Source organism: Ascaphus truei, chromosome 4, assembly GCF_040206685.1.
Source record: "Ascaphus truei isolate aAscTru1 chromosome 4, aAscTru1.hap1, whole genome shotgun sequence".
In the NCBI taxonomy this organism is placed as follows: domain Eukaryota; kingdom Metazoa; phylum Chordata; class Amphibia; order Anura; family Ascaphidae; genus Ascaphus; species Ascaphus truei.
Genome location: NC_134486.1, coordinates 199,708,484 through 199,780,572, shown reverse-complemented (window position 1 = coordinate 199,780,572; position 72,089 = coordinate 199,708,484).

Below are 72,089 nucleotides of genomic sequence, written 5' to 3'. Positions count from 1 at the left end.
TCTGTTGCTTCTCTCCCGGAAATCTACAGGGCACCTTCTCCATCACTCTTCGACGACTCTGTCGTTTCTCTCCCGGAAATCCACAGGACACCTCCTGCATCACTCGACGACGGTGCTGCTTATTTCCAGGGAACCCCCATCTCATCATCTTATGCACCCATCCACCCAGATGTCCACAGCACCCCATGCACAAGATCCAGCTTGTTGGACCGCATGCTGAATGGGTTAAGTGTCGATATCCCTGGGAACTTTATGCTGGGAAAGATAGATCTTCTGTTAGAGACCATGCTAAATATGGATCAACGGATGGAGAAGATGGATCAACGGATGGAGAAGATGGATCAACGGATGGAGAAGATGGATCAACGGATGGAGAAGATAGAGACTGACATAGCGGGGATACATAATTTGTTGGAGTTCATGCCCCTCTATCTCGGACGCCGGAGCAGGAGGGTGGCATGGATGGGATGAAAGGGACCTTCAACCTTCCATCACCAAGCGCACCCCCTCCATCAGAAGAATATGTGTTCATGTATGCCGTTGACGAGGATGACATGACAACCCCGTCAAGACTACGCCAGGAGACAAAACTGACAAGGCGACCAAGACAGGAGGAAAGCATCCTCCCCGACAACCTACCCTCGCCCGCCGCCACAAGCACACCCGCTCCCAGAAGAACACCCGCTCCCAGAATCAAACCCACATACGATTGCATTGAGACGGTGCCCAACATCATCTTGCGTGAGCTGCCCCAGCCACTCAGGGAGAAGTATAGGTTTACAAGTGCTGGTATACCCCAGAGGCATACCATGTTAATTTTCAAGCACCACGTGCCCTACCCGGTGTACTGCGGGTGGGCCCACAATGTTAACTATGAAGGGAATCACGACAAAAAGGCTCTTCCTGAAAATTTAAGAAAGACTGTTGTGTAGGAATTGCGGCGCTATTTTACAATTACTGATCCTTTAATGAAAATCGTGCGAGACTCCAGTAATGGCATTTTGCGGCATACAAGGCATCGGCCCTGGAAGGACAATCTGCTGGGGATCGAATTCGCTGCGTGATTGGTCGTCTGTTAAAATGTTGATTCATTTCTGACTTGTTCATTATTTTAAATTGTATTCTAATATTTTTTTAATTACAGTACACCGGAAATGTTTTTTTACTTATAGTACTCCACCAATAAAAATAATGTTGATTGTTGTAGATTGTATTCATACTGTCAATGTTTTTACTGTACTTGGACACCATTAATGTTTTTTTACTTACTGCACCCACCAATAAAATAAATTGTTGCTTTTTTTTAAATATACCTGTATGTTTGTACTTACTGGACACCATTAATGTTTTTTTACTTACTGCACCCACCTGTAAAAATTTAGTGTACTATACAGTTCCATGAGACCTACTGTACAGTACTGTACAGTACAGTATACTGTAAGCATGCGCATTACAGTACATCAAAACAGTATTAAAACGCATTATCGGTATTTGTATTATTATTACAGTAGAACACACATACACTGGCGACACACTTTATTCGAGCTCGGCTAGTCCCACGAATTCGGGTATACCCGGGTGTTTTGAGGTTTGTGACTGTTTTCTGCCCGAGTGCATTGAGTTATTTTCCGGCAGGGATTGAAGCATTTTATTCCCGCTGGCTGCAATACTGCACAGTACATATATATATACTGCATTACAATTCATGAATTTATGCCATCTGGTAGACACGTGAAGCATTGCAGCCTATTAAATCCTAATCATTATCATTTAACAGATCAGCCGCCCATCAGCCAGGCATGAACCCAGGCTGGGAAGGCAAATGCAACGGGGCTTGCCAGAGGTACGGAGCGGCGCATTCCAGGTATCTGCCAGGTACATACCGGGTATTTGCTCGAATAAAGTGTGTCGGTGCAGTACTGTACTGTAATACATGTACAGAATAAATGCATACTTTTTATTTTTGGGGTTTATTATACAGTACAGTATGTAAACAAGTATGTAAAAAAGCTCAGTTATTCTATCCTAATCAATAAAAATAGCACTGATTCAGATTCAGCAGTGTGCAAGCATTGTTACAAAAAGCAATATTATCCATCGAAATCCCTCCATTTGCAATTCTCAGCCTTATGACAAAGTTTCTTTTCTGAGGAAGAAAAATAAAAGTATTACTGTAAGGGTTAGTTCAAACTAGTAAGTCCCCTAAAGAAGTTCCCACAGTCAGTCCCCGCAGTCTCCTCGGTCAGTCCCAACAATTATTTTCTCGGGGGGCGTGTCTTGTTCACATAAACGCATGCGCCAAGATGTGATGAGACGCATATGCGTTTCAACAAGGTTACAATGCGCATGCGCCTAGCTGCCCACCCATGGAACTGTATAGTACACTAAATTTTTACAGGTGGGTGCAGTAACTAAAAGAACATTAATGGTGTCCAGTTCAGTATCTACTGTAGAAGCTGCTCAGCCAATGATATTGCTGGACTACATTTTGGCGAATTGTGACTAAAAGAATAGAACTACTGTATATAACCATAAGCAAAGCGATTGATTACAGGAGAATCGCTTTAATGTGCATTGATATTGATATGGTAAAAAAAGAATTACTGTAAATACTGTAAGGCAGCTGTACCCACCATAGACGTTGCCAATCGGTTGGCGCCGAGAAACTGCCAGTCCCGAAGTCTTGATAATACACGTAGTTGACAGGTGATAGCGGGCCCGCTACACCTGTAGTTGACTGCTCATGAAGCTGGAAATCGTTTTGGCACATGCAAGCTTGCTGGTATCTGTTCGTGCAATCCGGCCCAGGCAGCAGGTATCCAGGCGGGGACAGATAGCAAGGGTTGCCGGTCAGCAGGTTTTCACTGACGGTCGGACCGTTATTGGAAGCCGGTGCTGGCGCTGGCGCATTGTTTACCTGGGACTGACGATTCTTAGTTGGTTTTACCATGACCTTTCGCCGTTTGTAGTCTCCATGATCAAAGATACTGGAAAATTCTGGCGCAACACACCAATACCCTCCTCTTCTAACACCAGGTGCGGGATCAATATGAAAAAAACACGGATCAATACATAACTTTTTTCTTATCGCATGCTTCCACACACGAGCATTTGGTGCAAATTTGTAAAAGTCATAATTGTCGATAAAATATTGATAAATTTGACCAGCTGTGGCCATCTTATCATCTGTTGCATTAATCGAAGCCCATATTAAATAAGGTACGTTATGTCGGGTTTTTTGAACACGGACTGCAGTGGTGCACTCCTCTCTGAACTCTCAGGACAATAGAACACCAGACACTGCGCATTTAGTTTTAATATGAATAGCCTAAATTGATATATTATTGTAACTTCTTCAGTACCAAGATAAATTCACAATGGACCAATGTTTTTAAGCACCTGCAAGTCGACACATTACCGAAGCACATGTATTGTACACATTAGAATTCTTTACAATTCATGAATATCTGCCACCTGGCGGATACGCGAAGAATTGCAACCAATTAAATCCGAACCATTATTATTAAACAGATCAAGTGCGGGTGACGCCAGTATGAATGCGACATGAATACGGAATGCGACATGAATATGGCATGAATGTCGCATGAATGTCGCATGAATGCGGTGAAGCGCGTGGCATTCGGAAAAAGTCACCAAAAAATATCCGAGAAGTTTTAAAATAAAAGGGGCAACGGCTGTATGTGTATATATATATATATATATAGACTAAACTACTTTGTTGTCATTATTTAAACTTTATTTAGACACATTTTAGTTTTTCTTTTTTCTCTTTGTAATACTGAAAGTGTTTGATTAGTAGTCCTCTCTTTATATTTTTGATACATATATATTTTCATAGGCTGTCTTTAATATTTTTATGTTTTTAAGTTAGTGTGTCTTGTTGTTTAACTAATAAAATCTTGTTCATTTTTTCTGAATTGGCGGAGCATCTGTTTCTTTTTAACCATCTTTATCTTATAGATTAGTTTAGGTGTAATTTAGAGTGCTACTAAGGGGATTGTCTATGTTCTTTTCATCTGTGTGTCTTATATAGTTTTCACTATCCCCTAGCACCATAAGGTCCTATTTAATTTATATACTGACTTTAATTGGGGTATATATTTTATTTTACCCTTATAGTTAGTTTTATTAAAGGGCTTGAGTTAACCTTATATATTATGTGTTGAGCAACTTCTCCTTTTGTGTGTTCTATATATATATATATATATACACACACACACATACACACACGCATGCACGCACGCACGCACGCACACACACACACACATATATATTTATATATATATATTTATATATTTATATATATATGGAAAAAAGAAGAAGAAAAAGCGCCGATCTTCGTTTGATAACGTAGATAAAATTTAATAAAACATGGCCATCACGATTCAAAACTCACAAGATTCAAAATATTAAAAGCATTGCATGAGTAATACTCATGTGTTTCTCCAGACTAAGCTGATTTCTTCAGATCCCCTGAAGAAATCAGCTTAGTCTGATGAAACGCATAGGGACGTGTTATTACTGACATTTTACAAGTGCTTAGAACCAGTGTCAGTTCTGATAAGTGAAGCCAGACCCTGTCCCGGTGCATTGAGACTCTTTACCATGAAGGGAACTTAAACCTAAGAGACGGGAGTTGCCGGAGGAACCTCTAAGGAGTAACACCATCCAGAGAGGCGTGACATCAGTCCGGAGCTGTTCCAGTGGAGCAGAGGTGCCGTGGTGGCAACACACGACGGGTCGGAGCATGAGTATTACTCATACAATGCTTTTAATATTTTGAATCTTGGGAGTTTTGAATCGCGATGTCCATTTTATCTACGTTATCACACGAAGATCGGGCGATTTTTCTTTTTTCTGTTAGGTCTGTCAAGGGAGGTTGTTGTGCCCAAGAAGAAGGCTGCCAGTATCTGACTTTTTCCCTTTGTTTATATATATATATATATATATATATATATATATATATATATATAAAAAAATATATATATAAACTCTATATATAAACACTTAAAAACAGTGTCTCTTGGAATGTTATCTGTGCTTGTCCCTCCCCCATGTGTGGATGTGATTTATGGCTAGAGGTGTTAAATGGTTCCTGAAAGTTAGTGATGTGATAGTGTTTGTGTGTATCTGTGTGAATATAAATGAAGGGAGAGCCCACAGTGTATACAGTGCTTTACAAAAGGTGTGTGTGGAGTGGGAGTTAATATAAATGGTGTGGGTAGGTGTGGAAATGTATATATATATAAAAGATATATTTATAAAAAGATTTCCCATATACCCTTAACATTTCCCTTCCTGTTTCATTTATTAATGTATATCGTATGCATTTATATTTTTACATCACTTGTGTTGTTATCTGCTATTGAGAACAAAATAATATCTCTGACACTTTGATAAATTGTTTTGAAACTTCATTAATTGTTTGGCAGAAATTGTTGGCCAAAGGGGACATATTGCTGCAGCAGGAGACTACAACTCTATCATGATTATAATTGTAACTTCTTTGCAGCTAATAAATCTTCCCTCTCAGACTTACGCATCTGTTATGTTCCCAGGAAGTGAAAAGGTTAGATGGATGAATAGACCTTATCTATTACACTGGGATGAAATGACACTTTATGACCGATGACAATGGAGCAATGGGAATAAAGAAAGATGACTAAATACTCAATTGCTCCTTTTGAGTGTTTCATCAATGTGTGATCAATCTATTTTCAACTTTTTCATTGATTATCATAGCTTTATGGTTTGCAAGTGTGTGACAATCTTCACAGATCAATAGATTTATTTTTTTTGCATGAAAACTCCACCACAAAATAATTAACTATTTTCTTTGTGGACAAAGATAATTTTCTGCAAAACATGCACAATACTTTCAAATCTTTAGAATTTTTAATAACACATGATTTGTAAAGTTTTGGGTTCATTAAACCACTAGTAAATAAACATGACTATTGATGTTATGATAGCTAGAGCACTGTCATCTCTAGAAAATGATAACATTTAGAATGTAAATACTGAATACCATTTTTTTTTTAAGTGAGATGAGTTTATTTGATTTACTTAAACAATTTTGATCCCTTAACACGCATCCCTTAAACATTTTCTGGGTAATGTAATGTGCATCTGACACCTACTGTATAATTATCTAAAAATATTTTTTGTTTGTAGTGTGCACATATATTGTGTCCTAAACCTTGGAAGGGGATCAGTTTCCTTTTGCTACTCTAGGATGTCTTCTGTCTACCCTTTTTGTATCTAAAGCCCTCTCCCACCTAAACCTCTCTCACTTACTGCCCCACACCTCAGGAATGTCCTTACCCACAATATCCGACTAGAACACTCTGTTCATCTTTAAGGCCTATCTTAAAACACATCTATTTAATTAAGGACTTGGTTGGTCCCCTTTGACTTATTGTACAATATACATAATGCATTTACCATGACCCCTTACATTCACACTTACCATAACACCATCCTAAGGTCTCTGTAAGATCTCCCTACTTACTGCTTAGATTGACAGATTTTTCCCAATGTTTACCTTTATATCTGAAGGGCTTAGTCCCTTTATATCTGAATTTATTAAATGTATTGTGTTATTTGTCTTACTAAGGCAAAACACCCATCTCTTCACTACCCTTATCTTTATTCAATCTCTGAGAAGAGCAGAATGGGCTAATGAATCCAATTTGTAATGCATTTCCAAAATACACAGCAAGCAATATTTTACTTTTAGCATGGTTAGATATATTTAAGGAAGCTGATTCGAATTACATTTTTTCCCCAAAATGTTGTTACAAAATGTGTTTTAGCTGGCAATGTGAGATCTCACCCCCAAATAGTGGCCTTTAAATCTTTAGCCTTTTAATTTCCCTAATGACATAAATTGCAGGACAAGGGCCCTCAAACACAGAGACCCTTATGACAATCCATGAATGATTTGTAGGTGGTGATCAGGTTGACTAATTGAAATGGAAGTGGAGCCTGGTCACGGTCATGTGATCACATGACCCCAAAGTGCCAGATGTTCATAGGCGCTATGGTGTCACAGAACTACCAGAATTATTAAGGTTAAATGAAACAATTTATCTCTGTCAAAAACAATGAGTCTTTGGGCTACATTTATCAAAACAATTCACTATTTCTTGAAAGTGTGTCCTTAATTGAATAATGCAATTCTTTTGTTACATATTTTTTCCAAAGAATGAAAAGTCTGCCATCAGCTCAACAAGATCTAAACAAAAAGGCAGACTCTTCAGTTCTTTACATAGCAATAATAAAAAAAATTAAGTGGACTGTAATGCAGTACTGTGACATGAAATAATCCTGGGTTTCCACAGGGTTAGCTTTGCCTGGGACGAGAACATAGGGGCCTATTCAGTAAGCACCGATAAGAAACTTATCGCCAGCTAATCGCCAAAAAAGCCTACTGCTATTCAGTAAGCAGCGATAAGTCAGCGATAAGAGACATTTGGCGGGGAAAAGAAAATCGCCAAACGTGTGGCGATACACATTAATACCAGCACAGGAGACCACTGGCATGAATCAGATGCATTAAAATGCATTTAAATGCAACTTCATTACCTTAGCAACTAACTGCTAAGGCAATGAAGGGGTTAACAACCAGTGCCATGCTTATTGTGGCTAGCGGGGGTGGGTGAAGGTGGTATTTGGATCTTGGTTGTTTAGGCCTTGCGGGTGTTACAGGTTGACATAACCCCTTCATTCATTACCTTAGCAGTTACTATCACTAAGGTAATGAAGGGGTTAACCCCTCCCGTTACCCACCCAGTAGGCCTAAACATCAATCCTTGGGGCTACTACCGCCTTCACCCACCCCCAGTACCCACAATTAAAAAAATACACACAACAGCCCTACTACCCACCTCCAAGGCCACCAATAACCATTACAATATGTAATAAATGCCAATACATAACCCACCCACCCCCTGTGCCCCCACATAAAACCATAATTTATTTTTTTATATAAAGGATTAATACCAGAGGCTGGCAGGTGTCCTCGGGTGGTCCCCGTGGGTCCCCCTGGCCTTCAGTACCATTCATGTTGTAGAAAAAATAAATATGGCCTCCATTTCAATAAATACACCTCCCCCCCAAACACATACAGTACAGTAATATGCAAAATAACTATTATCCAGATCATTTGTCCATTATTAAACAAAATATTAGGCAGCCAGCATAAATAAAGTAAATACATCTGTTCTACTTACCCCTGCTATTATGCAGGGTGTCCTCATCAGCATACTGCATGGCCATGTCCTCCGTTGCCAGAAAGAATAGATAAAAATACAATCTAATGGCCCCCTAACCCCTTAATCACCTTAGTGGTTAATAACTGCTATAGTAATTAATGGGTTAACCCACCCTCCCCATTACCCACCCAGGAGGCCTAACCACCCACCCCGGACCCACTATACCCACCCTGTAGTCATTGAGTGGCATAGTAGTACATCATACCCATATAATATGGGCATGATAAGCTACTATAGCAGTCAATGGTAAGCTTAATACAAAAGCATGGATGTCCAAAATACACAATAATCAAACATATACAACAAGCACCTAAACCACAAAATCAAAAAAATTAAGCACCAGCCAACCAATCAATTACTTAAATAAAACCACTAGCCAATCAATGACAGAAATATAGCCACTAGGCATTCAATAAAATCATTAAAACCACTAGGCAATCAATTACATAAATCATACCACTAGCCAAACAAACATGTAATACATAAAAGCAGTAACCAACACAACAATTAATTAGGCAACACATAAATGAAAACCAGAAGCCAACAAAATACATCATTTAATAAAAACGCTAACCACTCTGTCCAAAAAACAATACACAAGCCATCACAATTCAAAACAATTTAATATAAGCAATAAATAGAAATAGAGAATATAAAAGTCAATTGAAGAAATGCATTTGGCCAGAAATGCATTGGCTATGACTGTATTCATCTGTACCTTAAACAGGCACAGATTAATGCATTAGCCGTCAATGGGCAATGAAAAACATTTTAAAAAAATCCAATAAAAAAAACCTGTAAAAATAAAAGTACATACTGTTGCGGCAGCTTTTATTCTTACAAATCTCTGGCTTTTACCTGGCTTGTTCCAGGAATGCCACGCTGTTCACCTGGAGCATGCCGCGCTCCTTTTACGTTCCCAGCCAGGGGTCATGCCCGGCTGACGCGCGATTGATGGGTTTATTGATAATGGTTCGGATTTAAATAGGCTGCAATGTTTCGCGTGTCCGCCAGATGGCAGAAATTCATGAATTGTAATGCGCCGAACCAGTAATGTGTCGGCTTGCAGGTGTTTCGTATAAAAAAGATACTGTACCACAGTGTGCCATTGTAACTTGGCCTTGGCCTTGAGACTAAAGGAAGAGTTACCAAAATGTATCAATTTAGGCTTTTCATATTAAAGAAAGGCAAAGACAATTTCAGTTTGTGTTACACTATTCTGCAGAGACCCACCATGAGTGTTCAAGTGCAGACCGCTTACCAAAAACCTGACAGAAGTTATGCGTATTTTATATGGGCCGCGATTAATGCAACAGATGATAAGATGGCAACAGTTGCTCAAATGTATCAATATTTTATCGAAAACTATGACTTTTACAAATTTTCGCCAACTCCTCATACGTGGAAGCGTGCAGTAAGGAAAAGGTTATGTAGCGACCCCTGTTTTCACCGTATTGAGCCCCAATTTGTTGGGGGGTATTGGTGTGTGTCACCGGATTTTTCCCGTATCTATGATCATGGAGGCGGCAAAAGGCGAAGGGTCATGTTAAAACCAACTAAGAAGCGACAGTCACTGCCAAGCAATGCACCAGCACCAGCACCGGCTTCCAATGACGGTCCCACTGTCAGTGACAACACTGAGCCTGAGCCTGAGTCGGATTTGGCGTGCAGTTTTGATGAAGCTTGCATATACCTAAGTGATTTCCAGCCTCACCAGCTGACTACAGGTGGACTAGTCCTGCTGCAAACTGTCGATGTGGATGATGAAGAAAGCTGGACTGACAGTGGACCGGCGCCGGCGCCAGCTGAATGGGAAATTCATTGGTGAGTTGCCGTATTATTTTGGTGGGGCTGGCTGGGTACTTCTTTAGGGGGCTGACCATTACTGTACATTAAAACTTTTCTTTTTGTTCTTCATCAGAAAAGAAAATGGCTGATGGGGGGATTTCGATGGATAATATTGTACTGTATGCTGATGTTTTCCGGCCGTACAGTATACTGTGTAATAAACCCGAATAAATAAAACTATGCATTTATTCTACATGTTCAGTATCGTGTCATTATGTGTCTTCTACAGTATACTGTACAGTGGTATACAGTGCCTAACATCTATGGGCAAAAATAATTTTATTCCTAGGTGCCCTAGAACAGAAGTTCCCACGCCAATTGCCCGTGAACATGACCGTGGCCCTAAGTAGTTCCCACGCCAATTGCGCGAATATAATGTAAAATAACCCGTTCTGTGGGTCTGAGCGGGTTGAAATTTACCTGGTCCTCATGCGGGAGGACCCTTGCCACAGTGGCAAAATATCAGCCTTGCACGACCCCCGGAACCGGAGGTACCAAAAGACAGTTTAAAAGCACATTACCAAAGTGGCTTTTTTTCTGCCATGCAAGTCAATGGCAGAAACCTGAAATTTAACATCACCCTGACTCCATTCTGTTGCAACGAGAGGGTCGCAATTTGCCATGCAATCCTGCTGCAACTAGGACTACATGGTGACCGAATCTGAGCCCTCTAGGTCGAACAGAACCGGAGTTGTGGGTTCCAGGTTTCTGCTCATTCTGACTTAGCCAGTTCAAAGCTTTCTCCGCCATTACGCTCAATGGTAGGACCCTCCTCGCCGGCGTGACCCTTTCTCGTCGCCATTACTGCTCAGACCCTGTTGGGGTCAAGTGAGGGGGTTCCTAACATCTAGGGGCAAAATTAATTTTATTTCTAGGTGCCCTAGAACAGAAGTTTCCACGCCAATTGACCTAGTTCCCACGCCAATTGCCGTAGTTCCTATGCCAATTGCGCGACCAGGCAGTAAAAAACCAGTGCAGCAAGCCTCTACATTTGTTACACTGTCAAAGGAGCAAATGGAAACAATGTGAGGCAATTCAACATGCTCTTTTATTGGTGGGGTCAGTACAAAAACATTTATTTACAAATACAGTACAATGTTGAAGCATTTTAAGTAACATCTCCTTTATTAAAGAAACCCAGTACTGTATACATTACAGTACAGAGGGATGGTGCGCAACACTGTCAGTCAGACCTGCACCAGTTCAGTCCTAGAGGGCAGCAAACAGGGCAGGTTTTCAGGGCAACATTGAAAACCGTGCCTGTTTGCGGCCCTCAGGGACTGGAGTTGTGCATGTCCTGTGAAAAAAAACACACAACAACATCTCCTTTGTTTAAGTACAGCAGGTACTGTAGGGCAAAACATGTATAGTACAATTCAGTTCAGCACAACAGTATGGTCTCACTGAAAGTCCTCCACATTGTCCATCCATGTCCATCCATGGCCGATTCCTTGCATGGCGCAAAACGCCATTAATGCAGTCTCGAACGCCTTTCATTACAGGATCTGTAACTGTATAAAAGCGCCGCATTTCTTCCACAATGTTTTTCCTTAAACTTTGAACACCCACTCGCAGTACAACGTGTAGGGAACATGGTGCTTAAAAATGATCAAGGCATACTTATGGGGTACACCAGCACTCATCACCCTATACTTCTCCCTAAGTGCCGGTGTCAGATCGCTCAGGGTGATGTCAGGCACTGTTTCGATGCGAACGGGTGTAGGTCTTCTGCGAGCGGGTGTGCTTGTGGCGAAGGGCGATGGTAGGATGTCTGGGAGGAAGCTTTCCTCCGGTCGTGGTCGCCGTGTTGTCTCCTGGCGTGGTCTTGACGGGGTTGTCATGTCCTCCTCAACGGCATACATGTGCACTACATCTTGTGGTGGAGGGGGTGCACTTGGTGATGGAAGGGGGTCGAAGGTCCCATTCATCACATACATGTCACCCCCCTGCTCCGGCGTCGGGGAAACAGGGGCATTATCACCGAGCAAATAATGTATGCCCGCAATGTCAGCCTCTATCTTCTCCATCCGTCGATCCATCCGTTGCTCCATTTGTAGCATCCGTTGCTCCACATTTAACATTGTCTCCAGAAGCAGATCTATCTTTGCCAGCACAATAGAATTCCCAGGGAGATCCACACTTATCCCATTCAGCATCCGGTCCAACGAGCTGCTTCTTGTGCATGGCGTCTGGACATCTGGGGGGATGGGTGCAACGGAGGATGAGATGGGGGTTCCATGGAGAGAAGCGGCATCGATGGAGAGTGGAGGAGGTGACCTGTGGATACCCAGTAGAGGAGAAGCGGTAGCGTCAAAGAGGGATGGAGAAGGTGACCTTTGGATTTCCGGGCGAGAAGCAGAGTCGTCTAAGAGCAAAGGAGAAAGTGACCCGTGGATTTCAGAGGCGGCAGTGTCGTCAGATGGAACCGGAGAAGATGTGGGTGGAGAAGACGGGATGAAGATTACCGGGACAGCTACAGCAGAGTCGTCGAAGCATATGGGAGGAAGTGGTCTGCGGATTCGATGGGTTGGCTGCCATTCGTTTTGTGTCGAGAGTACATCACCGTATATCTTCTTCACATAATGAGGCTTACGTCTAAGAAAACCCTTAACCTTTGGGGTCAGCAGAAGGTTTTCTTTATTTGCCTTAGCCTGTCGCTTTTGCCTTGACATGGAAACGGCAACCGCCTTTCGCTTTTTCAGCATGAAAGGCACGGCAGAGGTGAGTGGGTTCTTGCGTCCATAGAAACGGGGATGCTCCATGGAAGCAGGTGGCACAATGCAGTACAGTATCTGGACAAGGGCAAGTTCAGATAAAGATCCTGGAGTGGTGGCCTATGCAAAGTGTGTGATCTTTTATGCATGGCGGCCAGGTACAGGTGTTGAAAGTGGGCATACTCTAATGTGAGTCATTACCGTATAAATACACCATCCATTTTGTGTATTGACTGCACATAGAATACACATTGACTAAACATCGAATATACATTCTTGTGTTTGTACTGTATTTCTTTCTACTCGCAGCAATGCCTGTTAAAAAGATTTCAAAGGATCTCAGCATGCGAATTAAGGAGATGTACAGGAGCGGACACCAAATTGCTGCTATCCAACGCTGGTTAGCTACTTCTGACCTCGTTGTGCCATTAACCCCCGTGAGCTATCATGCACAAGGAAAAAACAGAGACCGGAAAAAGGCACCAAGGATAACTAACACGTAAGTAAATTTACAGTATAAAACTTAACAAAAAAAAAATATAGAAAACTGTACTGTACATCTACAGTACAGTTCTGTATCTACTGTAATACTGTTGTTATTTTTGTTGATTTATATTACAACATACTGTACAGTAGTTTGTCTATTTATATTTATAGTACAGCAGTATACATTTTTTGTATATTTCAATTAATCTTACAACGGTATATACTGAATAGGATGTACTGTATATTTATATTTATATTACAACAGTATATTTATTTTGTATATTTATAGTACAACAGTATATATATTTTGTCTATTTATATTTATAGTACAGCAGTATACATTTTTTGTATATTTCAATTAATCTTACAACGGTATATACTGAATAGGATGTACTGTATATTTATATTTATATTACAACAGTATATTTATTTTGTATATTTATATTTATAGTACAACAGTATATATATTTTGTCTATTTATATTTATAGTACAGCAGTATACATTTTTTGTATATTTCAATTAATCTTACAACGGTATATACTGAATAGAATGTACTGTATATTTATATTTATATTACAACAGTATATTTATTTTGTATATTTATATTTATAGTACAACAGTATATATATTTTGTCTATTTATATTTATAGTACAGCAGTATACATTTTTTGTATATTTCAATTAATCTTACAACGGTATATACTGTATAGGATGTACTGTATATTTATATTTATAGTTAAACAGTATATATATTTTGTCTATTTATATTTATAGTACAGCAGTATACATTTTTTGTATATTTCAATTAATCTTACAACTGTATATACTGTATAGGATGTACTATATATTTATATTACAACAGTATATTTATTTTGTATATTTATATTTATAGTACAACAGTATATATATTTTGTCTATTTATATTTAATGTATATTACAACATTACATTTATATACATTTTATATTGCTGCATATTAATAAAACAATATAATTTCTTTACATTGTAGGGAGACAACTGTTCTGGTGGACAAAATAAGTGAGGAGAATGATGAGAGGAGTGCATTAAGGGTTAAAAACACTCTGCAGGAAAAGCACAATCTGACTGTATCCGAGAGCGGCATAAAGAAGATGAGACGCAGCATTGGATGGAAATATGGACGTGTGAGGTTAGTACTGGACAGTACAGGAGGTAAAAGTGTTGTTTCGCAAACTGTACTGCACTGTGCCGCAATTTTTTTTTATTCCTTGTCATTACAGAGTGTACCCCATGATACGGGACGCAAACAAAATCAAAAGAGTGCTCCAGGCCCAGGCATGGATCGACAGCGGGGAGACTTTCCAGGATTGCATCTTCACAGATGAGTTTACTGTGTCGCTTGAGAGATTTGCAAGATTTGCGTTCCACAAAAAAGGCCGCTTATCTTTGAAGCCGCGGCCAAAACACCCCGTGAAGCTGCATGTGTGGGGTGCCATCTCTAGGCGTGGACCGGGATGCATTGTCATCTTTGAAGGTAAAATGTACTTGCACTGTACTTGACTAGGGTTGCCTTACCGTATGCACTGTACTGTACTATTGTGCAGTTTATTGAGCACTTTTCTTTTCTTGCTATAGGAATCATGAATAAAGCTTTCTTCCAAGACAATATTGTGCCCGAGATAGTGCAATACATCACACGCAACTTCCCCAATGATCAACGCTTCTACCAGGACAACGATCCCAAGCACACCGCGTCAACGGCGCATATTCTTGAGCGCGGCATCAACTGGGTGAAGACGCCAGCGGAGTAAGTGCAGTAGACCGTGTCCCATTTTGTTCCCCACTGTTTTTAGCTCTTAAACCAATTGTCCTTTCTATCCAATGACAGGTCGCCAGACTTCAATTCGATCGAAATGGTCTGGCATCAGCTGAAGGACCATATCCAGAAAGTGGCGAAACCCTCCAAAAAGGACGAGTTGTTGAAAGGCATAATGAGTTTTTGGAATGATGTACTCACCGTGTAACGCTGCAATAAATATATAGACCATATTGCCACTGTGTTGCCCATTGTCATCGCGCGTAATGGGCAAGCATCAGGAAAGTAGTACTGTGCTGTAGTATTGTAAGTACAGTATGTTACAGGTAAGTATGGAACAGATTTTTTCTTTCCAGATAGTAAGAGTATACAGTAGTTAGTTCCAGTACAGTATATAGTAGACTAGTTTGACAGTACAACAGTAACTGCCTACTAACTGCTCCATGTTTTCTTTCCAGAGAAAGCTGCACCAGCCACCTACAGTAGTTCTGCCATAATACAGTACAGTACGCACATACAGTACAGTAAAGTACAGTAACTGCACTAATTTTTGGTTTTCTTGTCGTTCCAGGAAAAAGGGTGGCATAGGTGGGAGATGGGGGCGTTGTGCCCAGTCAAATCTGCTTGTACAGTACAGTGAAATGTGCAGTATATAAACACAAAAGCTCTCCTCTCTCAATGAACTACTGTACTGCAGACAGAATGAGGAAAAGATAAAGACTAAAGAAAATATAATTTTACTATACAGTATATAGTATATACAGTATATTATACAGCACATTACAGTACTGTACTGTGTATAGTATTAAATAATATTCTTATAAATGTGCATTACTCATGTTTCCCCATGTTTTACAAAGGTTTTCCAAATGGTTATCCAATTTCAAGCTGCCAAAATAACTTAATAAAGACTGCATTATGTATTATTCCTGATTATTTTTATATTTGTATTTTTTGGTTCCTGATAAAATAAATATTTATTCACTTTCATGCGACCCACAGAACGGATTATGTTACATTATACTTACTGTATATACAGGATTTATATATTTTTATTTTAAAGATATTAAAGAATGTACTGTATTGTATTTAAAACATATGACTGTAAACCATAGTGACTGACAAATATTTTCACACCCTGATGAAATACAGTATCAGTGTACTCTCAATTCTCACAGTGCTGTGCACATCAGATTTACATTTCAAATTCGAGAGGGGATTATCCAAAGCATTACCGTTCAAACAACAGGCCTCTAAGGGTTGGGGGAGGGGGATGGTGTGATTAGACGCAGGCGTGCTGAGTGTTTGTAGCTCGGCTATGGGCAGATTAAGAACACAATGGCAATATGCAGAAGGTTAACGACCCAGTGGAGAGAGGGGGTTGGTAGGATAGGGTAACTCAGCTTGACGCTTGGCTAGGGAGGGTTTAAAAACTCTGGAGGTGTGTGGCTGAAATAGTTAACAGCACTGTAATTTCAAAAGGCAGTTCATCATAATAATTTGATGAATAAACCCCCAAAGACAACCCCCAAATACAGTACATAAAAAGCAAGTCACTTTAACTCCCTGTGCCCCATGCACCAAAAATGTTTTGTGGCAGAAGAATTTAATAAAGGCTGCAGTATGTACTATTGTGTGTTGATGGTTAGAAATGCTGTGCACTTTAAATGTTACAACATTGTACAGTATTTGTAAATAAATGTTTTTGTACTGACTCCACCAATAAAATAACATGTTGAATTGCCTCACATTGTTTCCATTTGCTCCTTTGACAGTGTAACAAATGTAGAGGCTTGCTGCACTGTTTTTTTACTGCCTGGTCGCGCAATTGGCGTAGGAACTACGGCAATTGGCATGAGAACTAGGTCAATTGGCGTGGGAACTTCTGTTCTAGGGCACCTAGAAATAAAATTCATTTTGCCCCTAGATGTTAGGAACCCCCTCACTTGACCCCAACAGTGTCCGAGCAGTAATGGTGGCGAGAAAGGGTCACGCCGGCGAGGAGGGTCCTACCATTGAGCGTAATGGCGGAGAAAGCTTTGAACTGGCTAAGTCAGAATGAGCAGAAACCTGGAACCCACAACTCCGGTTCTGTTCGACCTATAGGGCTCAGATTCGGTCACCATGTAGTCCTAGTTGCGGCAGGATTACATGGCAAATTGCGACCCTCTCGTGGCAACAGAACGGAGTCAGGGTGATGTTAAAGGTCAGGTTTCTGCCATTGACTTGCATGGCAGAAAAAAGCCACTTTGGTAATGTGCTTTTAAACTGTCTTTTGGTACCTCCGGTTCCGGGGGTCGTGCAAGGCTGATATTTTGCCACTATGGCAAGGGTCCTCCCGCATGAGGACCAGGTAAATTTCAACCCGCTCAGACCCACAGAATGGGTTATTTTACATTATATTCGTGCAATTGGCTTGGGAACTACTTAGGGCCGTGGTCAAGTTCACGGGCAATTGGCGTGGGAACTTCTGTTCTAGGGCACCTAGAAATAAAATTCTTTTTGCCCATAGATGTTAGGCACTGTAGACCACTGTACAGTATACTGTAGAAGACACATAATGAAACGATACTGAACATGTAGAATAAATGCATACTTTTATTTATTCGGGTTTATTACACAGTATACTGTACGGCCGGAAAACATCAACATACAGTACAATATTATCCATCGAAATCCCCCCATTAGCCGTTTTCTTTTCTGATGAAAAACAAAAAGAAAAGTTTTAATGTACAGTAATGGTCAGACCCCTAAAGAAGTACCCAGCCAGCCCCACCAAAATAATACGGCAACAAGACAGTACTCACCATAGAATTAAAATTCATTTTCTCCCAGATGTTAGGAACCCCCTCACTTCACCCCAACAGGGTCCGAGCATGTACAGTACAGTACTGTACTTTAAAATAAATTAAATATGCAATTTTACTATTACTGCACGCGCACGCACAGACTGTGTACTGTAGGTTGAACCGCGAAGGTATTCGACTTCAGAGACAACAACTCGCAAACGCCCCCATGCATTTTTACACGGCATTGCAGTATTGCAGCCAGCGGGATTGAAATGCTTAAATCACAGCCACGAAAATAACGCAATACACCCTGGGAGAAAACGACACAAAACCGCACATCACCGGGATCTTCTGAAATTCGCGGAGCTAGCCAAGTAAGAATAAAGTTGGTTGCCACTGTACGTTCAATATTTATCTTACCTTTAGATGCATTGGCCCTCCGAATCCTGGGGAATCAGCAAGCTCTCAAACCGTGATGTCATGAAACTCAATCCAACGCAATCCAGCGTGAAAATCTGGAAAAGGAAACCAAATTCTTCAATCTTTAATCTTCTCTCATCTTCTTCTTTCTTCATCTGTGATTATTTCTTTATTTTCTTTATCTTCTGTTTTAACCTTCTGTCTTCATCTGTTAATCCAATAAACCCATTGTGGCGAGTGAAGGGTTAATCAGGCCTAAAATAAAGGTTATACCCGGCTGATTAATCTTTACTCGCGTTGGGGTGAAGGGGTTAAAAGTCTCTGGACTACACCACTGCCTTTGCCCTGTCCCAGCCTTTTTAACCCTCATTTGAAGGCTATTCCGGGCCTGCTGTAATGAAAATGAATGCATTGCCTACTATATTCTGTGGAGACACAAGATGGAGTAGTGAGCACCACAGTAAGCATTGATTGAAGAAGCATGGCTGTGGTTAGCAGTCTGTGTAAATAATGGGTATCCATTTTCTATCAGTTTGACCTATAACCACAAGTCTTGACTTGACTTGTCACCACAATTGACTTGACTTATTCAAGTCAATTGAATAAGTGGCTTGCCGTTAAATGTGAAGAGGTTTTACCGATAGAATGTATCCGTGCCTTAACTTGAAAGCCGGAAAATCAATTGACGTGGGAACTGTTTCAATTGACGTGAGAATTCGGTGGACTTGGTTCCCATAAACCGGCATTTCAATTAAGGGGGCTAGCTAGAGAACGGAGGCACCCAGCACCTGATTTTTGGTGTGCAAGTATAAATAAATAAATAAAACCCGAAGATACATATAAAAATTACAGTGATGGTACACCCAGAACATGAAGTTTGAATAAAATATGATACACTGTGATTTTAAAATGTGCAGGGAGGAACTGTTTTTTCTATAAGCCCGGGAAAAATCCTCTGGCATGTTACTGTATTAGGGGTGAATGAGCTGAGGGTATTCCCTCCCTGGCACTTCAAGGGAATGAAGCTGAGCCGCCGACCCTCAGTCTATAGAAGTGTCAGTTATGAAAGACCCCAGAGCAATATAATGTATACATGGCCGGACTCCTGAGAAGTGTCAGATCCCGGACCATTGACACCTTTGGGTCAAACCTCAGACTAAAAGGCGACAGAAAGAGGGTGTATCCCACATATGCTAAGTTGCCTTGGTGTCAAACCGACACATGCGCTTTGCGAACCGGAAAGCCTTTTGCCCTGTTTTGCAAACTGCGGGCAACGTGGCTATTGGTGGGTTAAAAGTTCTCACAATGGGGATTGTGTGCAAATGTTAAAGATACCCAGAAATCGCCTATAACTGTGCCTACAGAGCTGTCCCCAGTGTGATTCCTATGATCCATGATGTGACTACGCTTTACGCAAGACTTTGTTCCAGCACAGCTGCAGCCGTTCCAGAAGGCAAGGGGTTAATAACAACGTAACTAAGGATTTACCCCAAACTTTGGAGTTCGTTAGCCCTGGTGACTCCTGAACGAATTCTAACGAATCTCTACGAAATTCTTTGAGGTGGCTGAGTTATTAGATCGTCAAGTTGCGATCTAGCCATGGGACCTTTTAACCAAGACTGCATTTCGTGCGCCCGCATGCAAAGGACAATCTATTTTGTTCCCTTAAACCAAGAAAGTGTTGTTTTAAGTGTATTCTGCAGATGTCGTGTGTTTGTCAACCCAGGAAATAAATCACAATTTATTTTGCTCCTTGTTGTGTTCAATCGAGTTCCCAGAAATATAAATGTGTTGGAAAGTTGTGTCCACTGTGACAGGCTTTTAAATAACTGGTGGCAGCGGTAAGATACGGATTGAACCTATACTATAGTCTCCTGCGTGATTCGGTAGGATAGTGAGGACCTCATAGCTTGTGAGCTCCTCAGACAAGTTGCAACTAACACACACTTCTAAAGAGCACGAGAGACTTCACTGTCCCCTATACCCATACCCCGAAGGCACCATGAGTAACCACTCAGGAAGGTTCCGATCGTGGACCAGAGAGAAGGTCGTGGAGAGATGAGTGGGCTATGGTTTACCGACAGATGGGCGGTCAAAGGTACAACTGGAGGAGGATTTGGAGCATCATGAGGACAGCATGGTCCTGCCAGAGGGGCAAGTCCCAGTATCTGCTGTGGCGGCGAGCACTATTCAGCCTGGAGTGCCGGAGGTCCCTCCAGCTCTGGGGCTGCAAGGACATGAGGAGAGTGCTAGTGACCCCCTGGTCGTGGGTGGCTTGGTGCCAGGGAGTGCGGACAAAGTAGCAGCTGCGGCTGCTGAGCGTTCTGTCCCTGGGCTCACTGCACTTCTAGCTACATGGGGAACGGGGGTTAGCAGTGCGGAGCGGGTACAGCTCCTGACAGCAGTGCTTGGAAGAACCCACAACTCCTACCTTGAAAACGGGGAACAAGGACTTTCCTGTGCGTTTCATCACAGCTTCAGCAAGTTCGTGGATGGCACAGATGACCTAGATGCTATCCTGAACGACTTTGAGACGCAGTGTTCCCGGTTCCGTATTCCAAGAATGGACTGGGTGGTCAAACTGCGATTACTGTTGTCTGGGAAAGCCAAACAAACTGTGATGGGTATTCCACACATGGATGCCGATGACTACAGTCATGTTAAGAGCAAGCTGCTGACCCAGTACACCCTGACCCCCGAATCTTACAGGGGCAAGTTCCGGACGGAAGGAGGACCCCCCGGGAGTCATTCAGTACCTATGCCAGTCGGATGGCCTTACACGGGACTCAGTGAGTGGAGGGGAATAGGGTTACAAAATTCCATACCCTGCTGGACTTGTTCTTTCAAGAGCAGCTGCTACAGCAGCTTCCATGGACGTGAGGGCATGGGTCTATGATCATAAACCTCTGACCTATGAGGACGCGTTGAAAATGGCAGATGAGTATGTGTCCAGCCGATTTGCAATGAAAGACCAAAGGAGCGGGCCCAGGGCGCTAAAACTACCCTCAATGGACACACCAACCTGCAGCAGCGAACAGTGCAACCAAGGCTGCAGAGAAGCTGTGTTACACTTGCAACAAGGTCAGGCATCTCAGGCCAGTCTGTCCAGACCGGGACCAGTCCAAGGGACCCAATCAGGGGCAACGCTGACCAGCTGCAAGGCCGGTCGCCCGTGTGCGACTGGCACACACAGAGGCGCCAACTACAGCCGTGGAACCAGCCCAAAGAGGGATGACAGCCGGAGAAACTGCACTTGACACCTCGGGACCAGCAGCGGAGATCAGAGGACATCAGGTTGCTCCAGTCGGGACGCAGCCCAACTATGTCCGGCAGAAGCATCTGCGGATGGTGACCATCGGAGACCGGCAGGCAGATGACTTGCTAGACTCCGGTGCCACCATGACTCTGGTTCGCTCTGATATGGTGCAGCCAGAGGATTTGCTCCCGGGCACTGGGATGCAAGTGACCATGCCGGATGGAGGACCACGGTAACTCAAAGTTGCCCAGGTCTTTTTGGGCTGGAGTGCCGGACGTGGCATGATGGAGGTGTGGTTTTGCCTGTGTTGGACGCTGAGATCTTGCTTGGTAACGACCTGGGGCACGTTACCTGCATTTTTACCACTGAGCTGGCACCTGTTGCAACAATCACCAGGAGCCAGTCAGCCCGGACCGCAGCAGAACCAGCCCCTGTCCCCCTGTATTTGAGACCTACGGTTCCAGCAGTCTCTGAGGAGACCAGACAGGTAAGCCAGACTCAGTCGCTTTCTGACACTGACTCATTGTTCCCTGTACCTGTTCCCTCTCCCCCTGACTCAGATGTGACCGGGGGGTGGCCAGAGTTAGGTGTCGAGTTTAGGGATGCAGTGCGATCGGATCCCTGCTTGGATGGCATGAGACTGCGGGCGTCTAAGTCTAAGCCAAACAAGGGGTCTGATTACTTCTTGTGGCACCGCGGGCTCCTGTTTAGAGTGTAAGGGACCACAGGGTTAGATAAGGTATGGGCGGAGAAGAGACAGCTGGTGGTACCCAGGGAGTATAGGCAGCAGTTGTTGCGGGTAGCCCACTCCATTCCACTTGCGGGGCATCAGGGTGTCGCTCGTATGCGAGCCCGGCTGTTGCAGCATTACTACTGGCCAGTGGGCATCCAGTGAGGCGGAAGATCTGCCGATCCTGTGACGCCTGCCAGTGAGTAGGTAAGGCGGGTGACCGTGTGAAGGCACCCCTGAACCTGTTACCAGTAATAGGGAAGCCTTTCAGCGGGTAGCCATGGACCTTGTGGGACCCCTCATGGTTCGCAGCTGGTTCGGGAAGCCCTACATCCTCACATGGTGGATTTTGCCACCCAGTAACCTGAGGCGGTAGTACTTGCCACCATTGATGCGAGGGCGGAAGCTAAGGCTCTGTTAACCATTTATTCTAGGGTAAGTTTCCCTAGTGAGATCCTAACCGATCAGGGGTCGCAATTCATGAGTGAATTGCTCCAGTGTCTCTGGGATGCGTGCGGGGTGAAGCACCAGCGAACGACCCCTTACCACCCCCAAACCAACAGACTATGTGAGAGGTTCAATGGATGCTTCAAACCTTTAAAGAGGCAGAGGGAAAAGACTGGGAGATTCACCTGCAGCACTTGTTGTTTGCATATCGAGAGGTACCGCAACAATCTATAGGCTTCTCTCCCTTTGAGCTGCTATATGGTCGCAGGGTAGGGGGACCTCTGGACCTATTCCGGGAGGGATGGGAAGGGGAGATTACCACTATTGATGCTTCTGTGCTTCAGTATGTGATAGATCTCATTGACCGGCTAGAGATGCTTATGGGGTTGGCGCAGGACAACCTTAGGGATGCTCAGACCAAGCAGAAGACTTGGTATGATCAGAATGCCCATAGCAGAGAGTTCATCCCAGGACAACAAGTGTTTGTTCTCAAGCCTATTCGGGAGAACAAATTAATGGCTGCCTGGTCGGGACCGTATCCGGTACTACGAAAGATGAACGAGTGCAACAATGTTGTACAGGTAGATGCTGAGACAGGGAGAAATAAACCGTATCCTATCAACATGCTCAAAGAGTACATAGCACCGAGTGTGGCGTCGGTGCTGGCCATTTGCAGCCCACCGATGGGGGATCCAGCGAGCAATGCTCTGCCTGATCACTTGGGGGAGGCTAGGCAGGAACATACGGTAGAGCAGGTTGAGATAGGGTCTCAGCTAAGTGTCAGGCAGGGGGCAGAAGCCAGGGCTATGCTAGAGCAGTATAGGGCTCTGTTCTCGGACAAGCCGGGGACGACACACATTACAGATCACCCAGTGCTGACAGGAGATCTGAGGCCTCTGCAAAAGCATGCTTACAGAGTGTCCGCAGAGGTTAAGGGCAGTATAGAGAGGGAGGAAGAAGAGATGCTGGCCCTAGGGCTAATCGTACCGTCCTAGATCCCTTGTGCTTGTCTGGTAGTTCTGGTACCTAAGAAGGATGGGACCACCCGGTCCTGTGTGGACTACCGGCAGCTCAATGTGGGAACAGTGTCAGATGCCTACCCCATGCCCCGCATGGATGAGTTACTAGATGAACTCACGGGGGCAAGGAATATGACCACCATGGATCTCAGTAAAGGTTAATGGCAGATCCCTTTGACCCAGGAGGCTAGAGAGAAGTCAGCATTTATTACCCCAAGTAGCCTCTATGAATTTCTAGTGATGCCATTTGGGATGAAATATACACCAGCTACCTTTCAACGCCTGGTCAATCGCTTGCTGGAGGGTATGCAAGGGTTTGCAAGGGCATACCTGGACGACATTTCTGTCTTTAGTAACTCGTGGGACTCACACTTAGTGCATGTAGCTGCGGTGCTAGCCAGTATTAGGGAAGCGGGACTCACGTTGAAACCCCCCATGTGCTTAGTAGGGATGACAGAGGTACTGTACCTAGGGCACCGGGTGGGTGGAGGGCATCTTAAGCCAGAACCAGCTAAGGTGGGAGCTTTAGTGCAGTGGCCCATTCCCAAAACCAAGAAACAAGTCATGGCTTTCTTAAGCACCGCAGGCTACTACAGAAAGTTTGTTCCCCAGTATATCGCCATTGCCAAACCCCTGACTGACTTGACCCAGAAGCGACAGTTGTGCTGGTAGTCTGGTCTCCTGGCTGTGAGGTCCCCTTTCAGGCATGAAAGACTGCACTGGCAAGCACTCCCATTTTGGCTGAACCGGACTATGCAAAAAAATTCATGGTGCAGACTGATGCCTCGGACTATGCATTGGGGCTGTACTCAGCCAAGTGGGGGAGGAGGGCAGTGAACACCCAGTGGTGTATCTGAGCCACAAGCTGCTGCCCAGAGAGGTGGCATATGCCACCATTGAGAAAGAGTGTATGGCCATAGTATGGGCTCTAAAGAAATCACAGCCCTATTTATATGGCAGACCGTTCACTGAAATTACAGATCACAATCCCTTGAGTTGGTTGCAGAGGGTGGAAAATGCTAAACTCTTGTGCTGGAGTCTTGCCTTACAGGAGTTCAACTTTACCATCCAGCACAAGAAAGGGAGTGAGCATGGCAATGCTGATGGCCTTTCCTGCCAGGACAGCCCCCAGGACATACTGACTTCAAGAGCTGGCATGTCAGCCCAGCCAACAGGCGAGGTGGGCAGGGCAGACCCTGTGCTTTGAGTGATGGAGGTGTGGCGAGTGAAGGGTTAATCAGACCTAAAATAAAGGTTATTCCCAGCTGATTAATCCTTACTCGCGTTGGGGTGAAGGGATTAACAGTCTCTGCACTACACCACTGTATTTGCCCTGTCCCAGCCTTTTTAACCCTCATTTGCAGGCTATTCCCGGCCTGGTGTAATGTAAATGAATGCATTGCCTGCTATATTCTGTGGATACACAAGATGGAGTAGTGAGCACCTCAGTAAGCACTGATTGAAGAAGCATGGCTGAGGTTAGCAGTCTGTGTAAAGAATGGGAATCCATTTTCTATCGGTTTGACCTGTAACGACAAGTCAATTGAATAAGTGACTTGCGGTTAAATCTGAAGAGGTTTTACCGATAGAATGTACAGTATCCGTGCCTTAACCTGAAAGCCGGAAAGTCAATAGACGTGGGAACTGTGTCAATTGACGTGAGAATTCGGTGAACTTGGTTCCCATAAGCCGGCATTTTAATTAAGGGGGCTAACTAGAGAACGGAGGCACCCAGCACCCTGATTTTTGGTGTGCAAGTGTAAATAAATAAAACCCGAAGGTACATATAAAAATTACAGTGATGATACACCCAGAACATGAAGTTTGAATAAAGTGTGATAAACTGTGATTTTAAAAAGTGCAGGGAGGAACCTTTTTTTTCTATAAGCCCGGGAAAAAATCCTCTGGCATGTAACTGTGTTAGGGGTGAATGAGCTGAGGGTATTCCCTCACAGAGCAATATAATGTATACATGGCCGGACTCCTGAGAAGTGGCAGATCCCGGACCATTGACACCTTTGGGTCAAACCTCAGACTAAGAGGCGCCAGCAAGAAGGTGTATCCCACATATGCTAAGTTGCCGGGTTGTCAAGTCGACACATGCGCTTTGCGAACCGAAAGCCCTTTGCCCGGTTTTGCAAACTGTGGGCAACGTGGCTATTGGTGGGTTAAAAGTTCTAACAACGGGGATTGGGTGCACATGTTAAAGATACCCAGGAATCGCCTATAACTGTGCCTACCGAGCTGTCCCCGGTGTGATTCCTATGATCCATGATGTGACTACGCTTTACGCAAGACTTTGTTCCAGCACAGCGGCAGCTGTTCCAGAAGACAAGGGGTTAATAACAACGTAACTAAGGATTTACCCCAAACTTTGGAATTCGTTAGCCCTGGTGACTCCTGAACGAATTCTAACGAATCTCTACGAAATTCTTTGAGGTGGCTGAGTTATTAGATCAGCAAGTTGCGATCTAGCCACGTGACCTTTAAACCAAGACTGCATTTCTTGCAACTGCATGCAAAGGACAATCTATTTTTTTCCCTTATTTTTTTCCCGTAAGTGTTGTTTTAAGTGTATTCTGCAGATGTTGTGTGTTTGTCAACCCAGGAAAAATCCCAATTTATTTTGCTCCTTGTGTTCAATCGAGTACCCAGAAATATAAATGTGTTGAAAAGTTGTGTCCACTGTGACACCCAAGTTAAATCCACGAAGTTGACCCGTCAGCTTCTTGAGCTCAAATGAGATGTCCCGGCTTTAAATATGGCCTGTGACATCACATTTGGACAGCATATGGTACACACGCCATCTGATTTGCTGTTAAAACCATGTACCCTTGCCCTTTTTTTTTTTAAATGTGACATCATGTAAAGGTACTGAAGCAAGCCAATCAGAATGGCTGTGCTTCATTTCCCTTTCACATGGCGTCACAAAATCCAACATGGCTGCCATCACATGGTACTTCAGCCATTCAGATTGTGAGAACTATATTCCCAATCTGATTGGTTGTAGTAGACCATGTGACTCCCTTTGGATGACGTCACATCCTTTCCCAAGAATAACTCTGTCACATGGTCTAGTTCAACCATTCAGATTTGGGATCTTGTTCTCACAATCTTATTGGCTGAAGTTTCATGCGACGGCAGCCATGTTGGATTTTGTGATGTCATGTTAAAGGGAAATGAAGCACAGCCATTTTGATTGGGTGGCTTCAGTCCCTTTACATGACGTTACTTTAAAAAGGGCACATGGTTTTCACAGCCAATCAGATGGCGTGTGAACCATTTGCTGCCTAAATGTGACATCACTGACCATATTTAAGGCCGGGACGTCTCATTTGAGCTCAAGAAACTGATGGGTCAACATTGTGGATGTAACATGGGGTTATTAGATTAACAGAAGATGAAGACCAAAGATATAGCAAATAAAGAAATAATCACAGATGAAGAAAGAAGAAAATGAGAGAAGATTAAAGATTGAAGAATGTGGTTGACGGTTCCGGATCTTCACGGAGGATGGTGTTGCATTGAATTTCATGACGTCACGGTACGAGTGCTTGCTGATTCCCCAGGATTCAGAGGGCCAATGCTTCTAAAGGTAAGAAACGAAAAAATTGGGTATGAGCACTGCAACAATTCAGACTGGAAGCGTATTAAAATGAGCTATTTATTAGGCTTGGATTCTGGATACAAACAACAAAAATAGGATGTTCTCTGACCTGTTTCCTGCCCCTTGGCACTGTATCAAAGTAAAGTTGATAAAATGCCAATCAGCAGGAAACATGTCAGAGAACTATCCTATTTTTGTTGTTTGTATCCAGGCTCCATGCCTAATAAATAGCTCATAAAAAATAAGTTATTTGAAAGGAAATATAGCCACAATAAGGTAATGAAGGCACTAGAGGCAGCCAAAAATACAAACAGAGAGGAATTAATTAATATGGATAGTAAGAGAATAAAAAGTAAACAAGATGGGGTTGAGTTCATTCCTTTCATCACAAAATATAATGGAATGGCAGATAAGATCACCACAATAAAAAAAAAGCATTGGAGTATCTTACATGGTGATGTGGTGCTAAAAACCATATTACCCCAGCATTCACAGATAGTTTTTAAAAAGGCTGATAATCTCAAACTAAAACTTTCACAGAGCTGTCCATTCAATCAATTAAAGACACGTAACACCACATGGTTGAAGGAACTTAATGGATTCTTTCTATGTAATAAATGTATAGGCTGCAGATATGGTCTAAAATGTAAAGACTTTAAATCAAATGTCACAGGCATATCATTTCCAATTAGGTCATTTATCACCTGCAGGAGTCCTTTTGTGGTCTATCTGTTAGAGTGCCCGTGTGGGCTACAATATGTAGGGCGAACAGGTAGACCGCTTAAGCGACGCTTTGCAGAACACGTCTACAACATTAATAGAGGTTTGGAGACACATAGTGTCTCCATCCACTTTAAATTAAAACATGACCAAAATCCAATGGGATTAATATGTAAGGGAATTGAATGCCCAAAACAAAATTGGAGAGGGGGAGACAAGATGAACTTGATATCCAGACGCGAAAGCTTCTGGATATATACCCTCAAAACCCTGACCCCAAGAGGTCTCAATATAGAGTTCGATCTGGCTTCATTTCTAAAAGATGGCTAGATCAATTCTGTATTGTAAGAGCACCTGTCAGTAAAACCTCCATCTAAAACTCTTTTCCTCTGAGTTCTCTAATAGATCAAATAGTGGGTAGTTCCGCATGTAGTATTAGGTTAAGCAACCACCACCGGAAATATTCATTTTATTTTAAATAGCATGCACATTAACTATTTGTCTTTTGCTGTGTTAGTTTTGTGTAAAATGCGGTTTTATCATCTTTTATTATCTTTTTTATGTGTATTATATGTAATAAGGATTTCATTGAGCTTGCATTGATTGTATGTTCAAGTTAACGAGCAGGGGTTTCCAGTTGGGTAATTATCCAATGGGAGCCCTGCAAACATAACTCAATGGGTTTAAATAGCACCTATTGCCACCTACACTCCATTACCCCTGAAGAAGTGACGTCAGCAATCATGAAACGCGCGTAGGGTGGAGTCTTTTTAGCAGTGATACGACATCCACGCATGTGGGGAGGAGAAGGGGTGCTTGGGCAGTGACGTCATCAGAGGGAGACGAGGCGCTCCGAGTCGCGGCCACGAAGCAGGGATACAAGCCAAGGCTCACCTCCATCTGCAGCATCCCGACATCCTCTCACGCAAGCGGACGGCAAATTGTATCCTACACAGAGGGACTATAGACATGTGAGTGCACTGTTGTATAGCCTTGTATTTTTAATGTATTAAATCGTTACGGTATCATACCATTGGCCATATTTCCTTACTTTCCGGTGTTGTGCTGGTGAGAGGCTTATATCTGAGCGGAGGGGGCATCTCGTCTGGCAACTGAGCTGAGATCAGACAACGGGGAAAGAAGTTAAAGATACCTTTTGAGGCCCTTTTAATCTATTTTTAAGTAAGTAGCTGGCAACGGTGGGGGAGTTGATGTTTGACCAGAAGTACTGCGCAATGGTTGTTTTGTCTTCTATATTATCACAGATCTGATTCAACTACCTCTAAGGACCTCAAGTGTGATTGGATTTCGGATTTATTATCCTTATCATCAAGGACATTTGGACTTCATTTCTGTCAGGTTATATACCGGATAGTGCGCCAAGGATATTTTTGTTCATTGTTTGTTCTGTTTCTTGTCTGTATTCCATGCCTAATACATAGCTTATTTTAACCTACCTCCAGCTGGAATTTTTGCAGTGCTCATACCCAATTTTTTCATGTTCTACTTTACATCTCTGGGAGTGATGCACGCCATTATGGACAGACATATGGTGATTGAGTGAGTATATCATACGTTTTGTAAGCTGTGCTTTGTGTTTACAAAGTGGCCAGTGTGGACTTCTGAAGGATACTACAGGCTACACGAAGCAGAAGGATTTAATAGGATTTAAGAGGATTGCAGGGGAGTTACATCACTGACTCAAGGTACTGTAGGCTGATTTATGCCACAACCAACGGTATCTAGCCTCCCCCTCCATCCCCTAATAGACTCTGTGTACATTTTATTTCCAATATACCATACAATATTGTGCCATGTGACACATACAGCTGGAATTTATTATGGTCTATCCTTCATATACTTGATTGATTGAGAAGGTTCATATATACACACCACTCACATATGATTTTAGCAGCACCCTGCCAGGACATGGTTTCTACTTCACAATTGCTTCTAAAGGTAAGATAAATATTGAATGTATGTACTTTTACTTTTACATGTTTTTTTATTGGATTTTTTAAAAATGTTTTTCATTGCCCATTGACGGCTAATGCATTAATCTGTGCCTGTTTAGAGTACAGATGAATACAGAAATAGCCAATGCATTTCTGGCTAAATGCATTTCTTCTATTGACTTTTATATTCTCTATTTCTGTTTATTGCTTATATTAAATTGTTTTGAATTGTGATGACTTGTGTATTGTTTTTTTAGACAGAGTGGTTAGCGTTTTTATTAAATGATATATTTTGTTGGCAACTGGTTTCATTTATGTGTTGCCTAATTAATTGTTGTGTTCGTTACTGCTTTTATGTATTACATGTATTGTTTAGCTAGTGGTATGATTTATGTAATTGATTGCATAGTGGTTTTAATGATTTTATTGAATGCCTAGTGGTTTTATTTCTTTAACTGATTGGCAAGTGGTTTTATTTAGGTAATTGATTGGTTGGCTAGTGCTTACATTTTTTTATTTTGTGGGTTTAGGTGCTTGTTGTATATGTTTGATTATTGTGTATTTTGGACATCCATGCTTTTGTATTAGGATGACCATTGACTTCTAGAGTAGCTAATCATGCCCATATTATATGGGTATGATGTACTACTATGACACTCAATGCGTACAGGGTGGGTATAGTGGGTTCGGGGTGGGTGGTTAGGCCTCCCGGGTGGGTAGTGGGGGAGGGTGGGTTAACCCCTTAATTACTATAGCAGTTATTAACCACTAAGGTGATTAAGGGGTTAGGGGCCATTAGATTGTATTTTTTATCTATTCTTTCTGGCACCGGAGGACATGACCCTGCAGTATGCTGACGAGGATGCCCTTTAGCTGGCTGCCTAATGTTTTGTTTAATAATGGTCAAATGATCTATTATCCATATTTGGAAAATAATTATTTTGCACATTACTGTACTGTATGTTTTTTGGGGGGAGGTGTATTTATTGAAATGGAGGACATCTTTTTTTTAATTTTTTTAAAACATGAATGGTATCGCAGGCCATCAGGGACCCACGGAACCACCCGAGGACCCCGGACACCCACGGAGACCTCCGCCAGCATATGTTATCAATCGTATGTTAAAATAAATAATGGTTTTATGTGGGGACACAGGGGGTGGGTTGAGTATTGGTGCTTATACGTATTTGAATACACATGAACATAGTGACTCATCGCTCACCTAATAGTAATAGGTAAAAAACTTGGTGCATAGGGAAAATTAAACTATCTGATACTTGAACAAGTGGCCACCGGGGGTTATTATAAGCCCTATAAATTTGCACTCTAAAGTTGCAACATCCAGTTATAGACATCGTTAGTGGATGGATATTGTATAATTAATAGGACCAAAAAAGGGATCCAAAAGACCCCCTACAACAGACTCAAAAACAGTTTTAAAATAAAAAAAAACATTTTATTAAATCAATAATAGACAAAACAGACAGATATAAGGAACATGTAGACAAAGGATATTAAAATCCCCAACCTTAGAGACGGCTGAATATAGTGTGAGCTGGTGTGTAAATACAACCTATGCTCATAAGGAAAGATATCCTGTTTGTATATAAGGTATAGAGAGGGTGGATAAGGATGTACAGTATATGCAGATATTCTGTTGAACTTCAATCCAAGGATAAATTGCCTTGATAGCAGTTATAACCACCCAAAATAGCGTATATTGAGGACATAGAGAAGTTATCTCCACATGAGTATATATCTTATTACATCATTGACCATACATATAGATCACAAATTGATATATGTACAGATACTCATGCATCTGATGACCAGGGGAGGTGGTATTCCTCAAAATGCAAATATAGCAAACTGGCCAAGTTACCTACAGATCACATTATATGGCACTATCGCTTTATTACCTTAGTATCCATGTAGGTATGGTCATGGAGAGAAAACAAATATATATCTACTGCACCGACACACTTTATTCGAGCAAATACCCAGTATGTACCTGGCAGATACCTGGAATGCGCCGCTCCTCACCTCTGACAAGCCCCGTTGCGTTTGCCTTCCCAGCCTGGGTTCATGCCTGGCTGACGGGCGGCTGATCTGTTAAATGATAATGATTAGGATTTAATAGGCTGCAATGCTTCGCGTGTCTACCAGATGGCATAAATTCATGAATTGTAATGCAGTATATATATATATACTGTGCAGTATTGCAGCCAGCGGGAATAAAATGCTTCAATCCCTGCCTGGAAAATAACCCAATGCACTCGGGCAGAAAACAGTCAGAAACCTCAATACACCCGGGTATACCCGAATTCGTGGGACTAGCCGAGCTCGAATAAAGTGTGTCGCCAGTGTATGTCCAGCGCTATACTACCTTATCTTCAAACCCCATGTAAACAGACCATCTCTTCCTGGTGCACGTCATGCGTCTGACGTCCCCATACCCCGACGTACGTTTCACGTGCTTCTGGCATGCTTCTTCAGGGGGAGGACTCACATAGCGTGATAGTGGATGCCACATTTTAAAGTCTGTTGCCGAGGAGGAGCCGCGCTATTGACCGATGATAGGTAAGTAATCTGGTCGTGCCTCTGAGTGGGCGTGAGCAAGCTGCGACAGATAAATGCATATACAGGGAGTGTAGATGAGTTATAAAGCCTCTGTATATATATATTTTGGCAAAAGAGGTGCTTGAAATTAAATGGGAAGAGGGATGAAAGGTAAAATATATTGCACAGGGACCTAAAATGAATCGTATAGGTCTCTTAGACTAAATACACGTCTGTCTATATCTTATATATAGGATGCATATCACATCTGTACTTAGCATCACACAGTAATTTCAACTGAGTTGTATAGTGTGGTATGGACTTAAAAATGTATGGTGTAATCAATACGGAGTCCATAAATCAGAAAGAGTACTTGGTTAGTGCAAATAAGCAGGGATAGGTAATGTGAACAGACACAAGGTAAGACAGCTGTATTTATATGTGTAGAGATCCTAGGGACACTAGCCACTTAAATGACACCATAAAGAACTACGTCCACAGATGGAAGAGGACACTTAAATCGTACATATGAACTTAGGTGAGTACTCACATTAAAGGAATACATCCCTATTGTGTTGTGATTGTTTAATTGATCTATTCTTGATTCAAAATATGAATCAAAAAAGTAGATGGATTCACAGAAGCAAAGTCCACAGATGGAAGAGGACACTTCAATCGTACAAAAGGACTAAGGTAGGTGGTCACAATAAAGGATAACATCCATACCATGAGGAGTGTTTGTATCATAATATTAATAATAAATCTAAATATATGAGGGCATATGTACTGTGATTGTTAAAGGGATGCGCAATGAGAAACCAAACCAAATATATAGGGGTATCTCTATTTGTCAGATGGCAAAGGTATATTAGCCTCTATTAAGCCAAATATGCTGGATGTGTCCTGCAATCAGTGCAAGATATAATTCATACACCCAAACGTTTAGTGCAGTGTTGTGATGTAACAAATACAAACCCCTATGGGGCTGAGCTATGACATGTAGGGTACTCTTGCCACATACATTAATTAGTGCTCCAACATGTTATATCATAGTATACACTATATATCATATATAACCACACTAATAATGATGTAGATCTTAATGTGAAAAACAGGGTGCAAAAATGACACCCTAGCAGTAATATATAGGTAACCTGAGCAAGCCACACAGGTCCCCAAACCAAATGTTTGCTGTTTCTGTTGAGAATGTATCATCTGGGGTCTACTCACGGTACCAGTTTGTTTCTGCAAGTCTATAATCACTCGTAATTGCAGACATCCATGGCAGGATAAAGTGAAACCCTCATACTGTATACCTAATTATATCTAGTGGGATTCACATTGGTGGCCCACATCTTTGTTAAACTACACTCTTACTATACTCTGGCAGACAAGGACAAAACACCTGTGTGTTTGTCGCGCAACCGATGTCACTGTGATGTCATCCTGACGCGCATTTTGTTCATAGGGGACGGAACTTCTTCGGGGGTGGGAGGCTCCCTGACAAGACCTGCTATTTGAAGGCTATAGTTGCCATGGTGATGACCTGACATCATTGTTACGCTGTGCTCACCACGGACAAGGAGGGACCCCGAAATTGAGGTGAGATGGGTAACAAACTGCACCCACAGCTACGGGGACACGCCTGGAAAGTGGAAAATAGGCGTCTGGAACCATCTGGGAGTATAAGATAAAGTAAGATACTCGCCAGACGAGAAGGGAGATTCCAGTAGATAGGTGGTACTGAGAGCCTGGGGTCCAGAGCCGGGAGGTAGGTCGGAATCCGCAAACCGAGGTTAAGGGGTCGGGGAGTCCAGGAGGTCAGGATACAAACCAAGGGTAGAAGACCAGAGCGGATCCACAGCCAGGCCGGTTCGGTACGCAAGGGATCACTACGGAGACAAAGAGACAGGAACTGAAGCAGGCACAACCGTGGTTAACACAGGTCATACAAAGCTATGCTCAGCCAAAGAATGAATGGCTGAGCAAGGTGTAAGTAGGAGGACGGACCAATAGGGAGAGGGATAGTAACGAAGGAGCGGCCCCAGGGAAGATAGGGATTGGTAGGGAGACTTACCACAGCTGTACTAGATGTGCAGCTTGTGAGCGGTGCACGCGCATCAGGCGTGTGCGCCACGCGGGAGAGGCACGCATGGCCTCATCTGGGGGTGGGAGTTCTCCCTGAGGGAGGACGTGAAAGTCCTCGGCCGTGCGCGTGCATGCGCGAGATCAGTAGCCGCCGCGGGAAGCGGAGGAGAAGGAAGATCCCGTCTGCGGCGGCACGAAGGCAGAGCTGGAGCGGGGGTAAGTGAAGTCGCGGGGGGAACCCCTTTAGAGAGAAGTGTTCCCCCGGACCTCACAGTACCCCCCCCTTGAGGAGCGGCCTCAGGACGACTCCAATATGGCTTTTGGGGAAATTTGGAGTGAAAGAATCTCAGCAGTCTGGGGGCATGTATTTGATGATAGGGTACCCAAGATATTTCTTCTGGGCCAAAGCCCTTCCAGTGAACCAGGTATTGTACCGAACCACTCGTCCTCCAAGAATCCAGAATAGACTGGATTTCGAACTCTTCCAGCCCCTGAACTATGACTGGTTTAGGGTCAATCGGTGTCCTATGGAACCGTGGACTCTGGGACACAGGTTTCAGCAGTGACACGTGGAACACGGAGGGTATCCTCATGGATGGAGGAAGTTCCAGACGATATGCCACAGGATTGATCCGTTCTATTACTGAGAATGGACCCAAGAACCTGGGAGCCAGTTTGTGGCTTGGAGTCTTCAGTCTAATGTTCTTAGAGGAGAGCCAGACCTTATCCCCTGGTTTGAAGACTGGTGCCTGACGACGGTGACGATCTGCCTGTGCCTTTTGTCTATGGGTTGCGTTTCTCAAAGCCTATTGGATCCTTTTCCAGGATTCCTGAAGATCCTTGATTCGGTCATCGGTCGCTGGAACCCCGGAAGGAACTGAGGTGATGGGCAGCTGACCCGGGTGAAAACCATAATTAATGAAAAAAGGGGATTTCAACGTGGAGCTGTTCTTTAGAGAGTTATGGGAGAACTCTGCGCACGGAAGTAAATCTACCCAATTGTCTTGGCTGTCTGCGATGAAGCATCGGAGGTATTGCTCCAGAGTTTGGTTCGTTCTCTTGGTTTGCCAATTAGTTTGGGGATGATACCCGGACGAAAAATGGAGGGTGATATCCATCCTGCGAGCGAAGGCTCGCCAAAATTTTGAGACAAATTGTGTCTTCATGGGTATAGGGAGGGGTTGTAGAAGCCTGTATGGCTTTTTACGAGCGGTCTTAACCTGGGCGCAGATTGGACAAGTTTTTACGTACTCTGAAACGTCCTACAACATGGTTGGCCACCAAAAGGTACGACCAATGAGGTCAGAAGTCCTGCTAATGCCTGGATGACCGGCTGACCTAGAAGAATGACCCCACTCAAGAATCTTCTTAAGGAAGCGTGGAGCTGCATACAGATGGCCGACCGGCACCTTAAGGCCCCTTGGGAGATTAGACTGTGCTGCCATGACCTAATCCAGGATATCAAAAGAGTTGGCCGAAACAATATATTTGGAGGGTAATATTGTTTCGGAGATAACCTCGGAATTATCCTCAAACAGGAATTGACGTGAAAGTGCGTCTGCCTTTTGATTCTTTGAACCAGGAATGTAAGATATGAGATAATTAAATCTCAAAAAAAAAAGAGACCATCGAGCCTGACGCGCCCCAAGGCGACGTGCACTCTCAATGTAAAGTAAGTTTTTATGATCAGTAAAGATCTAAATGGGGGTCTCCTTCCCTCCAGAAGATATCTCCATTCCTGAAGGGCAAGTTTAATAGCCAAGAGCTCTCTGTTTCCGACATCATAGTTCCGTTCTGCCGAATATTTTTTTTTTGAAAAGAACCCACAGGGATGAAGTTTGGCCTCTGGGGACTGTCTCTGAGAGAGAATGGCGCCAGCACCGAAGTCGGATGCGTCTACCTCTAGGGTAAAGGGGAGCCCGGGATCAGGGTGACGCAAAATAGGAGCAGAAGCAAAAGATTTTTTGAGGGAGTCGAAAGCTTGGAGAGCTACAGGAGACCAGACTGCTGTGTTAGCTCCATTTTTGGTGAGGGCAGTAATGGGGGCCATGGTAGAAGAAAAATTCTTGATGAATTTACGATAGTAATTCGCAAATCCCAAGAATCGCTTTATGGCTTTCAGGGAAGTTGGTTGTGGCCATTCTAAGACAGCCTTGAGTTTGACTGGGTCCATAGAGAAGCCAGTGCTAGAAATGATATATCCAAGAAAGGGAATGCAAGAAAGATGAAAAGAACATTTCTCTAGTTTAGCATAGAGATTGTTCTCCCGAAGAAGGGACAGGACTATCTTGGTGTGTTGAATGTGGTCAGAGAGGGATTTGGAAAAAATAAGGATATCGTCAAGGTATACGATAACGAAGCTGTTGAGGAGATCACAGAAGTTCTCGTTGACAAACTCCTGGAAGTCCGCCGGGGCATTGCACAGGCCGAAAGGCATGACTAGATATTCATAATGCCCACCCCGGGTGTTAAAGGCGGTCTTTCATTCATCGCCCTGACGGATGCGGACAAGGTTATAGGCTCCGCGGAGATCAAGTTTGGAAAAAATTGTTGCCCCCTGTAAACGATCAAAGAGTTCGGAAATAAGTGGCAGGGGGTAACGGTTCTTGATCGTAATTTTGTTAAGACCTCTGTAGTCAATACAGGGGCGCAGGGAACCATCCTTTTTCTTCACAAAAAAAAATCCAGCTCCAGCTGGAGATGAAGAATTGCGGATGAAACCCTTCCTCAAATTATCCTGGATATACTCGGTCATGGCCTTGGTCTCAGGTATGGATAGGGGGTAAGAACGGCTCTTGGGTAAGGTAGCACCGGGAAGAAGCTCAATAGGACAGTCAAAGTCTCTATGGGGAGGTAATACTTCAGAACGGACCTTATCAAAAACGTCCGCCAGGTCCCAGTAGACCGTTGGAAGGGAAGTTTTATACTCCGCGGATACTTCCACTCCGGCTAACGTCCGTTTGGGGGGAAGACAGGTCTTAAGGCACTGGGGGCTCCATTGTATGGGCTCCTTACCAACCCAATCTAATTGTGGGTTATGAAGCTGCAGCCAGGGGAGTCCAAGAATTACATCTACCGATGGAGTATGGATCATGCCCGTCTATGGCCTCCAGACCAGCTGGAACAGCCTTAGATCGAAAGGGAATCCCATTCCTATAGGCAAAACTCTGATCAATAAAGTTCCCCTGAGACCCAGAATCTATAAATGCAGAGGCGGGAATCAGGGAGTTATTCCAGGCCAGAGAAATAGGCAGCATTATATGATTGGGAAGTACTTTAGAAGAAGAAAGAGGAGAAGAGATTATACCCAACGAGACCGTCTCATACCTTATCGGGTCCTGGCGTTTCCCGGTCGCAGAGGACAGCTTACCAGCAGATAACCGGGATGACCGCAGTAATGGCACAGTCCACCATCCCGTCGGTGCTGTCTCTCAGACGCGGATAGACGATGACCTCCAAGCTGCATCAATTCGGGCTCATCCATGGGTTGGGGGACGTGATGGACGAGACTGCGGCTGGAAGATCGGGAGGAGTTGGTACGAGGAAGAGCGCGTTCAAGTCTCCTCTCTCGTAGCCGCTGGTCCATGCGGATGCAGACCGCAATGAGATCCTCCAATCTGGTGGGTCTCTCCATGGTGGCCAGCTGGTCCTTGATGTCATCCGACAGACCCTGCTAAAAGGCTGCTGACAATGAGCCATCATTCCAGGAGGTCTCCACCGCGATGGTCCGGAAGTCCAAAGCATACTCGGCGACAGGACGAGTACCCTGGGAAATATGGAAGAGAGAAGAATCTGCCGTAATTTGATGACCAGGCGTATCAAATACTTGCCTGCATTCTCGAAGAAAGCGAGAATAGTCATGCGTCATGGCAGGCTCTCGCTCCCAGATGGGATGATGCCCAGGCTAGGGCCTTTCCGTTCAAGAGAGACATAATATAGGCCAACTTTGAACGAGCAGTGGGGAAGCGCAAAGGAGATAATTCAAATTGCATCTCGCACTGATTAAGAAACCCTCTGGACTCATGGGGATCCCCTGCATAGCGGTTGGGAGCCGGGAGACGAGGATCTACAGCCACGGGAAGACCCGGGGAGGGAAACGCTGCAGCTGCCATGGCAGAGGAGCCTGGGGAAGGCTGCAATGAGGAGAATCTAGAGAGCTCCTGCGTCATGGAGGCAAGCTGCGCCTCTAGCTGGAGAAGTTGCTGCATGGGGCTTGGTTGCTCAACCTCTTCGGGGTCCATGTCTGTTGGGCTGAGCATAATGTTACGCTGTGCTCACCACGGACAAGGAGGGACCCCGAAACTGAGGTGAGATGGGTAACAAACTGCACACACAGCTAAGGGGATACACCTGGAAAGTGGAAAATAGGCGTCTGGAACCGTCTGGGAGTATAAGATAAAGTAAGATACTCGCCAGATGAGAAGGGAGATTCCAGAAGATAGGTGGTACTGAGAGCCTGTTGTCCAGAGCCAGGAGGTAGGTCGGAATCCGCAAACCGAGGTGAAGGGGTCGGGGAGTCCAGGAGGTCAGGATACAAACCAAGGGTAGAAGACCAGAGTGGATCCACAGCCAGGCTGGTTCTGTATGCAAGGGATAACTACGGAGACAAAGAGACAGGAACTGAGGCAGGCACGACCATGGTTAACACAGGTCATACAAAGAAAGCTATGCTCAGCCAAAGAATGAATGGCTGAGCAAGGTATAAGTAGGAGGAAGGACCAATAGGGAGAGGGGGAGTAACGAGGGAGCGGCCCCAGGGAAGATAGGGATTGGTAGGGAGACTTACCACAGCTGTACTAGATGTGCAGCTTGTGAGCGGTGCACGTGCATCAGGCGTGTGCGCTGCGTGGGACTTATCACTCGATGCAGCGCTACCCTGCATACTACTTCAATGCACTGTTAATAGTATTGCCTACAAACAGGAGAAGCCTACTATGCTAAAACAGAGGTAAGTCTGATATTAAAATAAACATACAAACAAACAAAGCTAATGACTTGTGTTAATATTATTTCTAGCTACTGTTATACTTAGCATGATAATATGCCAGTGTTGTACAGTGTACAAAAATAGGAACACAATGTAAAATGGATAAGTGTGTTCCATGAGCATATACCTAATGCATCATACAGGGATAATAAACCCTATCAATATTATTATAACCCGAGTCGATGTTATATTGCCATAAAACATTGACATCCCGGATTACCACCAACTACAAGGGACGGCGATGGGCACGACGTGCGCACCGACGTATGCCAATATTTACCTTGGATGGTGGGAGGAGACTAAAGTTTTCACCGAAGCCATGCACACACATACACAGCACGTTGAACTGTGGTCTCGCTACATTGACGACGTGCTGTGTCTGTGGAGTGGAACAGTAGAAGAGTTCAATAACTTTGAAAGGATTATGAACCATAACGATTACAACCTGAGACTCACCAGTGAAATCAACCAGAATAGAATAACTTTTCTAGACCTGGAAATTTTCAAGGATGAACAAGGTTTATTACAATCTACGGTTCATACAAAGATTACAGCCACTAATAACTTACTACTGTTCACAAGTCACCACCCTAAACCACAAATTGAGGGTATACCAGTGGGACAGTTTCTACGGGTTAAAAGAAACTGCTCCACTGTTATAGACTTTGAGAAGCAATCAGAGGTGATGAGTCAAAAAATTCCTGAATAGGGGTTACAGTAGAAATTGTTTCAATAAGGCATACAAACGTGCCAAGAAGTCAGACAGAAACACTTTGCTGTATGGTAAAATAGAAACTATCCTGAATCAGCTAAGTCCAATTAGAATTATTGGCACATACAGCAAACAATGGAGGGAAATCAAACGAGTGATTCAGAAGCACTGGAACATTCTTCTAGAAGATGAAATATATAGGAAAGTACTTTCTGACACCCCCTCCAACACTTATAGAAGACCTAAGAATCTGTCAGACTCACTTGTTCACAGCCATTATAAAACACCCACAATGGCGACATGGCTGATGAACACTACAGTAGGCATATAGAAGCTGGTCTGGCAAAAAAATCTTTTATTGATTAGGAGATCATAAAAATAGAGGGTGGTAAAACCTTCTACGCGTTTCGTGCAATGGATAGCACTTGATAAAGTGCTATCCATTGCACGAAACGCGTAGAAGGTTTTACCACCCTCTATTTTTATGATCTCCTAATCAATAAAAGATTTTTTTGCCAGACCAGCTTCTATATTCCTTGGCTGTGCGCTGCACACATATACTACATTGGACTTTCCCTTCCGGATACAGCAGCACGCCTAAGGAGAGAGAGACTGGAGGAAGCATCAAGTGTGAGTACGTTAACTTGGGCCATCCCAATGAGGTTAGGGGGGGTGTTTTCTTACATTTTCCCCCTGCCTTCAGGGTAATTGGAGCCTCTATATAGGTTTAGTACCATTATTATACAATTCCCAGTACCATCTCTCTCCCATTATTATCCATGTCAGGTCCATGTACTTGAGCACCATTCTTATCACTGTATAACTACAGTAGGCATGTTTAAGTGTGGGACGTGCAAAGCTTGCAGTCTCATTAACCCCCAAAAAACTTTTAAAAATGTAAGTGGATCTAAGAAATATACCATCAAAGATTTCATTAATTGCAAGACATGTGGAGTTATCTATCTAGCTACCTGTAAATGCGGCATGATGTATGTTGGCAAAACATCACGCCAACTGCGTCGCCGCATTTTAGAGCATACAAGCACTATTAGGAACAATATGGATACACCCCTAGCACGACACGTAAACCTATTACATCAAGGTGATAACATATGTTCAATTTCAAGGAATTGAACATGTGACTTTAGGACTGCGCGGAAGCGACCTAGATAACGCCTTGCTAAGAAAAGAGGCAAGGTGGGTCTTTAATCTAGGAACACAATACCCATATGGTTTGAATGAGGATTTTAATTACTCTGCGTTCCGAAAGCAGCAGTCCGAGATGTCAATGTTTAATGGCAATATAACATCGACTCGGGTTATAATAATAATATTGATAGGCTTTATTAACCCTTTATGATGCATTAGGTATATGCTCCTAGAACACACTTATCCATTTTACATTGTGTTCCTATTTTTGTACACTGTACAACACTGGCATATTATCATGCTAAGTATAACAGTAGCTACAAAATAATATTAACACAAGTCATTAGCTTCGTTTGCTTGTATGTTTATTTTAATATCAGACACCTCTGTTTTAGCATAGTAGGCTCCTCCTGTTTGTAGGCACTACTATTAACAGTGCATTGAAGTAGTATGCAGGGTAGCGCTGCATCGAGTGATAAGTTCACTCCCACTTGATGATGTCAGGTCATCACCATGGCAACTATAGCCTTCAAATAGCAGGTCTTGTCAGGGAGCCTCCCACCCCCGAAGAAGTTCCGTCCCCTAGGAACGAAACGCGCATCGGGATGATGTCACAGTGACGTCGGTTGCGCGACAAACACACAGGTGTTTTGTCCTTGTCTGCCGGAGTATAGTAAGAGTGTAGTTTAACAAAGATGTGGGCCACCAACGTGGATCCCACTAGATAGAATTAGGTATATGAGGGTTTCACTTTATCTTGCCATGGATGTCAGCAATTACGAGTGATTACAGACTTGCAGAAACAAACTGGTACCGTGAGTAGACCCCAGATGATACATTCTCAACAGGATCAACAAACATTTGGTTTGGGGTCCTGTGTGGCTGGCTCAGGTTACCTATACAGTATATTACTGCTAGGGTGTCATTTTTGCACCCTGTTTTTCCCTTTAACATCTACATCATTATTAGTGTGGTTATATATGATATATAGTGTTTACTATGATATAACATGTTGGAGCACTAACTAATGTATGTGGCAAGAGTACCCTACATGTCATACCTCAGCCCCATAGGGGTTTGTATTTGTTACATCACAGCACTGCACTAAACGTTTGGGTGTATGAATTATATCTTGCACTGATTGCAGGACACATCCAGCAAATTTGGCTTAATAGAGGCTCATATACCTTTGCCATCTGACAAATAGAGATACCCCTATATATTTGGTTTCTCATTGCGCATCCCTTTAGGTTTTAATTATTTTTCAGTGTTTACTATGTTTCTCTTATATTAAAAATTTATTATTTTCGATTAGCTAATTAGAGTGCATCATTAAGGGATCTGTCATCTCCCATTTGTATACAAATGTTATTATCCCTGATAGCACCTTTATAGATTGTAATTATCTTTAGCTGAGCAAGAAATCCCCTCCCCCTTTCCAATAAAACAATCTCAACACAATTGGGATTTATTCCTTTAATGTGAGTACTCACCTAAGTACATATGTACGATTTAAGTGTCCTCTTCCATCTGTGGATGTAGTTCTTTATGGTGTCATTTAAGTGGCTAGTGTCCCTATGATCTCTACACATATAAGTACAGCTGTCTTACCTTGTGTCTGTTCACATTACCTATCCCTGCTTATTTGCACTAACCAAGTACTCTTTCTGATTTATGGACTCTGTATTGATTACCCCATACATTTTGAAGTCCATACCACACTATACCACTCATTTGAAATTACTGTGTGATGCTAAGTGCAGATGTGATATGCATCCTATATATTAGATATAGACAGACGTGTATTTAGTCTAAGAGACCTATACGATTCATTTTAGTTCCCTGTGCAATATATTTTATCTTTCATCCCTCTTCCCATTTCATTTCCAGCTCCTCTTTTGCCAAAATATAAACTGTATATATACAGAGTCTTTATGACACCTTTACACTCCCTTTATATGCATTTATCTGCCGCAGCTTGCTCACGCCCACTCAGAGGCACGACCAGATACTTACCTATCATTGGTCAATAGCGCGGCTCCTCCTCGGCAACAGACTTTAAAATGTGGCATCCACTATCACGCTATGTGACTCTTCCCCCTGAAGAAGCGTGTCTGAAGCACGTGAAACGTACATTGGGGTATTTTGACGTCAGATGCATAACGTGCACCAGGAAGAGACGGTCTGTTTACATGGGGTTTGAAGATAAAAAGACCTCCTGACGAAGTACTTGGTACGAAACGCGTAGAGGTCACGAAAGGTCATCCTGCGCGTGTATGCTGGTAAGCTGAGACGGAGCCTGCAGGAGACAGCAGCGGTTTTATCCATCTCCGCGGTGCCGAGATCCGGATCCTGTGCAGCCACCGCGAGTCTGCTGACTGTCTCAGTGTGAGTGTCCGTTTCCCCTTGCCAGTGCCCAACCCTATGGCGGTTTCTATACAAATCTGTTGATAGGTTGTTTTCATGTTTGGTTTTTGTCATTCATTTTTTTTATATAAATTTTACTGTATTTGTATACTGTGCAGCTTAGGGTTTAGTCGCCATTAGGTGTTCTCCTTGGTAGTACTTAGCCGTTCAGCTGCACAGCTGTTCTGAGGTGGGGTTGGATCCCCTCAGTTTTTGTGTATTTTTAATAAATTACCTTCCACTAATCCCTGGTGCGCATTTGTGCTTTTTTATTATCTGGTTTGAAGATAAGGTAGTATAGCGTTGGACATAGATATATACTTGTTTTCTCTCCCTGACCATACCTACGTGGATAGTAAGGTAATAACGCTATAGTGCCATATCAATGTGATCTGTAGGTAACTTGGCCAGTTTGCTATATTTGCATTTTGAGGAATACCACCTCCCCTGGTCATCAGATACACGAGTATCTGTACATATATCAATTTGTGATCTATATGTATGGTCAATGATGTAATAAGATATATACTCATGTGGAGATAACTTCTCTATGCCCTCAATATGCGCTATTTTGGGTGGTTATAACTGCTATCAATGCAATTTATCCATGGTGTGATGTTCAACAGCATATCAGCATATACATCCTTATCCACCCTCTATACCTTATATACACACAGGATATGTTTCCTTATGAGCATAGGTTGTATTTACATACCAGCTCACCCTATATTCAGCCGTCCCTCCAGTTGGGGATTTTAATATCCCTTGTCCACATGTTCCCTATATCTGTCTGTTTTGTCTATTATTGATTTAATAAAATGTAATTTTTTTTTTATTTTAAAACTGTTTTTGAGTCTGTTGCAGGGGGTCTTTTGGATCCCTTTTTTGGTCCTATTAATTATACAATATCCATCCACTAACGACGTCTATAACTGGATGTTGCAACTTTAGAGTGCAAATTTATAGGGCTTATAATGAGCCCCGGTGGCCACTTGTTCAAGTATCAGATACATATTTTAATATCAATTGTAATACTAGTGTACATGAGCAGGGGGTCTCTGAATCAGAACCGAGTTGATTTCTGGACCCATGTTTCCCTAGATACAGGCCCCGTTATGGGGTGCCAGTATCTCCTATACATGTAAATTTCCAGTGTCACGTGACCGGTACATTTACATGCATAGGAGATACCGGCACCCCATAATGGGGCCTGCATCTCGGGAAGCAGGGGTTCTCCGGACCTGAAATCAACACGGTTCTGCTTTGGAAACCGCCTGCTCACGTACACTAGTATTAAAATTGATATTAAAACATGTGTGTGCTGAAGCGCTGGTCCTCCAGTGCCAGCCTTGCCTTGTTCCCGAGACCTGCATTCTCCCCCTGCAGAGACCTTATCATGGGACGCTCCCGCTCCTCACGCAGAGGCCATTCCCACACTTCAGCTGCTACGCTGAAGCGATGTGTAACTGACTTCCTGTTGCTGAACTCCAGCCTGGACATCGATTACTCTAGCTGTCTCCAACCCTTACCCTGGCGTGTCAAAGGATTACCCTGGCCTCTCTGTGAGGATTCGCCATCCTGGCGGTCGCAGACCATCTCCTCACCTCAATAACCCTTCCGTGACTGACACTCAGGATGCGCTATCTCGTGGTCCTGTTACACGCGCATGCGTGGATCTTGCGTGGCCTGACTGTCCGCCCGTTGGTTCTGACTTCGCCCCCCGCTCTGACACACAACGGGTGCGCTTGTCCAGCCTCCCAACTGACGCGCATTCCCAGTTCCGCCTCCACTCTATTGATAGACAGGACCATCGTGGGAGTGACGCGCATCTCAGGCTCCGCCCCCTGACCTTCGTGATGTGCACAGGACGGCGCGCGATCGGTTCTGCCCCCACCCACTCTAACGATAGTCAGTACCAGTGTGGGAGTAATGTGCGTATCAGGCTCCGCCCCCAGACCTCCGTGATGCGCGCGGGTCGGCGCGCGATCGGTTCCAACACCATCCCTGTTTAGGCTGCATCATAGGGCACACCTCTGTGCATAAGCAATCTATTGGAGTGTACTTCCTGGTTTCGCCTTGACTGGCTATTGGAGACCCTTCCTTTATATACCTTCCTGCTGCATACTCTCATTGCTGAGCATAGTCTAGTGTAATGCTGTGCTTTGCTGCATTCCAGTTCATGTGACCTTGCCTTGCCTTGCCTGTTAATCTCTTGTTGCCTGGCGCTGCATCTCTCTTGGACTCCGCACTTCTCCTCTCCTGCTCTGGCTACGAATGACCATTCTCCTGTCTCCATTGGCTACATACCCCAACGATCCGCTAATCTCCATTCCCAAACTTGGCTACGCACCCTGATGATCCGAAACTCTCCACTACTGACCTGGCAAGTATTTACTACTATTCTCCAATCTATAATCCTGACCTGACTTGCCTGACTACTCTACATCCTAGGCGCGTCCGAGTGGCTGTGGGTCGGCGTTAACCAATTCCCTACCTGAGCACCGCGGTCGCGCTTCGTTTGTGGTGAGCTACACGTTACATTATGCTCAGCCACACAAACTTCGACCCCGCTGACGTAGGAAGAGTCTTGCACACACGCAAGCTACCTGTCTACCCTAGAGGAGAAAATTGTGGGTAGTGAGCAAATTATGCTCTCACTTCAGGGGGACTTTCGCTCTCTTTCTCGCACTGTGTTCACCTCTTGTGCCTGCTTTTCCTGATCTTTCCACTACTCCAGTTTTGCCTTTCCCCCTGGAACCTTGTTTACCTGCCCCCAACTGCTATTGGGGTGACCCTCACGAATGAATCAATGCTTTAAACAATTTGAAATGAATCATTCACGCTACACTGCACCCTGCGCCAAGGTGGCATATATTGTTTCTCTTCTATCATTTAATCACCATGTATAAAGTGGTCACGGGCATGACCTACAGAGTATCCGCATATGCTATTATTTAGCGTAGATTTGTAAGTTGTATACACATCCACCATTCAGCAGTCACACAGATACCCTGCAAGCTCTCAGAAACCACCCAAAATAACCACAAAATATATATATGTACATTTTCTCTCTCCTTATAGATGACGTTCTTGCCTGGGCATCTCCCATCTTGGAACGAAGATCCGACCTTACACAGGATATCGGAGACTTGACTGGGAGTTACGGAAAGTGTTTGATACACCCGGTCGAAAGGTATGTGCTTCCTCTGCACTTTTTATTGTTTCTCAATGCAACTGTCCAGTCGCCAAATATGCACTCAAGTTTAGAGCTACACTACCGACACACTTTATTGAAGTGTGGTCGGTACCGCAAGCCGGGAAATCTCCCGGCTTGCTAGTGGCCGCCCCTCGGCGTGCCGCGCGTCATAGACGCGCGGTCACGCGTCATCGGGAGCGTGCGCCCGCTGCACGCGTGTCCAGGGGCTCCCCGAGGGAGCCCTGGTGTCCCGCGATCGCGGGACAGCGGCAGGGGGTTCCGGGGGACCCGGCGGACCCGGCAGCGGTAGGGAGAGCGCCCCGATCGGAGGGCACTCTTCCGCTGCTTCGGCGTGCGCCCGTCACACTCGGGCGCGCGCCAGGCTACTGCTGCGGCACAGAACGGGCAAATGCTCGAATAAACTGTGCCGCAGCAGTATAGCTGCAGAGACTGACTGGAACAATGAAGCTTTGGCTGTGGCCTTACGGGAAGGATTATCTGAAGCCTTCAAAGATGAGCTTGCAACCTATGACCGTCCCAATTTGGGGGAACTTATTGCTGTCTGTATTAAGGTGGATCGTCGCCTACTGGAGAGGAGATCGGAGAAGGCTCATCATCGTATCATTCCATCCCAGATCAATCCCGGTCAGATGAGCCAAGCTGAGATTTCACCCTCGGATACATCCGAGCCTATTACATTAGGGGGTACTAGTCTCTCCAAATCTGAGAAATTACGATGCAAGAATGCTGGTCTATGCCTTTAATGCAGTGTTTCTGGATATTTTGCATATTTCTGTCCACAAAAAAAATGGAAACGCAAAGTTCCCATGAGACCCGTGGGAGTCTCATTGGGAACACTTTTTCTCTCCCCTATTTCTACTGACAACCCTTCTCGCATTCTTATCCCCATTACTCTCTATGGGGAGGGCTTCCAAGTATCTACACTTGGTTTCCTCGATTCAGGTTCCGGAGGAAACTTCATAGATCAAGCTTTCGCAGAATGCTATCTGGTTCCGACCAGGCACAGAAAGAAGCCCATCGCTCTTGAAGCCATTGACGGAAGACCTCTACAGCCAGAGTTTATCTCCTTGGAGACAGAGGTGCTTCAACTCAAGGTACAAGATACACACTTGGAAAGGATCCAATTCAATGTTATCCACACTCCGTCCAACAGCGTGATCCTTGGGCTACCCTGGTTACAGATACACAACCCTCGTGTGGATTGGCTTAATAAGGAACCCATTCAATGGAGCACCGTTTGCCATAAGAACTGCATCCTTGCAGCAAGTAGCATTGGGGGTACCACCGTGTCCGAGGAAAAGAAAAGGGTACAATTGCCAGAAGAGTACGCTGAGTTCCAGGACGTCTCGATAAAGTCAGATCAGAGGTTCTTCCCCCTCACCGCTCGTTTGATTGTTCCATTGATCTACTCGCAGGCACCACACCTTCTAGAGGGACTTCCTAACCGTTGTCTATGCCTGAAACCAAGGCAATGAAGGAATATATTGCTGAAAACTTACAGAAAGAATTTATACGTAAGTCCACCTCTCCTGCGGGCGCAGGGTTTTTCTTTGTGAAGAAAAAGAACGGAGCTCTACGCCCTTGCATAGACATTCGGTCTCTCAACAAAATCACTGTCAAAAACCGCTAACCTTTGCCCCTCATTTCTGAACTGTTTGATCGATTACAAGGAGCTAGTATTATTTCTAAATTGGATTTACGAGGTGCCTATAATCTTGTCAGGATCCGTCAGGGTGATCAATGGAAGGCTGCTTTCAATACCAGAGATGGACATTATGAGTACTTGGTCATGCCTTTCGGTCTGTTCAATGCCCCAGCCGTGTTTCAGGATTTCGTTAAATTAAGTTTTCAGGGATCTTCTCAACTCCTTTTTAATCGTCTATCTCGATGACATATTAATATTCTTGAAATCCAGACAGGAACACATCTCTCACGTGAAACAAGTGCTCCTTCGCTTACGCAAGAACAAACTGTTAGCCAAACTGGAGAAATGTCATTTTCATCAAACATCTACCATTCTCCTAGGGTACATCACTTCTGATACCGGCCTCACCATGGATCCCACCAAGGTCAAAGCAGTCCTCGATTGGGCACAACCGATTACCCTTAAAGCAGTATAGCGTTTTCTTGGATTCTCAAATTATTATCGTAGATTCATCCAAAATGTCTCATCCTTAGTGGCTCCACTTACGGAATTAACCAAGAAAGGAGCGGACCCTGCTTCCTGGCTCGCTGCTGCAATTCAATGTCATGGTGGACACAAACTTATCAACACTTTTTATATTTTTGGGATTCTTGATTGAACACAATAAGGATCAAAACAAATTGTGATTTATTTCCTTATTAGACAAACACACGACAACTTCAGAATACACTCAATACAACACTTACAGGGATGGGAAAACAAAATAAATTGTCCTTTGCGAGAAAGCGCAAGAAATGCAGTCTCCGTTTAAAGGTCCCGCTTTCTAGATCGCAAGTTGCAGATCTAATCACTTAGCCAAATCAAAGAATTTCATTAGAGTTCGTAGGAATTAGTTCGGGAGTCCCCAGGGCTAATGAATTCCAAAGTTTGGGGTAAATTCTTGGTTTTGATGGCAAGTACTTACTACTATTCTCCAATCTATAATCCTGACCTGGCTTGCATGACTACTCTACAAAAAACAAAAATAGGAGCGCATGAAAATGAAACCAAAAGAAGACAGAATTAATACATATATTTTTATCAAGAAAAGTAATTCATCACACAAAAATACATATAATCCAACAATATAAAATAAACCTTGTCTATAATGACACAAATAGATTGCACCAGAGTCCTGGCCACATAGGAATGAGGGATGTAAACACCCAAATGCACAACCCCTAGTTGTAACAGGGAGAGTGAAGTGCTAGGAAAGCAAGATGTTAAAGATAAACACACCTTAAGCACTAAAATTCTCCTTTGTGCTCCTCGTGGCAAGCAGGGCTCCAACAGCAACACAAACTGACCGTCGTCACGGCCGTGCGTTGCTGCGTAATGATGTCACCAACATGTTTCGTGTCACATGACTCTTCATCAGTGCTTGGCCATAGACTCTCAGAGACGCACTGATATACCTCCCCTGGTTACTATATTAACCAATAAGGTACCATGTCTTATTGCAGGCTGTCAGCCATCCAATCAACTGCTCATATACAAAATAACATATATAAACAATAACAGTATACCAAATTGCTAATAACGAATATAAAAATAATGATAAATACATGACACTTACAAAAATACAACCACACTCAAAATAGTAAACTATAATTAATTCAAAATGACACATGAAAATAAAAAAACACTTAAAATTGAACCAGAACAATGACTCTTAATTAGTCTATTATTACTCATCTGGCAACATACATAATGAATTTATATGTGAAACATAAAGATTTTCAGAGCTATTTGACTCTAAGCTCCACACAGTTACATTATTTGTCCATACCTTAAAAATATAAAATATATTGCAATTTATATTATAAAAGACAAGAGATTAACAGCATTATCGCAGCTTGTCCTAGTTAACCTATGAGTGTCAGAGTAAAGCCTCGCAGGACACCCATAAGAAGGTGCAGATATAAAACACCCCTTAACCAATTAAAAATAAAAATAAAAAGGAGACCCTATGGACATTCATCTACATTCATCACACTATGAGTACTTATATAATCCTTTAAAATTAATTATATGTCAGTATCTAATGTGATAGAAGCCTTAGTAGGAGATGTTATAAACTACATATGTTTATAAATACATCGCAGCCTACTAATTCACTGAACGAGTCAGAGCTAAGCTCGCAGGACTCAATAAACCACGTATCAAAATCTGTTCCATATTGCTATCAAGTAAATAAATTTCACAAATAACCGTATTAACACAAAGACTGTACAACCAACCTCATTAACCCCTTAGAGTGATAATAAACGAATCTTATATTACCCTCTGGGGATTTGATGTTATTTTAGAAGTTATTTGGAAGTTATTTTAGAAAAGGGGCCAATTCTATCTGCTCATTTAACCCACTTGTGACTTGCTTTCCAGGGTATAAATCCAGAATTGTTCCCTTTGGAGCAGGAAATTCTCCCTATCACCCCTCCTGGGATCTCTGGATACTACTTCAATTCCCCTAAAACGTAGGGTATCCACCTCCCCTTTGTGGTGGGTCAAAAATGTTGAGCTAGATATGGATAGTTTTACCCTTTTCTAAATTAAGTCGTGTATTTTTGATCCCATTAATATGCTCACCAATTCGCACTTTGAGTGGTCTGATGGTTTTTCCTACATAAATTAATGGACATGAACAATTGCTGACATATACAACAAACGTAGTTAAGCAGTTTATAAAATGATTCACCACATATTCCTTTCCATTGTTGCTATTACAGATCACCTTATCCTTACTCATGTGTTTGCAAACCACACATCTGCCACATGTATAGTTGCCCATTGGTTTAGCAAGAAAATTGCCACTTACAGTTAGATTTTTGTTATCACTAGTGGTCTTCTTTAGAGCACTAGGCGACAGCTGATTTTTCATAATTTTGGCTTTTCTGAAGGCCACTTTGGGTCTAGAGGGCAAAGTTTCCTTTAGAATGGGATCCATTTTTAGGATATCCCAGTGTCTTTTGAGAATCCCTCTTATCTTATTTTCCTGTCTGCAAAAGCCTGTCACGAAAATGGGTGTATCACTGAAACCTTTTTTCTTTTTAACCAGTTGTTTAGATTTTGGAATAAGTAATCCTTTCCGGGAGAATCCTCTACTCTTTTTAATAGATTTACTTATAAGTTCCTCATCATATCCTTTTTCTTTAAATCTAGTAGCAAGACTTAACATTTGTGTATCAAAATCAGTGATTTGTGAACAATTCCTATGGACACGCAACATTTGCCCATAAGGAATATTATCTAACCAGAAGATGGAATGGTTGCTGTTGCGGTCCAAGTAGGAATTGACATCTACTGTTTGGAAAAACTTTTTCGTGACAATATTATTATCCTGAATGGTGATTTTCAGGTCTAGGAAGTTAATTTCTCTATTATTATTTTCCCCACTGAAAGCCAGATTTCTCTCATTATTGTTTATACTTCTAATACATGAATCTAGGTCATCTTGTGTACCTGACCAAATGATCAAGATGTCATCTATATACCGTCGGTAATATTTAAGATATTTTCCATAGGCATTATTGTTCCAAATAACATCTAGTTCCCACTTTCCCAAAAACAAACCAGCGTAATTAGGAGCGAAACGTGTCCCCATGGCCGTCCCAGTGGTCTGGTGATAGAATTGTCCCTCAAATGAAAAATAATTATGATGAAGTATAAAATGAACACTATCTATAATAAATTTCTGTTGTGCATCGGTTAAAGAATTATCATTGTGCAAAAAATAAGTGATTGCTTCCAAACCTTGGGTGTGACGTATGCAAGTATAGAGGGAGGCTACATCTAAGGTGACCCAGATGTAGTGGTCCTCCCAAATTATGTTTTGTAAAGAATTTAATACATCCATACTGTCACGTAAAAAAGAGGGTAGTGCTGCAGTAAGGGGTGCCAAAAAATAATCAACATATTGTGATAAATTAGCAGTGATGGAATCAATCCCGACACAATGGGATGGCCAGGGTGACTCTCTAATATCTTATGTATCTTTGGTATGTGATACAAATGGGAACTCGTGGACATACCTTATACATATAGGAAAATTCTTTACCAGACAGTACCCCTAGATTAAGTGCTTTACTTTGGAAATCTTTGATAATACATTGATATTTCAGTGTGGGATCACCTGCAAGTTTTTCATAGGAAATGCTATCATTCAGAAGACGATGTGCCTCTTTTATATAGTCGTCCCTATTTTTCAGGACTGTCCCGCCCCCCTTATCTGCTTGTCGTATGATAAGGTCACCATTCGAATGTAATTCTTTTAAAGCTCGTCTTTCTTGGTGGCTTAAATTGTCATTAACCATACTGCACCGACACACTTTATTCGAGCAAATACCCAGTATGTACCTGGCAGATACCTGGAATGCGCCGCTCCTCACCTCTGACAAGCCCCGTTGCGTTTTCCTTCCCAGCCTGGGTTCATGCCTGGCTGATGGGCGGCTGATCTGTTAAATGATAATGATTAGGATTTAATAGGCTGCAATGCTTCGCGTGTCTACCAGATGGCATAAATTCATGAATTGTAATGCAGTATATATATATATATATACTGTGCAGTATTGCAGCCAGCGGGAATAAAATGCTTCAATCCCTGCCTGGAAAATACCTCAATGCACTCGGGCAGAAAACAGTCACAAACCTCAATACACCCGGGTATACCCGAATTCGTGGGACTAGCCGAGCTCGAATAAAGTGTGTCGCCAGTGTACATGAACGTTTATTTTTACACATTAACTGCAGGTCCTTTTCTACAAGTTTACCAAAAAGTTCCACATACAGTAAGGACCTTTGGATTCATAGGGATAAAATAAACTATTAGGGCTATATGGTGTATGCATAATGGTTTTGGCATCTTCACTTTCCAAATAGAGACCCAAAAGATCCTGCAAAGTGTCTATATCTTGTGATGCTTGTGAGTTCTCACAGTTAGAGTTATTTGTATTATCAATAGCCATGACTCTACTTTTATCTTCCACAAGTTCCAGCATATCACAATATCACAATAGAATGATGAATCTACATTCATTGCCGTGCCTATTACTCTATCAGATCATTATCAATGATGATTGATGGTGTAAAGCCCCATTATCTGTATAGATTTCTGTAGACCTCACACGATTTATCATATTTTTTAGAGATCTTGGCATAATGTCTTTTTAATGTGATTTTACGTATATATTTCTGTTAATCAACATACATATTAAACTCATTTGGTGGACTAACCGGAGCAAAATTCAGCCCTTAATTGAACACTAGGATTTATGCAGTGGGTAGAATATAGTTGGAAAGATTATAAATCCCTAGTTCTTGGAGACTTTTGTCTGCACAAATCTCTTCGGTGTGTGTATTTGTTTTGGTTCCCTTACCTCTGCTCCCCCTATATTTACTTTGTTTCGCCTTCCTCTCAACCATGACACTGGATCTAAGGATTGTTGTATCAACTGTTTCTTTTTCGGGATTGCTCCCGAAACCAGATGAAAATCCTTCTCCTTTTGTCCGGATGGAGTGGTGGGTATAGGGGGAGTGGAGGGTCTTGCTTCCACAATATCCTGGTCATTTAGAACCTGAAAGGAATTAGACAGAGGAAGAATATTATTATCTTTTTTGCTGTTAGCAGTATTGGAATTTAGCACATCCCATCTCCCAGTGGGATTTCTATTATAAGTTTCTTGAAAAGATTTTTTATCATATCTACCTTTTTCCTTTCTCGTTCTATTTTTATGTGTATTATCAAATCTATGATATTGTTCTTTCTGAAAATAGGTTTTATGGGAACTTTGATTTGAATTTTGAACAAAATTAGACCCCAATAGAAAATCTTTCTTTCCCTTCTTTTTGTCCTTGGGTTTCTGGTATTTTACCCAATTGTTGGGATTGGTTTGTTCAAAATTGAAGGGAACTGGTGGTATTAATTTTTCCAAATTTTCTTTTGGTCTCACCCAATCATATTGTCTATTCCCTTTATAATCAATTTGATCCCTTTGGTATTTTTTCTGTTTGGAATTAATTTGATTGATCTCATAATTGTCCACCTTATCCTTTAATTCCTTAATGTAGGGAATAAGTTTTTCCTCTGGCATTTTATTTATGATTTTTTCTTTTAACTCATCAGTTTGTACTTTGAGTTTATTCAATGTATTGGTCCGTTCATCTATTAATAGTTGTATCAATAATAGAGAACAATCATTCATAATGGTATGCCATTTACTAATAAATTCCTCGTTATCCAAACCATAGGTGGGTAACTTATAAGAGTCTTAAACCTCTAGGGATTCTTTTGACTTGAAGTGCTTGTTCAAGACTGAATCTATCCCACCAAAATCTAGTGTCAAGTAACATTAATTTTTCAAAATTTTGATATAAAAAATCAATATCCAAATTGGGTAAGGGGGGAACAGGTTCAGTGTTCTCCCCCCAAAAAAGTACCAGCAATATCTCTTCTATTATTAATGCTATCAAATGTTAATCCTGAAGGCATTGTGGAACCCACTAGGAACAGATAGTATTCTAAAAGAAAAAAATGCTAATACCACAATTATCAAAAAAGACACACAACAAAGAATGCAGACCCTACTGGTGTGCAAACTAAGTATAAAATTGAAATAAAACCTTAACCTAAATATAAATATGTAAATACAAACTACACAATTATAACATATAACAGTTATTGGACAGTTGATGCTCAGACAGTAAAAAGAATGTAGCACAAATTGCATATAATCTCAGTCCTAATATCAGACCAAATGGGGGGTAAAAAGGAAAAGTTGCTGCTGCTAAAAAAAGTTGATCCGTGAGTGAAAAGTCAATTCCAAAGACGTCTAGTAGAAAATATTGTCTTTAACATCTTTAACATCTTGCTTTCCTAGCACTTCTCCCTCCCTGTTACAACTAGGGGTTGTGCATTTGGGTGTTTACATCCCTCATTCCTATGTGGCCATGACTCTGGTGCAATCTATTTGTGTCATTATAGACAAGGTTAATTTTAAATTGTTGGATTATATGTATTTTTGTGTGATGAATTACTTTTCTTGATAAAAATATATGTATTAATTCTGTCTTTTTTTGGTTTCATTTTCATGCGCTCCTAATTTGTTTTTTGTATTGCTGAGTATGCCCCGCTGATCACGGGAGATTGGGAGCTGCGGGGTGACACCGGGTAGCTGAGAGAGGGGGGTCGTTTGGAGAGACAGCGCACTCAATACAATATTTTATGACTACTCTACATCCTAGGTGCACCCACGTGGCTGTGGGTCGGCGTTAACCAATTCCCTTCCTCAGCACCGTGGTCGCGCTTTGTTTGTTGTGAGCTAAACGTTACACTCTCCAACCCTGACCCTGCTATGATTCACTACGGACTGTGCAATCCTGAACCGGCTTTGTGTTCTAAGGTCGTGCATTCACATACCCACCTCAGCCCCGCTATCTGGTCCCAGTTTGTGGCGAGCACGTCCATTACAATGAGGCCCATTAGTGGAATGCAGGTCCCTTATTGAAAGCCTTTAAAACACAACTTCTGGAAGTCTCTCCTTGTTCCACTTTCTGTTACAGTTAATATTTCTGCTCACAGTTATCTGATCCCAGATCTTGATCTTGTTACACAGGACTACTGAGGCTGCCAGAAGACTGCAGAACCAGAATGCAAGTGACAACCTTTATACAATGGTTTAGTATCTACCACCTTAATCATTGATAGAAGGGCTAAGTAAGTACTTTCCCAGCACTGACACAAGGGATTATTATATACCTTTCAAGTGAGACTACTGCATGTATGTTTGAGACTTTCCTGTCTTTTTAAAGCCAAACCTTGGGGCCTATGTTAGTAGCCTTCATAAAAAAATTCACCTTACCATTTAATCTGCCAGTATTTTGTGCGTTGCTATCACGGTATTCAGAAAACCTCGATTACCAGTGATATCAAATTTCTCAAAACAACCACCTCCTTCAACACATACAGTACCATAATGGGCAAAATTACTATTATCCAGATATGGATAATAGATCATTTGCCTATTATAAAATCAAACATTAGCCAGCCAGCATAAATAAAGTAAAGAAACCTTTCTACTTACTCCTGCAATCATGAAGGGTGTCCTCGTCAGCATACTCCAGGCCCATGTCCTTTACTGCCTGCTGTAGTAAAAGTAAATGTACCGCCTGCTATATTCTGCGGAGACACAAGATGGGAGTAGTGAGCACCACAGTAAGCACTGATTGAATACGTGTGGTTGCGGTTAAGTCGTCTATGTAAAGCATGGGTATCCATTCACTATTAGTTTGACCTGTAACCACAAGTCAAGCAATATAAACAATATATATACTGTATTAGATAGTTATATAAATATAATTACGCGTTAGTTACCGTTGGTGTCCTCGTGCATTGTTTGTTTTTTCCGTGTGCATGATAGCACACAGTGGTTGATGGCACAATGAGGCCAGAAGCAGCTAACCAGCGTTGGATATCTGCAATTCGGTGTCCGCTCATGTACATCTCCTTAATTCTCATGCTGAGATCCTTTGAAATCTTTTTAACAGGCATTGCTGCAAGTAGAAAGAAATACAAACACAAGAATGTATATTCGATGTTTAGTCGATGTGTATTCAATGTGCAGTGAATCCACAAAATGGATGACTCACATTAGAGTACGCCCACTTTCAACACCTGTACCTCGTCGCCATGCATAAAAGTTTACACACTTTGCATAGCCTCCCACTCGATGATCTGTATCTGCACTTGCCCTTGTCCAGATACTGCATTGTGCCATCTGCTTCCATGGATCAACCCCGATTCTACGGACGCAGGAAGCCACTCGCCTCTGCCGTGCCTGTCACACAGAAAAAGCGAAAGGCGGTAGCCGTTTCCAAGCCAAGGCCAAAGCGACAGGCTAAGGCTAATAAAGAAAACCTTCTGCTGACCCCAAAGGCTAAGGGTTTTAATACACAAAAGCCTTATTATGTCAAGAAGAAATACGGTTATGTACACTCAACGCAAAACAAATGACAGCCAACCCATCGAACCCGCAGACCACTTCCTCCAATACACTTTGACGACTCTTCCGCCGCTCTCCCGGAAATCTGCAGCCCATCTTCTCCACTACTCGTCTACGACGCTGCCGTAGCTCTCCCAGAAACCCAAATGCCGTCTTCGCCACTGCTCTTTGACGATGCTGCCGCTGGTGCCCTTGAAATCCACTGGTCACTTTCTCCATTACGCTTCGACGACTCTGCCGCTTCTCACCCGGAAATCCACAGGTCACTTTCTCCATCCCTCTTCGACGACGCTGCCGCTTCTCCTCTCCCGGAAATCCACAGGTCACCTCCTCCATCCTTCTTCGGCGACGTTGCTGCTTCTCTCCATGGAACCCCCATCTCATCCTCCGTAGCACCCATCCACCCAGATGTCCACAGCACGCCATGCACAAGAACCAGCTCTTTAGACAGCATGCTGAATGGGTTAAGTGTGGATATCCCCGGGAACTCTACTGTGCTGGTAAAGATAGATCTGCTTCTGGAGACCATGCTAAATATGGATCAACGGATGCAGAAGATGGATCAATGGATGGAGAAGATGGATCGACGGATGGAGAAGATAGAGACTGACATAGCGGGGATACATAATTTGCTCGGTGTTCATGTCCCTGTATCCCCGACGCCGGAGCAGGAGGGTGGCATGGATGCGATGAATGGGAACTTCGACCACCTTCCAACACCAAGCGTACCCCCTCCATCAGAAGATTTTGTGTACATGTATGCCGTTGAGGAGGAGGATAACATGACAACCCCGTCAAGACCACGCCAGGAGACAACACAGCGACCAAGACAGGAGGAAAGCTTCCTCCCAGACAACCTACCCTCGCCCGCCGCCACAAGCACACCCACTCACAGAAGAACACCCGCTCCCAGAACCCAACCTACATACGCTTGCATCGATACGGTGCCCGACATCATCCTGCGCGAGCTGCAACCGGCACTCAGGGAGAAGCATAGGGTGATGAGTGCTGGTTTACCCCAGAAGTATTCCATGTTAATTTTTAAGCATCACGTGTCCTACTTGGTGTACTGCGGGTGGGCCTACAAAGTGAACTATAAAGGAAATCGCGAAAAAGGGCGCTTCCTGAAAATTTAAGAAGGACTATTGTGGAGGAATTGCGGCGCTATTTTTCAATTACAGATCCTTTAATGGAAAGCGTTCAAGACTCCATCAATGGCATTTTGCGCAATACAAGGCATCGGCCCTGGAAGGACAATCTGGTGGGTATCGCATTTGCGTGACTGTTCAACTGTTGTTTATTTTTTGTAAATGTTTTTGTAAATGTTTTGACTTTCTGTACTTTAATAAAGGAGATGTTGCGTGTTTTAACTTGTATTAATAAAGAAATGTTTTTACTTACTGTACACACAGGACCTGCACAATTCCAGTCCCCGAGGGCCACAAACAGGCCTGGTTTTCAAGGTTATCCTGAAAACTGGGCCAGTTTGCGGCCCTCGAGGACTGGAGTTGTGCAGGCCTGACTGACTGTTCTGTACACCATCCTACTGTAAATTTTTTGACTTTCTGTACTTTAATAAAGGAGATGTTGCATTTTTTAAATTTCATGAATAAAGAATTTTTTTTTAATAATACCATACTGTTGTGCTGTACTGTACATGTTTTGACTTTCTGTACTTTAATAAAGGAGATGTTGCGTGTTTTAACTTGTATTAATAAAGAAATGTTTTTACTTACTGTACACACAGGACCTGCACAATTCCAGTCCCCGAGGGCCGCAAACAGGCCCGGTTTGCGGCCTTCGAGGACTGGAGTTGTGCAGGCCTGACTGACTGTTCTGTACACCATCCTACTGTAAATGTTTTGACTTTCTGTACTTTAATAAAGGAGATGTTGCGTTTTTTAAATTTCATGAATAAAGATTTTTTTTTAATAACACCATGTGACTGTAAACCATACTGACTGACTGTAAATGTTTTGACTTTCTGTACATAAATGTTTTCACTAGCAGTTAACCATACACCTGTTGATGTTTTGAATTGCTGTACACTTAACATGTTTTTACATTGCACAGTATTTGTAAATAAATGTTTTTGTACTTACTCATCCAATAAAAGAAAATGTTGATTTGTTTTAAATTGTTCCATTGTCTCCTTTTAAACACTGTAACAAAATACAGTGTTTCTAGAATGTGCAGTACTGTCCAGGCATACTGCACTGTATACTGTAGGCATGCTCAGTACTGTACATCACAAGAGTATTAAAACAATACATGCTGTACGGGTATAGAATACACATATGTACTGGAATACATGTGGAATAAATGCATACTTTTTATTTTTCGGGTTTTATTATACAGTATATATAAAAAAGTATTGTATACGGTCTGAAAAGATCAGTATACTGTTTCAGGTATTCTATCCTAATCAATAACAATGGCCACTAAACTGAAGATTCTGGTACTGCACCGACACACTTTATTCGAGCAAATGCCCGATTTGTACCTGGCAGATACTTTGAATCCGCTGCTGCTCACCTCTTGCATGCTGCGTTGCGTTTGCCTTCCCAGCCACGGTTCATGCCTGGCTGACGGGGGATCTGATCTGTTAAATGATAACCAGAAGAATTTACTAGGCGGCAATGTTTCGTTTGTCCACCAGATGGCATAAACTCATGATAACCAGAAGAATTTACTAGGCGGCAATGTTTCGTTTGTCCACCAGATGGCATAAACTCATGACTTAAGTAATGTGTGGACTTTGCAAGTTGTTTCGTTTACTGTACCAAAAAAGATACTTTATCCCAGTACAGTATGCTACAGTATTGTAACTTGTCCTTGAGACTGAAGGAAGAGTTGCAAAAAATGTATCAATTTAGGCTTTACATACAGTACTGTTCTGTATTACAGTAAATAAAGACAAAGATCATTTTCGCTTATTCTACAGAGACATGAGTGTTCAAGTGGAGCCCGCTTTCCAAAAACCTGACAGAAGTTATGCTTATTTGATATGGGCCGCTATTAATGCAACAGAGGATAAGATGGCAACAGTTGTTCAAATTTATCAGTATTTTATCGAAAATTATGACTTTTACAGATTTTCGCCAACTCCTCATTTGTGGAAGCGCGCAATAAGGAAAAGGTTATGTAGTGACCCCTGTTTTCACCGTATTGAGCCCCAATTTGTTGGAGGGTATTGGTGTGTGGCACCGGGTTTTTCCCGTATCTATGATAATGGAGGCGGCAAAAGGCGAAGGGTCGTGTTAAAACGAAATAAGAAGCGACAGTCCCTGCCAAGCAATGCGCCAGAACCAGAACCAGAACCAGCAGCAGCACCAGCTTATCATGATGCCATCTCCATCGGTGACAACCCTGAGATGGATTTCGCAGCCAGTTTTGATGAAGCTTGCATGTACCTAAGCGATTTCCCGCTGACTACAGGTGGGCTAGTCCCTCTGCAAACTATCGACGTGGGTGATGATGAAAGCTGGACTGGAAGTGGGCCGGCGCCGGCGCAAGCTGAATGGGAAATTCAGTAATACAGTATGGTGAGTACTATTATTTTGGTGGGGCTGGCTGGGTACTTCTTTAGGGGGCTGACCATTACTGTACATTAAAACTTTTCATTTTGTTTTTCCTCAGAAAAGAAAAGAAAACGGCTAATGGGGGGATTTCGATGGATACAGTAATATTGTGCTGTACAGTATGCTGATGTTTTCCAGCCGAACAGTATACTGTGTAATAAACCCGAATAAATAAAACTATGCATTTATTCTACAATACATGTTCAGTAAATTACTGCACATACTGTACTGGGGGCGAGATGTGTTTGCAGCAGAGAGAGATTTAATAATATTGTACAGTGAGCAGGGGGCTCCCTGAGCCAGAAATTAATGCTCAGGGAACCCCCCCCCCCCCTGCTCCTGATCAATATTATTAAAAATGCGGAAAATGCTGCGTCATTACCATAGCGGATAGCCGCTAAGGCAATGAAGGGGTTAACCCACTGTGCCCGCTTTATTGTGTGTAGTGGGGATTGGTGAGGGGGGTATTTGGCCCTTGGTGTGAGTTTAGGACTTGCGGGAGTGGGGGGGTTGCGGGTGCACTTAACCCCTTCACGACCGTAGCAGTTAATACCGCTACGGTCATGAAGGGGTTAAGCCCTCCCGCTACCCCACCCCCCCCCCCGCAAGCCCTCCCCAACCATCGTTGGGGTGAATACCCCATTCACCCACCCTCCCGCAACCCACAACAATAAAATACACACAGCAGCCGCCAAAAAATAAATAAATAAATGACAATAAATACATTTGAAATACATTTTTATTGATAGTGTAGATGTGCAGGGGGTCTGCGGAGCTGAACCGCGTTGGTTTTAGGTCTGGGGACCCCGTGCCCCCCGAGATACAGGCCCCTTTAGGGGGTGCCGGTATCCCTCTGCGTTTTAAGGTCCCGATCACGTGACCGCGGCCTGTAAACCAAGCAGAGCAGAGGGATACCGGCACCCCCTAAAGTGGCCTGTATCTCGGGGGGCACGGGGTCCCCAGACCTGAAACCTGTGCGCTTCTGCTCTGGAGACCCTCTGCACAAACCCCCTCCCCCTATTCTCGCTTTTAAAACGCCCTGCCTTCTCTCTAATCTATGTAAAACCCCCTCCCCCTATCCCCCTATTGTGTGTGTGCGTTAAGCTTCCCTGCAAGCTATGTAAAAAAACCTCCCCCTATTGTGTGTGTGTGTTAAATCTGCCTGGCCTGTGTTTCTGATTGCTGAGTGCTCTGCGTTTAAAGGTCCCGATCACGTGATCGCGGCCTGTAAACCAAGCAGAGCAGAGGGATACCCGCATCCCCTAAAGGGGCCTGTATCTCGGGGGGCACGGGGTCCCCAGACCTGAAACCTGTGCGCTTCAGCTCCGGAGACCCCCTGCACATGTACACTATCAATAAAAATGTATTTCAAATGTATTTATTGTCATTTATTTATTTATTTAGATTTATTTATTAATTGTGCTGCTGCTGCTGCTGCAAGTCGTAAACTCACACCAAGGGCCAAACACCCCCCTCACCCCCAATAAAAAAAAATTCACGCACAGCAGCCCCACAATTAATAAATAAATCTAAATAAATAAATAAATAAAGACATGAAGAGAAATAAATATATACTGTACAGTATATACTTTGTATATATACTGTACAGTATATACACTGTATATATATATATACAGTATACTGTACATATATACACTGTGTATATATATATATATATATATATATATATATATATATATATATATATATATATATATATATATATACAGTATATATATATATATATATATATATATATATATATATATATATATATATATATATATATATATCATACAGCTATATTTGTATATATATATATATATATATATACAGTATATACAGTATATATATATATATATATACATACATACTGTATGTGAGTGAAAAGAGAAAAAAGTAACCCGTATGGGAGCACTCAGGTATGCAATTGATATATTTGTTTATTTATTTGACACAGTGCAAAAAGGGATGAATAAACAGTACATGATTTAAAAACACTTAAAAAAGAGGCATGGACCCTTAAACACTAATGAACAGCACTAGGGAACGACACACACTGTCAACCCTAAACATGAAAAGGATAGTGACTCAAAAAACACTAGGGAGAATCAAAGTGAATCACAATAGGTTACTGGGTTCAAAGGCACCTACAGTATACAACGCTAAGGATAATGCACACTACACACCAAAAGGTAGACTTGTCAAAGTATAAATGACAGTCTCAAAGCATCACACATCTGCATTAGCAGACAGTGATATAACCAATGCCTACAGCACAAATCATGTGTAGGAAAGGTGGTAAGGTGGAATGAAATCCCTAGATGTGTAGAGCAATGAAGTTAATGAATAGCATACAGTATAAAACATAACATTACAATCCACACAGTACATTGCATTTACAGTACATTGTATACTGTAAATGATGCATAGCATTAAATCTATGCACCATATACAGTACTGTACATTCTGCAAATGAATGTTAACAATATAATTGCAAGCTACTCTACCAGTAAATACTGTACAAACACTTCCAAACAAGTCAACTACAGTATTTTAACCAATCAAGTAAACCAAAATCAATATATACTGTAAGTACCAACCAGAAAAGACAATTTAAAACCAAACTAACCCTTACAATACCAAGGATTACATCTATCTAATTGTAAAAAACCTTATACATTATACATTATACACAGCATTGTTTAAAGCCCCCTCCCCCCTAATGTTTCTGTTAAACAGATTACACTGAAGGGAGAGAGATATAAAGGCCTAAAGCCCCTTCCCCCCTAATGTTTCTGTTAAGCAGATTACAATGAAGGGAGAGAGATATAAAGGCCTAAAGCCCCTTCCCCCCTAATGTTTCTGTTAAACAGATTACAATGAAGGGAGAGAGATATAAAGGCCTAAAGCCCCTTCCCCCCTAATGTTTCTGTTAAGCAGATTACACTGAAGGGAGAGAGATATAAAGGCCTAAAGCCTTACCTGCATTGGTAAACCCTCCCTGCATTGGTAAACCCTCCCTGCATTGGTAAACCCTCCCTGCATTGGTAAACCCTCCCTGCATTGATGTCGTGCAGTGTACAGTATGTAAATGTGGGGAGGGGGGGGGCCCAATGTGCATAATGTAGTGTGAGGTCTAACCACCCTCACCCCCTACCCACATACTGTACCGTTACCCCCCCCCCCCCCCCCATCCTGGCCATGGCCCCTCACGCACAGCAGCTCCACAATTAATAAATAAATATAAATAAATACATGAAGAGAAATAAATATATACTTTATATATAAATGTGAGTTTATAAATAAAATAAAGAATATTATTTCTAGGGGCCCTAGAACAGAAGTTCCCACGCCAATTTCGCGCTCATTGCTCTTTTTTTGCTCTTTTTTTACAATGTTGCTGGTCTTGCGGCTTTGCAGTCTGCAAGCAAAAAGCGCAAAGTGTATGAAGTCTGGGTGAGCGCTTTCCACATTTGATGCCTACGGCACCTTCCCATTTCTACACACTTCAATACCTGCACAGTTGGTAGCGCTTTCCATCCCAGCTACCATTCTGGATATTCACCTCTCACAGGCCATTCTTGCCCGAGTCTGTCCTATCAGACAGGGGCATTAACCTGTATCCACACCACCTGGACAATTTCCCTGTTTGTTTGTTTATTGCAAGCAAAAAGCAGTTTGTAGTACTGAGTGTGAGATAAATTACTGTATTTATCAGTGTTGATCAAAGAGAGTTGATCAGAAGGATTCCCCTTATATACAGTACGTAGAATTAATAAAATTGTATTATTTTCCGATATCCGCAGTGATTCTGGTCAACCTGACAGATTTTTAGTAATACAGTATACTGTACTGCAAGACCATGTGTTGTCTACCTTTTACTACAGTATACTGTACTGTATGAATGACAATAGAGTGCTGTATACTTTATAAGGGGAATCCTTCTGATCAACTCTCTTTGATCAATACTGATAAATACAGTATCATATTTATACCCCTTTAGCACCTGTCGTTCCATCCTATGCACCCATTTACTGTACAATGGTGATTGCGGTCGTATTCACGTACTTTATGTGAGATAAATTAACCAGTTCTTTTATTGCTGAAGTCGCCACAAAATACTTTTATTTACAAATACAGTACAATACAATGGTGAAACTTTTCAAGTTAACAGCAATTCAAAACATCAACACACAATAATACATACTTTACAGTACTGTACAGTATACTGTACTAGTATATTTGGGCCTTGTCTTTGGGGGTTTATTCATGCAATTATTAGGGTGACCTGGCATTGGAAATACTGACACAGTACAATCCTACAGCTACACCACCCACCCCCTCCCTTAGAGTTTTTAATCCCTCCCTGGCCAAGCATCAATCGTCTGGCTAATCCAATCCAAGCCATTGTTTTGTTAATCTGGCCCTGGGCTGTTCAGAACAGCCACTGCTTCTAAATTACTGAAAATATACAGGATAAATTTACAGTGATGTGAAATAATCCTTTCTGTGTGTCTGAGAGGGTTGAAAGTCACCAGGTCCTCATCTAGTAGAGTACATTCTCGAATACCTTTAGAATAAAAATACAGTATATATAAATATACAGTATAAATATTGCACAGTATACTGTAATGTTAAATAACCCATCCTGTTCTTTTTCCCTTCATACTGTAACAGTATCCTCATTGTGTCTGCGGTACAGTAGTTCATTGAGAGAGGAGAGGTTTTGTGTACATCATTACTGCTGTTTATATACTGTACATTTGACTGCACAAGCAGATTTGACGAACACAAGGCCCCCCCTCCCCCCTGGTGCACCCTTTTTCCTGGAACGACAAGAAAACAAAAACTTTGTTCAGTTACTGTACTGTACTGTATGTGCGTACTGTATTATGGTAGAACTACTGTACAGAAGGTGGCTGGTGCAGCTTTCTCTGGAAAGAAAAAAATGGAGCAGTTAGTAGGCACTTACTGTAGTATGTCAAACTAGTCTACTGTACTGTATACTGGAACTACTGTATACTCTGACTATTGGGAAAGCTAAAATCTGTGCCATACTTACCTGTATCATACTGTACCTACTGTACAATACTACAGCACTGTACTACTTTCCTGATGCTTGTCCATTGCGCGCGATGACAATGGGCAACACAGTGGCAATATGGTCTATATATTTATTGCATCGTTCCTCGGTGAGTACATCGTTCCAAAAACTCATTATGGCTTTATACAACTCGTCCTTCTTGGAGGGTTTCGCCACTTTACGGATGTGGTCCTTCAGCTGATGCCAGACCATTTCGATCAGATTGAAGTCTGGCGATCTGTGTTTGGAAAGAAAGGACAATTAGTTTAAGAGATACAGTACACAGTACAAACAGTGGGGAACATAAATGGGACACGGTCTACTGCACTTACTCCGCTGGCGTCTTCACCCAGTTGATGCCGCGCTCAAGGATATGCGCCGTCGACGCGGTGTGCTTGGGATCATTGTCCTGGTAAAAGCGATGACCATTGGGAAAGTCTTCTGTGATGTATCGCACTATCACGGGCACAATGTTGTCTTGGAAGAAATCTTTATTCATGATTCCTATAGCAAGAAAAGAAAAGTGCTCAATAGTACAGTACAGTGCATACGGTAAGGCAACACTAGTCAAGTACAGTGCATTAGGCGGCATTATATTTGAGAAATTGTACCTTCAAAGACGACAATGCATCCCGGTCCACGCCTAGAGATGGCACCCCACACATGCAGCTTCACAGGGTGTTTTGGCCGCGGCTTCAAAGTTATGCGGCCTTTTTTGTGGAACGCAAATCTTGCAAATCTCTCCAGCGACACAGTAGACTCATCAGTGAAGATGCAATCCTGGAAAGTCTCACCGCTGTCGATCCATGCCTGGGCCTGGAGCACTCTTTTGATTTTGTTTGCGTCCCGTATCATGGGGTACGCTCTGTAATGACAATGAATAAAAAATGTTAGCGTCACAGCGCAGTACAGTTTGCAAAACAACACTTTTACTTTACAGTACAGTACCTCCTGTACTGTCCACTACTAACCTCACACGTCAATATTTCCATCCAATTCTGCGTCTCATCTTCTTTATGCTGCTCTCGGATACAGTCAGATTGTGGTTTTCCTGAAGAGTGTTTTTAACCCTTAATGCGCTCCTCTCATCATTCTCCTCACTTATTCTGTCCACCAGAAGAGTAGTCTCCCTACAATGCAAAGAAATTATATTGTGTCATTAATATGCAGCAATATAAAATGTATACTGTATACTGTACATGTAATGTTGTAATATACAGTAAATATAAATATACAAAAAATGTATACTGCTGTACTATAAATATAAATAGACAAAATATACAGTATACAGTACTGTTGTAATATAAATATACTATATAAATATACTGTTATTATATCATAATAAATACACATCATACTGTATACTGTATATTCCGTTGTCAGATGAATTGCAATATACCAAAAGTGTATACTGCTGCACAAAAAATATAAATTGACCACACATACAGTACACTACAGTATATACTGTTGTAATATAATAAATATACTATATAAAAACGGTATACTGTTGTTATATCATAATAAATACACATCATATACTGTATATTCGTTGTCAGATGAATTGCAATATACCAAAAGTGTATACTGCTGCACAAAAAATATAAATTGACCACACATACAGTACACTACAGTATATACTGTTGTAATATAATAAATATACTATATAAATACGGTATACTGTAGATGTACACTACAGTTTTCTATATTTTTTTTGGTTAAGTTTTATAAATACAGTATACTTACGCATTTGTTATCTTTGGTGCCTTTTTGCGGTCTCTGTTTTTTCCTTGTGCATGATAGCACACGGTGCTTGATGGCACAACGAGGCCAGAAGCAGTTAACCAGCGTTGGATATCTGCAATTCGGTGTCCGCTCCTGTACATCTCCTTCATTCTCATGCTGAGATCCTTTGAAATCTTCTTAACAGGCATTGCTGCGAGTACTGTAGAAAGAAATACAAACACAAGAATGTATATTCGATGTTTAGTCGATGTGTATTCAATGTGCAGTGAATCCACAAAATGGATGGTGTATTTATATGTTAATGACTCACATAACAGACCACCCACTTTCAACACCTGTACCTGGCAGCCATGCATAAAAGGTTGTACACGTTGCATAGCCCACCACTTGCTGATCTTTATCTGAGCCATTGTCCAGATACTGCATTGTGTCTCCCGCTTACATGGAGCAGCCCCGGTTCTATGGACGAAAGAATCATCTCACCTCTGCTGTGCCTGCCACACTGAAAAAGAGAAAGGCAGTTACCGTTTCCAAGCCAAAGGCAAAGCGACAGGCTAAGGCCAACAAAGAAAACCTTCTGCTGACCCCAAAGGCTAAGGCTTTTAAAACACGTCAGCCTTATTATGTGAAGAAGAAATACGGTACTGTGCTCGGTACGCAAGACGCATGGCAGCCAACTCACCGAATCCGCAGACCACTTCCCATAAGCTTCGACGACTCTGCTGTAGCTGTCCCGGAAATCTTCAGCCCGGCTTCTCCACCCCCATCTTCTCCGGTTCCATCTGAAGATGCTGCTGCCTCTGAAATCAACGGGTCACTGTCTCCTTTGCTCTTGGACGACTCTGCTTCTCGCCCGGAAATCCAGCGGTCACCTTCTCCATCCCTCTTCCACCACGCTGCAGCTTCTCCTGTACCGGGCATCCCCAGGTCACCTCTTCCACTCTCCATCGATGCCGCTTCTCTCCAGGGAACCCCCATCTCATCCTCCGTTGCACCCATCCCCCCAGATCTCCAGATGCCATGCACAAGCAGCTCGTTGGACCGGATCCTGAATGGGCTAAGTGTGGATCTCCCCGGGAATTCTAGTGTGCTGGCAAAGCTAGATCTGCTTCTGGAGTCGGTGCTACATATGGAGCAACGGATGCTACAAATGGAGCAGCGGCTGGATCAATGGATGCACAAGATAGAGGCAGACATAGCGGGCATACATTATTTGCTCGGTGTTAATGCCTCTGTTTCCCCGACGCTGGAGCAGGGGGGTGACATGGATGTGATGCATGGTACCTTCGACCCCCTTCCATCACCAAGAACACCCCCTCCACCACAAGATACAGTGTACTATGCTATTGAGGAGGACATGACAACCCCGTCAAGACCACGCCAGGAGACAACCCGGCGACCACTACCGGAGGAAAGCTTCCTCCCAGACACCCTACCATTGCCCATCGCCTCAAGTACACCCGCTCCCAAAAGACTTCCTACACCCGCTCGCATACAAACAGTGCCCGACATCTCCCTGTGCGATCTGCCACCGGCGCTGAGGGAGAAGTATAGGGTGAGGAGTGCTGGTATACCACACAAGTATGCCTTGATCATATTTAAACACCATGTTCCCTACACATTGTACTGCGAGTGGGTGTTCAAAGTGAACTATGATGGGAATCGCCAAAAAAATGCCCTTCCTGCCAATTTAAGGAAAAAGATTGTGGAAGAAATGCAGCGCTATTACCCTGTTACAGATCCTGTAATGAGAGGCGTTAGAGACTGCATTAATGGCGTTTTGCGCCATGCAAGGCATCGGCCATGGCTGGAAAATGGGGAGGACTTTCAGTGAAACCATACTGTAATATTGTGCAGTACTGTACAGTACATGTTTTACCCTATAGTACCTGCTGTACTTAAACAAAGGATACTGAATGTTGTTGTGTGTTGCACGGTTTTTGTACTGTATTTGTAAATAAAAGTTTGTGGTGGCGACTTCAGCAATAAAAGAACTGGTTACTTTATCTCACACTCAGTACTACAAACTGCTTTTTGCTGCCAGACTGCAAACCCGCAAGACCAGCAACATTGTAACAAAAGAGCAATGAGCGCGCAATTGGCGTGGGAAATTCTGTTCTAAGGCCCCTATAAATAATATTCTTTATTTTATTTATAAACTCACATTTATAAACCCCGTCACCCACCCCCGCTAAACACAATAAAAAATAATCACACACAGCATCCCCGCAATAAATAAATAAATAAATAAATACAAATAAATACATTTGAAATACATTTTTATTTATAGTGTAGATGTGCAGGGGGTCTCTGGAGCTGAACCGCACTGGTTTCAGGTCTGGGGACCCCGTGCCCCCCGAGATACAGGCCTCTTTAGGGGGTGCCGGTATCCAGCTCTGCATTAAAAGCCCCGATCACGTGACCGCGGCCTGTAAACCAAGCAGAGCAGAGGGATACCGGCACTCCCTAAAGGGGCCTGTATCTCGGGGTGCACGGGGTCCCCAGACCTGAAACCTGTGCGCTTCAGCTCCGGAGACCCCCTGCACATCTACACTGTGAATAAAACACACACATCATTAAAGAATCATTCTTTAGCTTAGCGTCTATGCGCTATGGTAAAGAAGCAGCATTTCTGTCTTTTTAATAATATTGTAGAGTGAGCAGGGGGTTCCCTGAGACAGAAATCTAATCTCAGGGGACCCCCTGCTCCTGCACAATATTATTAAAAGTTCAGAAACGAGGCTTCATTAGCATAGCGTATAGCCGCTAAGGTAATGAAGGGGTTAAGGCATAATAACCAATAAATACATTCAATACACTACCCACTACCCATGGCAACCTCCGCTGCTGTACAGTAAAACAGAGAAAAAAAATAACACTTTCAAAGTAATGTCCCCTAACCCCTTAATCACCATAGCGGTTATTAACCGCTACAGTCATGAAGGGGTTAACCCGCCCTCACCCACCACTCGGGACGCCTACTGTACATACCCTCCCACTCTAACCCCCCACCCCGTGAGGCCTAACCACCCTCAACCCTCACCCACTAACTACCCACAAGGGAGGCCTACCCACATACCGTTGGGGAAACACCCCACCCCCACCCCAGTACCCACAATAAAAACAGTACAATCACCCACAATAAACAGCATTCTATTTATTAAATACATTACCCACCCCCTGTGCCCCCCCCATAAATACAAGATTTATTCTTTTACATTCAGGGTCCATAACGCAGCCCCACGCTAGTCCCCGGTGGGCTGGCAGGGCACCTGGACAGACCTACAGTTTACCAGCAGCATTCCACAGGTTCTGGAGGCCTGCTGGTGGATCCTGCCAGCACCATGGCGCCCAGGTGGTCTCCTTGGGTCACCGTGAGCCACAATTGGGTCCACACGGTAGGCCCAAGGATGTCTGGGAGCCCCGGGTCAAACCCACAGGTGTCTGCGGGGCCTCGGGTGGTTCCCATGGGGGTCTGGGGAACTCACGGGTGCTCACTACGGGTCCGCGGTGCCCCCACAGAAGTGGGACCACACATCATCATCCCCGCACCTACGGCTCGGAGGTGCCCCCACAGAAGTGGGACCACACATCGTCATGCCCGCAGACTACGGGTCCGCGGTGCCCCCACAGAAGTGGGACCACACATCATCATCCCCGCATGTGTCACCCGTGGAACCACCAGCCTGCTACCCTTTAGGATACCCGAGGATTCCCCGCGGGTGGTCTCCAGAGGTCCCACGCAAAACCACGGAAGTAACCCTGAATGTAAAAAAAATAAACCTGGCCTATACATTCA